The 71,254-nt window shown below is 46.9% G+C and overlaps 1 protein-coding gene across 4 annotated transcripts; it reads left to right on the forward strand.

Moving 5' to 3' along the window:
• Positions 1 to 12,480: 12,480 nt before the first annotated feature.
• On the forward strand, positions 12,481 to 54,835 carry Scml4 (Scm polycomb group protein like 4). 4 transcript variants are annotated; one of them, XM_038340529.1, is made up of 7 exons: positions 12,481 to 12,666; positions 25,240 to 25,369; positions 28,795 to 28,995; positions 33,208 to 33,402; positions 43,099 to 43,383; positions 50,475 to 50,620; positions 52,037 to 54,835. In XM_038340529.1, the coding sequence occupies exons 1-7, from the start codon at positions 12,511 to 12,513 to the stop codon at positions 52,160 to 52,162; spliced, it is 1,239 nt and encodes a 412-aa protein (XP_038196457.1). In that variant the 5' UTR covers positions 12,481 to 12,510; the 3' UTR covers positions 52,163 to 54,835. The 4 variants fall into 4 exon arrangements, with proteins under 4 accessions (XP_038196457.1, XP_038196460.1, XP_038196458.1 ...); XM_038340532.1 differs by lacking the exon at positions 28,795 to 28,995 and having other exon boundaries at positions 12,502 to 12,666; XM_038340530.1 differs by lacking the exons at positions 12,481 to 12,666; positions 25,240 to 25,369; positions 28,795 to 28,995; positions 33,208 to 33,402 and adding an exon at positions 35,193 to 35,457.
• The last annotated feature ends 16,419 nt before the right edge of the window (positions 54,836 to 71,254 follow it).

Raw genomic sequence — 71,254 nt, forward strand, 5'->3', positions numbered from 1 at the left:
GATTCCCAGAGATGAGCAGACACTCAACTCCCTGGAGGTGGAACCAGATGCAAACACCTGTAATCCCAGCAACCAGAAGGCAGGGGCAGAAGGAAGACAGCAAGTTCTAAGTCAGCCTGGTCTACCTAGCAAATGCTAGGCTAGCCAGGGATATCCTGTCTCAAATGTCCAACTCAATCAAAGAAAGACACAGAGCTCAAGTGTGTCAAGAGAGAGACATGGATCTAAATAAGAGGGCTAGCACATCAGTGCTATGAGAGAAAGAATCCGGCTGCAGCACAGAGAGGAATGGGGGGCAGGAAGTTTCTGTTGGGGTAGTAGCTTCCAGGCAGAGCTGTGGGAAAGGAGCCCACCGCCACCCAAGACAGCTTCCTGAGGGCCACGAGTCTTTGCAGGTGGCTATTTTTCAGGTCAGGAGAATGCTGATGCCTGTTGGGAAATAAGGACTGACCTCTGTTGTGTGAAGCTGAGCCAAGGTTAGATAATATCCTTGGACAAATTGTGTGGGGAGCCCTTTACAGTCTCTGAGGCAGGAGGCTCAGTTCTAACCATGAGCCTTTATTCTTCCTTTGGTTTAGATCTTGAGTAGGTCATGCAAACCTCTGAAGGAGGTAAGAACAGGGTGTGAATTGTGCTCTATTTAATAATGGAGTACTACTCAGCAGTAAAAAATAATGACATCTTGAAATTTGCAGGCAAATAGATGGATCTAGAAAAAGCCATATTGAATGAGGTGGCTCAGACCCAGAAAGAAAAGTATAATATGTATCCACTCATAAGTGGCTTTTAGAAAATAAAACAAAGAAAAACCAGCCTACAATACACAACCTCAGAGAACCCAGACAACAAAGAGTAAGAGTGACATACATAGATCTATATAGGAAAGAGAAAAAGACAAGATCTCCTGAATAAATTGGGAACATGGGGATCCCAGGAGAGGGTTGAAGGGGAGAAGAGAGGAGGGGAAGGGAGTGGAGAAAAATGCATAGCTCAATAAAAATAATAAAAAAATTATTACCTTTAAAAAAAGAGAGGAGGTATGTGTAGAAGGAGCAGTGGGCTGCTGAGGAGGCGAGCAGGGCTGCTTTTTGTCCTGCCTGGCTCCCGCACAGCTAGTTTTACACCTGAAATAACAACACACAAACTGTATTCACTTAAACACTGCCTGGCCCATTAGCTCTAGCCTCTTACTGGCTAACTCTCACATCTTGATTAACCCATTTCTATTAATGTGTGTAGCACCACGAGGTGGTGGCTTACCAGGAAGATTCTAACCTACAACCATCTTGGGCCAGAGCTTCATGGCAACTGCCTCACTGCCTTCTACCCAGCATCCTGTTCTGTTTACTCTGCCTACCTAATTTTCTGTCCTATCAAAGGGCCAAGGCAGTTTTTTTTTAAATTTAACCAATGAAATCAACCCAAAGACAGAAGGCCCATCTACATCATATGTGGAGTCCAGGGCTGCAGAATCGGGGTTTCTAGGTTACATATTCTCCAGGGCCAGGGGCACAGAAAGCTCCAGGCTGTGAGAACCCAGGAAGGGCAAGGTAGGGAGGAGCTGATGGGCCAGGCATGCTGCAAGTTGTGACAGTCCTGAACTCTTTGGTCCCATCCCTGAGATCCAGTAGTTCCAGAAATGTTCTGCTGTGTCATGTGTGATGATCTCTTCTCCCTACTGAGTGTTCAACTCCCAAAGTTAGGGACACAGGATCCAGCAAGGTGTCCCCAGTGGCCTCAAATATCTCCAGTAGACCCGGCAAGCGAGGCTTGGCTGCAGCTAACCTATTGAAAGAAAGCCCCGTGATACTCTCTCAATCTTCCTCCACTCAGCAGAAGGCTGGAGGCTTGTGAGGAACTGCTTTATGCCTCAACCTCTCTAGGTGACAGACTGCAGAGCAGCTCGGCTGCGTCATACCTACCGAGACATCAAGACATCAGGTCTGCTTTGTTTCTGCATTGGTCTGAGCCAGAACCTGGGAACTTGGGGCGCTTCTTGCTTTTACTATGCGAGCCTGAATTGCTCACTTAACTCTGCATGAGCCTGGGTGCAAGTAGAAAACATCCATGTGTCTTTACCAGCAGTGTCTGTCAGATTTGCTCCGCAGGATGTTCAGAAATCCGAACCTGTACCAATAGAGGGAGGGGAGGGCGAAGCAAGCTCAGAAGCATCGAGTAACATGTCTGTCTGTCAGCTAGTCAAAAGTAGAGTCTGTGTGAACCTGGTCTGTGGTCATTTTCACCGGTTCCTGGCACTAAACCTAGGGTGCCATCAGTGTCGATGGGGATAGGTGTGGTCTGATCAGCTCACTCACTGGGATCAGTAGGCCTCCAGGTTAGTGTGAAGGCTCACACACTGTGAGTGTACCAGACTCATGAATGTAGTACTCACATGCTGTCCCGTGATTTACAATCCTTTCATGGTTCAGAGGCCTTCACTCACCCACGCCAGTGCAGCTGGCCCTGGCACATGACAGCTGTGGAGGTCCGAGCCACTTTCCCCTTGAAGTTACACTTGATTTTATTACCGTTTGAATACACACAGCATTCAAGTTAGACAACAATGTGGAAAGAGGTCTCTCTCCAGCCCCCAGACTCTCAGTTTTCCTCCTCAGCCAGCACAACGCAGCAGCTCCTGTGTAAGAACTCTCTAGAGAGACTTCTCACATCTGCGCTTCACCACGAGGGGTGCATTCCGAGTACCCTTGTGAACGCCTGAAATGTTAGGTAGTACTATGTGTACAGTTTTTTTCTTACACACATGCCCATGAGAAAGTCAAATTTATAAACTAAGCATGGTAAGAGAGCAACAATAATAACTAACAACAAAATTTGACATGGCAATATCCTGTAATAAGAGTTATGTGACTACAATCTATCTCTCAATGTATTCTAATTGCTCATTGTATTATAGTGATATTTTCAGAATGTGGGTAACTGATTTCCCCCAAAGCAAAACCATAGTTAAGCAGGGAGGGGGCCTGCAGGGATGTGTAGATGCATTTATATCTGCATCATCCCTGCCTACCGTGTGAGAGCACACCACTATGCCACTATGTAAATTTTAGCATTTGCCTTGAAGATCATTACCTCTCCTTTTTCTCACCCATGAGTCTGGGGAGCACCGATCTCCTCCCTGTCAGCCCCCCCTCCCCCAGACCCATAAGCTTGCTCATGGGCTCATCTCTAGCTGTGGCAAGAGAGAGACAGACTTTGAAGTAGCAAAGACAGAGCATTCCCAAAGGAAGCTCTTTCCCAAGGTTGCATTTTGTCCCATCATCAAAGACCTGCCTAAGGCAGGTACACGCTGTCATTTTCACAGATGTCTTCGGGGAAATCTCTTTTTTAATCTAAGACAATAAGTATTCAATGGAGGGGAATGGCCACATGTGATGGAAAAGTCAAAAATAAGAGGCTGGGTGTTCAGTCTCAGTCCATGCAGCAACCACCTCTTGGTGCAGAGGACCTCAAGGGGTCACTCAGTAGAGATTAGGATCCTGGAGCCAGACAGGAGGGCATTTCTGGTAGAGAGCTAGCAAAGTAGAGGGGGCGTAGATGGAGGGGGTTTCTGTCCCTCCTGGTCCCGCAGTCGTTCATCCCAAATAAACACACAGGCTTATATTAATTATAAACTGTTTGGCCTATTGGTCAGGCTTATTACTAACTAGCTCTTGCAACCCTTAATTCTTGTCTATGTTTAGCCACGTGGCTTGGTACATTTTCTCAGTAAGGCATCCTCATCTTGCTTCCTCTGTGTGTGACTTGTGACTGATCCCGCAGCAAGAGGCTACATTCCTCTTCCCACGCCCATTTTCCAAGCTCAGGCCATCAGCTCTCAGAGAGTAAATCCAGACAGCTCACTGTCACAGGCACCAGGGGACACGGCTTAGGCAGACAGCTCCCTTTTGTAAGGAATGAAATGGAGGCATCAGGCCCAGGCTAGTACCCAAGATCTCTAGAATGTTGTCTTCTGTAAGGATGTCCCTTGAAGTGTAAGACTGGTTATGGCGCGGTGTTGAAATAAAAAGGAGTGGGTACCCAAAACTAGGCGGAGCCAAGGCCAGCCAGTCATGGGCCTTCATTACCTCAGAGTCATCTTCTAAGGAGCAGATCCTAGGCCAATGGGCCCTGTCAGCAGAACTGGAGTTACAGGGAAGTTTCCAGGCTGGCCAACAGGACTGAAGGAGAGTTGGGTACAGCTGAGCAGCTGCCCAGCCAGTCAACTCTGAGTACGTGTATGGGGCATCTGTTTCTCGTGTTACCAACTCCTCTGGTGTTTTCAAATTCTGCAGGGTTTGAAACTCTTCCGCACACATTTGCTCTTCTTGCATTATGACGTCTTCCTTCTTAACCTCTGACATAGACGGCCTTTGATTTTCTATCCCTCTAACTGCTCTACCGTTCACTACCGTTTGTTCATGGCTGGGGCAGGGAGTTCCTGGGCAGCAGGAAGGAGAATAGATTCAGTCAAAGGTAGATGAGTCTGGCTGCTTCCGCAGCACTCCTCCGTCCTCAGCACGAGGCTTGTCAGTTTCCAGGGCCTCTGCCTCCCCGACAGCAGAGCAAGGGTGCTATTTCTGTGGGCAAGGAGGCACCACGGTCCCGCGGTCTCCCTCTACTTCCTAGGCACATCCAGAAGCTTCCTGTCCAACAGATTCAAGCAGCAAGCCTGTGCACTCCTGCACACTTAGGCTGTCAGAAGGCGGTCGCCTTTCCCTGTGAGCTCTCCTTCTCCTTGGTTCTGATGTGGAGAACAGCACAGACAAGTCCTTTCTGCTCTGGGTTCAATTCCTGTTTCCTCTTCACAATGTATCGCACTGATCCTTCTTTATTTAATCTAGAGACAAGTACATATTAGTGCTTAATCAGTGGAACAGACGGCTATAAACAAGTGCCCCCCCCACTTAATAAAACCAGCTAAAACAAATGATACTTTATTCTGTCCACTTTTCAATGATGTTAAAATCACTACAGTCATATCCGGGTGCAGCTTCTCGAGTTCTGCCTGCTGAAGGGAACTTACTGCCTCCACACATGACGCATCTGGCTGCTGTATCGCTGCTCAAGCACAAGCCGTTGCATCTTTCTTCTCTGTCCTTTAGTAACCCTCCACCCTTACCCTCCAAACTGCCCTTGTCTCCGCACTAATCAGATGTTCAGGCTAACCCCGACCCTTCTTTGTCCCTGAAATAGGAAATCAGCTGTCTCTAAGGCTTGTGAGGATAAACTATTTATCCTAAAAATCAAATATGGAGAACAGTATCACAGAGTAAAATTTAATGCTAGAGATGAATAGATATAAATATTGGCTTTGGCTTCTGGTAGCTAAATTTTGCCAGAATTGGGAAAAGTGTGTATATTAAAAGAACTCATTTCTCAACTTAACAGACTCAATTATTGTCTTATTCCTTGTTTTTTTTTAAAAAGGTTTATTTTATTTTTAATTGTGTGTACATGTGTGTGTCCACGCGCACACGAAAGAAGTATGTGTCCTGAGATGCCTCTCCTGCTCTATTGCCCCCATTCTTGTAATATGCAATTGTTTCAGGCTTTCGTTTATTTAGTTTTGTTTTTACAGCACCAAGTATGGAACCCAGGGCCTCGTAGGTATGAGCATTGTTCCGTATGAGCATTCCTTCATCGAGATACTTCTTCACCCCGATGTGAAGGCTTTGTTCATCTTCAACGTGTTTTCTTTTAAATTGGACACATTTTATCCAAATAGATACGTTTTACCCAAACCTTGCTAATGTAGATATGCACTGCCAGTCACCTGTGCCAGGTGCACTCTGCAGGTGCAATACTGAGCCAGATGCTTCAGGGCAGAGGGATATGTGGGACAAGGGCTCTGGCCTCCAGGATGCGCGGACATCACTTACATACATGAAACATGAGGAAGCTGTGAGAATCAGATTACTGCTAGTCAGACAATGGGGGAGGGTGATGGAGTTGAGAGACTAGCGCAGGGGAGAAAATGTCTCTGAAGCCTGAGCTCTTGGGCCACCTTTAAGGATGACTGGATTCAGACAGGTGCCAAAGTGAGTCTGTATCATCAGAAATCACCTCCTGTACAGCCCCTGTACAGGAATAGCCTGAGGGCTATTAGGGCATTAGGTGTTTATAGGTTGCATATGAAAGACATTGGATCACAGCAAATTAAGCATGGAGCCCCAGAGCAAGATGGAAAGGGATTTCTGTAATGTTCTGAAAGGCTAGTAAGAAAGACCATTATACTGGGGTCAGACTCATTCCTCGTAGTTAACAGAAGGAAAAGATTTAAGAGCCCAGCAGAGACTCAAGACCCTGTACCTGCCATCTCTTGGTGCTTTCAGAAACCACAGAAAGCCATGGATCTTCCTCCTTGTCTTATTTATCAACATTTCCTTCATACACCCCCAGATATCCCTGCCCAGCTCCCATTTCCACTCCTCCTGACCCTCTGATGTCATGTTCTGATCTCCCGTTTCCATCCCTTCCGACTCTGCGAGCAGAACTGATTTCTTCCATCCTTGAGGCTCTAGCAGTTCACATAGCGTATACTATTTGTGCACATTCTTCTTCTCTTTCTTTCCACTCTTTTACAGGCTGTGGCTATCTTACAATAGTTCTGTTCCCTTTTCTAGAATATTCCCTGTGTCTTGAAGGGGCTGATATAGATCCCACATTTAGGACTGAGTCCACAATAGCCTTTAATCCTTAGCATTTTGACCAGTTATGAGGCTCTGTGTTAACCGTTACTCATGCAAAAAGAGGCTTCTCTGACCAGGGCTGAGGGTGAAAGCCACTAACCGTCCTGGGAGTCCCAGCCGTGGACTGCCTACTGCAGATATCCTTCTAGTTGGGATATGCCTGGTGCAATAGTGGCTTGATTGTGGGAGGACAACCAATATCTTCTGATTGGAGTTGAGGCTGGCTTCTCCGGGGGAATATGTGTCTGACCCTGTAAAACTGGTCAGGCCTATGGCTAAGCAGATCACAGGCTCCAGGGAAACCCACTCCTCGTGTTTTCTGAGTGTGGACACGTAGTCAAACCCTCTTCTGACTACTTGTACCCCAGCAGAGTAGTGTTGCTCTCAGCCTTGGTCAAAGCAACTTCTTTTAACTGCTTTTGTTTGGGATATTAAGGCAATGTTCAGTGGAGCTGAGTGGCTGAGGATACAAACAGCATTGTTAGAAAACAAAGGAAGTGAACGGCTATTTAGAGAGAGTGACTGTATCAGAAAGAGCACTCAGAATGAAACTCATTCATACCCTGTCTATTTTTCTATTTATATATTTGTCTCTGATTAAAACTTCAAACAATTTAAAATGGCACACAAAAGGAAGTAAAAAACCACACTTCAGTTTCTTTCTTCCCAAGGACAGCCACCTCCCACCTTTTGAGACTTTTCTTTCTCAGACCTTGCCTATTTATAAAGCCCTGCAGATTCTCACGTAAAACTATACAGACATTGTAGACATGCCCCTCTCTCTCTCTCTGTCTCTCTCTCTCTCTCTCTCTCTTTCTCTCTCTCTCTCACACACACACACACACACACACACGCTTAAGACCACAAAATATTCCATCTCATGAGTCTGAAGTAATATACAAATCAAGGCTGTTTTTAGGGTGTCTTGATAGTTTACAGCACTTCACCATTAGAAATACATTTGCAAATAAACCTGGCCATATATTTTTGGACTTTCTTCAGATTTTTTTCTTAGTAAATTTTAAGTATACTATTTTCATTATGATTTTTGTTCATTCTTGGTTTTCTTTTCTTTTTATGTTTTGTTTGTTTGCTTTTTAAAGATAGGGTCCTACTACATAGCCCTGGCTGTCCTGAAACTCACTAGGTAGACTAGTCTAATGTTGAACTCACAGAGATCCATCTGCTTCTGCCTTCCAAGTGCTTGAATTAAAGGCATGCATCATTACACCCAACTATTCTTTTTTTTAAATGATTTTTATTGAGCTCTACATTTTTCTCTGCTTCCCTACCTGCCTTTCCCCTCCCTTCAACCCCTCCCAAGGTTCCCATGCTCCCAATTTACTCAGGAGATCTTGTCTTTTTCTACTTTCTACTTTCCATGTAGATTAGATCTATGTAAGTCTCTCTTACTGTCCTCATTATTGTCTAAGTTCTCTGGGATTATGGTTTGTAGGCTGGTTTTCTTTGCTTTATGTTTAAAAATATCTATGAGTGAGTACATGTGATAATTGTCTTTCTGTGTCTGGGTTATCTCACTCAACATAATGTTTTCTAGCTCCATACATTTGCCTGCAAATTTCAAGATGTCGTTATTTTTTTCTGCTGTGTAGTACTCCATTGTGTAAATGTACCACATTTTCCTTATCCATTCTTTGGTCTAGGGGAATTTAGGTTGTTTCCAGGTTCTGGCTATGACAAACACTGCTGCTATGAACATAGTTGAGCACATGTCCTTGTGGCATGATTGATCATGCTTTGGATATATACACAAAAGTGGTATTACTGGGTCTTGAGGAAGGTTGTTTTCTAATTTTCTAAGAAATCACCACACTAACATTCAAAGGGGTTGTGCCAGCTTTCATTCCCACCAGCAATGCAGAAGTGTTCCCTTTTCCTCACAACCTCTCCAGCATAAGTTGTCATCAGTGTTTTTGATCCTGGCCATTCTTACAGGTGTAAGATGGAATCTCAGAGTTGTTTTGATTTGCATTTCTCTGATGACTAAGGATGTTGAACATTTCCTTAAGTGTCTTTCAGCCATTTTATATTCTTTTGTTAAGAGTTCTCTGTTTAGGTCTGTACTCCACTTTTTTTATTGGATTATGTGTTCTTTTGGTGACCAATCATCTCTTGAGTTCTTCGTATACTTTGGAGATCAGACTTCTGTCTGATGTCACTCAACTATTCTTATTTTGCTTAAGGCACAGAGCGACTCTTCCTTCTAGATGACAGCCTTTTATTACATATCTCAATGTTGAGCCTTTATTTAAGCATGATATCATTTCACTGTCTGTCTTCCAGAGTTCTGCTCTCCGTAACAGGACTTCATGATCTTGCTATCACTGCTTTCCAAAGCTGAGGCCCTTCCTCATCTTTGGTGTTATTATTTTAGATTCATTCTCTCTCTCTCTCTTTTTCAATCCATACCTTAGTTTTGGAAAGGGAGATTTGGGGCACCTGAGTTCCCTATCCCCCACTTTTCTAAAGCATCTGGCCTGTTATTAAAAGAGAATGTGCTTTACTAGTGATTCTCCAAGATCTAAGGTTACCCTACAGAGACATTCAGAGGAGCCTCGATGGTTCCGATAAATTCATTTATTATTCAGGTAAGTCACCTTGTTACTTAACTTTGAATTTGTCTGTCACAAACGTGGGTGAACCCATCCCTGATCAGCAGGTAAAGTGAGCAATCATTTAGGCATGGCAGGTCGAGGGAACTTTGGCTCTTCTTACCTCTGGCTTTCTCTCCCCTCCCTGTGGCACCCACCACTCCATCAACAATGGCTCCTCTTGTTGATTAGCATCTCGTGTATTAGACTAGTTATTTTATTTGGCTGGGCTCTCACATCGCCCAAGACTGGTGCTTCTGTGGAAGATAGGAAGTGGAATGCACGGGAGGCATGGGTTTTCCTCATTAAAAAGAAGGCAGATGTCAGAGGAAAGAAATTTGTTGAACTGATAGGTTCATTTTTTTCTAGGGAAGATTTTTGTTAAATCAAACAATTTAGGGAAAGTTAAGTTTAATTTTTATATGTCAAAGACTCTTTTTAGATCTACTGTTTTTTGAAACTTTGTTTCTAGTTCATATTCTTTTAAACTTCATTTTCTATTAAAATTATTGCATTTTATTTATTTATTAAGTGTGTGTGTGTGTGTGTGCATGCGTGCGTGCATGCGTGCGTGTGTGCGTGTGTGTGTGTGTGTGTGTGTGCATGTGCACATGCTTGGGCCTGTGTGTTTACAGAGGAGTGTGGAGGCTGGATATTAACCTTCATGCTCTTTCTTAGATGCTGTCCACCTTAATTATGAGACAGGATCTCTCTATGGGACCTGGGGCTTGCCAGTTAGGTTAGGCTGGCAACTAGTGAGCCAGCCGGGTAGATCCACTGTTTCTGCCTTCCCAGTGCTAGGATTACCAGCACGGCTACTATGCCCGTCTGTCTTGTTCTGGGCATGGAACCAGATCCTTACCTTGCAAGATGCATACTTTCTCAACTGGGCTTTCTCCTCCATCCTTAACCATAGATTTTCTCATGCTTTCCTTTGGCACGGATGCTCCAGACAGATTGTTAATCTCCATACTACAAGCCAAGTAGGATAGGCATGTCAGTACGCAGCTGTAATCCCAGCACTCAGGAGACAGAGGCAGAAGGGACATGAGTTTGAGGACAGCTTGGGCTGCAGAGAAAGACCTTGTCTCTTGAAACCAAAGCTAAACAAACAAAATTAAACTTTGAAAATAAAGGCAAAGTAGAAAGGTGCAGAAATACCTTCTACGATAAGAAAAATGTCTGTTTCTAAACTCTTAAAACTCATAAGGAAGGAGCAGAAACTTGGTAACGGCAGGTCAAGTGAGACTGACTTCTGCCTCGCCAGATCTCATTGGTTCTTGTTGGCCCGTCAGTGCTTTCGGCCACCTTTGTACCAGTGAACACTTTTGTCCCTGCCAAGGAGCATAAATGCCAAATCCAGAAATAGATTATGTTATGAATTCCTCTACAGTAATCACAATTCATTGACTCTAAGATGGAGTCAATTACAAGATGTGTCATTATCTTATGCTTTACTAAGAATTTATAAGACACCCCCTACTGCCATGGAATTCTGATCTTCTTGAAGTGCTGTAGGGACAACTTTATTCCAGGAATGCTAATACGTTGAAAAAAAAGTCTCTTAAATCAGTAAGATGGGGGTATTTTTCTCAATATACAGAAACAAAAAAACCCAATACCTTCTTTGCTGTAAATTATTTTTTTAATTTGAACGATGTGTTCATATATGTATCTGGATGAGGATTTATGTTTCTGAGTACAGTGCCTGCAAGAGCCAGAAGAGGCCTGGGGAGTTATAGGCAGGTGTGGTCTGCAGGAGGTGGGCGTTGTGGGGAAAGAGCTTGTTTCCTTATCTGAAACACTCAACAGCGTGTGAGATAAGAATATCTCTACTTTAGAATTCCATTTATCAAGCTGGAAGAGCCGCTCGCTGGTAAAGTGCCTGCATGGTGTGTACAGGACTGCACGTTTAATCCCCCATCCTGGAAACATCTATCCACCAAATATGGTATTTCCAAAAAACAAAGCTTCCCCTATTGTGTTTTAAAAAAAATTTCTAGTGTTTTACTTTTTATTCCCCAAGTAAAGCAATCAAGTCCCTGCGTTGCTAACCCCACCAAGGCATGGCGAAGCTTCTGTCCTAACACCCACAGATTTGTCAGCAAAAGCTTCTCATTTCCACTGGAAGGCTCACTATACTGTAGAAGTGGATTTCACCACCTAACATTGCCTCTGAGTTAAAGTCTAAAGCTCTGCCCCACTCAACACATTCCTGACCATGCCAGAATATCTGACCTCCGAGTTTCCAATTCCTCTGTTCTCTGGTCAAGGTTGATCAGCGACCCGTGGCTTCAAGACAAATGAAATTGTACCTGAGCAGTTTGTGAGTAATACTGTCGGCTGTGTACAAAGGGCTATGTGTTGTGAACAGTTGCCCACGGTCTGGCCATCTTATTCTAGGTGACCTTTAGGAGGCCTCCTTCCATTTATTCTACCTTGTAAATTTCGGCATAATTGAGATCATCTTTATGTATCACCTATGTGCGTGATGCTTCCTTCACCCAACATCGTGTTATGCAAAATACGCTGCTAAAGGCTTTAAGCCAGTTGACAGTGTTAGTCTGCAGATGTATTCGCTGTTCCTTTATGCACTGTTATTTGGGTTGTATCTATTTTATTTCAGCAGTTCTAAATACTGTCAGAATGAACATTTCTGTGTGCAAACCCTTAAAGGATGTCATGCTTTAATGAAAGTAACTTGTATTGTTAAATTTCTTTCAAGAGAAAAGGAGGTGAAGACAATTTGTAATTGAACCAAAGAATGAAGGTTAAATATGGCAGGGAATGGATGACTTTATGAATATAATGATATTAAATATAATATATTATATTGATTTATTTAACATTAATCATTATAAAGATAGAAATGTTATGTATAGTATTTAAATACTATTGTAATACTACTTTGTTAGTCCAAAATTGAATTAAGACATGAAAACATTCGGTTGCTGATGACAGTATCGGGTGTGTCTGGATCCAGGGATCTATTGTCTTCTGCAGTATTGCAGCCTAGTGGTGCCTGTCTTTCTTCCATGCATCCTTGACTTGCTCCCATAAGTGGTAGGTATGCACAGATAGGGCTATGTGCTTTGAAAACCAAACAGACATTCCTGTTTTTGTTTTTGCTTTCTCTCTGGACTAATTCCCAGGACCTCTCTTGCACGTGCGCTTTGCCTCCTCATTCAGTAAGACTGGCACCAGCAGAGATGCAGACACAGAAGGTCCCAGGGAGGAAGCGTGGCCGGCCTCCCCTTCACTCCACACCAGTGCAGATGGCAGTCCATAATCTTTATTCTGCATCTGCTGGCTCTGTACCAGCAGTGACGATCCCGAAGAAGAGAGGGCGGAAACCCAGGTACAAGGTATGCATCCACCATCTCCTTCTCTTTGGTCATCTTAGGCTGGGACACTGGGGGCCTGGGCAGAGCCCTGATGTAAAAGGTTATGGAAGGCAGGAGCCTGGGTAAAGACAGGCTAGGAAATAAGTCTCTCAGTGCGGCATGTGACAGACAAGGTCTCATCGATTATGACAGCACAGCACACAATGCATGCTCTTGTGTGCTCTTTTCTTTTTTTTTTTTTCTTTTTGGTAACAAGTGGAGAAAGCAAATCACACCGGAAGGGGAAGCTATAAGGCAAGCAGATTTTAGGCTGTTGCTAAACATGCGTTACTAAACTTACGTCTACATGAGAGTTCCAAACACTGACCTGTCCCCTGTCTATATGCACCAGGGTGGTTCCCAAAGCCACTTCTAGAACTTATTTCCCCTCTGTCTTTGCAGAAGCCAATGCTATTCCTGAGACATTTAAAGTAAGGCTGTGAGCAGGCCAATGTCAGAGGATGCAGAAAAGGCTGCCCAGACAGAGGCTTAGCAAAGGATGCTAGGGTGTCCGTTATCATTTCCTACTTTAAAAAGATACTGCTGTCCAGTTTGGCTGCAAAGAGGCAGATCTGTGGCCATTGGGATCCTGAGATTATCATAAGAACTAACAATATGGTGAGGCTGTGATGGTCAGCAGGTCTGATGACATGATCCCAGTCTGTAGTGTGGAGCTGCGGGCCGCCTTCCCGCCGCCCCAGCTCCCGGCCACCGGCTAGCTTTACCCGAAATAATTACACGGAAACTGTATTCTTTTAAATACTGCCTGGCCCATTAATTTCAGACTCTTATTCACATCTTGCTTTAACCCATTTCTAATAATCTGTGTAGCACCACAAAGTGGTGCCTTACCAGGAAGTTTCTAGCGTACATCCATCTTGGGCTGGAGCTTCATTGCGTCTGGCTTCTCTCTCTTGGGAGAGGCACAGCGGTCTGCCTAACTTAAGAGAGGCGTGGCATCTGACTGATCCTTCTACCTCACTTCCTCTTCCTGTTCTGTCTACTCCACCCACCTAAGGGGTGGTCTATCAAATGGGCCAGGCAGTTTCTTTATTAGCCAATGAAATCAACTCAAACAGAAGACTCTCCCACATCACCAGTCCTATAACCCAGCCCAAACCCAGCAGCCAGCCCCTGTGCTATGACAGATCATGAAGGGACGGGCTACTGGAGGGAAGCAGAGAAGAGTGTTGGACTTGTCCTCTGCAGGTCTTTGGGCTTTCTGGGAAGAGCGCTAGTAGCTGTCTTCCACCTATTTCTCTTGAAACAAAAGCTGGCGTTTCTATCCTGAGGCCCAGATACTGCAACCAAAATGCAAATTGGTAATTAACTCCCAAGCATTTGGAAAATGTGTGGAAATTTATTCCAGGTCAGCAGAAAGGGCTTGTAGAAGAACGGGAAATGAACTCAACCTTTATCCCTTCCCTCTTCTCAGTCCTTCCAAACGCCAGAAAGAGGGGGATAGACAGTCATAGGGGAAAGGCTGGCTATTTATAATTACGTGAGGTTTATTTGCTTTAGCTTTTTTGAGATTTTATTTATGTTTATTTAATATGTATGAGTGTTCACCTGAATGCCTGTGCACTGTGTGTGTGCCAGGCCTGAAGAAGCCAGAAGAGGGCGCTGGATTCCCTGGGACTGACGTTGCAGACAGTGGGGAAGTGCCCTGTGGTTGGGAACTGACCTTGGTCCTCTGCAAGAGCAGCCAGTGCTCTTAATGGCTGAGCATCTTTCCAGCCCCTTATTGTCTTTGCTTATGCATATGTGGAGGGGATTGTCTGTGTGTGGGTATGCGCGTGTGAATGCAGGTGCCCACAGAAGCCAGAGGCATGGGCTTCTTCTGACTTCTGAACTTGAGTTCCAGGTAGTCGTGAGCCACCTCATTTAAGTGCTAGAAACAGAATTTGGGTCCTATGTGAGAGCAGTGTGTTCCCTGGACTGCTGAGCCGCCTCTCTAGCCCACAGTATTTAAAATTGTTGTTCCAGACAGGATTTCTCTGTGGAGTCCTGTTTTTCCTGGACCACACTCTATAGACCAGGCTGGCCTTGAACTCAGAGAGAACCACCTGCCTCTGCTTCCAGAGTGCTGGGATTGTAGGTGCACTCCACTGTTGCCCATCTTAAAATAGATTTTAAAACTCTTCTTAACCAAAAAAAGTCAAAGTCTTCTGTCTATCCGGGTATTTTCTGACAGAACCCTCTTTCATCCGCGGCAATGTTGGCTTTGGATTTGTATGTCTGCTCTCAGAAGCTGGTTGGGATACCTGTGCTTGCCTGTTACCTGCTCAGGAACCTGTGCCATTGCTGGAGTCTGGGAATTGCATTGGGAGGGCTGGAACAGGGCAGACATTCTGTTTCACAGAGCCAGGGAGCAAGCCCAAGCTCTAAGGGAGCATACTTAAGCTTCGTTGGCCTTCTTCCTGGTCCCCTGGGGACGATGTCCCAAGAACGAAAATTACAAACAGACACGGAATTTCTTGGGCCAAGAAAAATGGCCATTCACCCCATTGAACAAAACTGATTTACTTTGCAAGTTTTCTTCCTCTTAAAAGGGGAACACCCTGACTCTCAGGGACACCCCGATACCCAGGGATACCCAGGACACAGCTTAGGTTTGCTGACTGACACACAAACCCTGCTCAAAGCAAGCATGTCCCTTTCCCAAGAATTTCTTTTGCAGGGACAAGAGGCTGTAGTTCTGTTTTGAGTCTACTTCCCAGACAGTTAGGAAAAGGCATGGGCTTTATCTCAGGCCACACATCCCCAAACAACACCCCAAGCCTTAAGCTGGTGTCCTAGAATACTTCCAAAACAGGTGTCAGTCTGTTTGACCCTGTCACCTGTCCATGGTGGCACAGGAAGAGCCACGTGACGCTTTCACGAAGCTGAAGCGATTTCCTCAAAAGATTACCCTTTATTCTAAAATCCATGCTGGTGAGAGAAGACTATTATCAGTACTGACAAGTGCTGGGGATTTAAAATCTTCTCAGTCGGCAAAATTAAGTTGGTACCTGGCCCCCTAGTTTACTTTGGCGATTTCCCAGTTCCTGACACCCATTTTACTGCTGATGACAGGACTCTAATTGTGGAAGAGCCAGCAAGCAAATTGTACAGTCTCACCTCACTTACCAAATGGCCACTAATTCGGCAATTAAGTATCTGGGACACAGTAGGGGAGCCAGAAGTTGTTTTTTCCTTTTTTTTTTTTTTTTTTTTTTTTAAAAAAAAAAAAAGCCTGACTAAGCAAAGGAAGGTCTAACTTGGTACAACCTTAAAGAGCTTGTATTTTATTACTAAGAAAATGGGTCTGAGAGTTGGACACAGTGGCACAGGTTTGTATTCCAAGTTGTCTGGAGACAGAAGGATTCTTTGAATCCAGGGACTTGAGACAAGGCAACCAAGTAGTACCCTGTCTCAGATGAATAAACAGATAAATAAATCGCTGACATTAAAGAAGGAAGTGGATGTGTCGGAACGAGGAAGGGCTCCAGAGGGAGCATGGGGAAGGGAGGGCAAGAGGGGTGAATAGGATCAAAATGAATTACAGACAAGTATGCAATTGCTAAAGAATCAACAAAAACTACCTTTAAAAGGAAGGAAGGAAATTCTCCCGTACCCTCCATCAAAGGCTGTTTACATTGACTGTAAACGCTCCCTCCAAGTTCAGTTCTAGTACTTTCTACCATCAGACACAAAGCAGAGGCAGTTGGCGTGGGAAGATACTGAAGAGGTGGCAAGAACAGTTTCTACAATCTGATAATGTATTAATGCAACGGACACCACTCGCACGACTACAGAAAGGCAGTATCATTAATGACATAGTAGTGATCACTGGTATCAGGGACAGTGATCAACGTTAGTAGCGATAGTGACCAATAAGGCTTTGAATTCCTAGGCTGTCTCTTTCTTCTGACTGTCCTGGGCCTGTGCCTGCTGATGCCACCCCAGCAACTCTGCCAGGTGCCTCTGTTCCTGCATGGATAGCAGCTCTCTCTGGCCTGAGAACCACACAGGCGTCTCTCTTCCAGACTTGAGCCTCATTGACAGTGGGGCATTTGATGGCTTCTGAGATTCAGGCTAACATGGGCAAGTTGCAGGCAGAAAAGGAAGGGCCAAGCTGGAGGGCAGATGTCAGTCGTCTGGAGTCCAGAGTCCACGCTCCATCCCAGGGCCCCTCTATCTGAGCTTCCAGCCGCCTCGGGCCTCCTGCTGCCTTATTACTGGGGCCTGCTCACCACGGAGCCTTGCTGTCCACCGTCACCTTGACAAAGAAAGCAGATCACCTGTTAACAAGATAGGTTCTAGAAAGCCACACTCAGCCACGATGACAGCCTTCTTTGTTCCTAAAGGAATATTTACCTCTTAGCATCTTGGTCAGGTTCTCAGTTCAGTAACTCCTAAGATTAGCAGGCAAATTTCCCTCATATTTCGTGACTAGAGAGCACCTTGATCTTTGTAAGGGGCTGGGAAGGGGCTGCATGAAGGTTAAAGCCGAGCTTCTGTTCTGTAGACGCACTGAGTTTCATATCTTCAAACAGTGATTCCACCATCCTCTTTGTCAAGGCTGTGTTCAGAAACGAACAAGCAAACAACAACAGCATTATAGTTTTGTGTCATTCACCATGGGACAGCCACAATGTGTGACGCACTTTGAAGTTAAAAATCAACATTTTAAAGTATGCTTTGGCCACTTTCTTAGGTCTGTAAATCAATACAATAAACCAGTCTAATTTGTAACATTTGTAACGTTACAAGATACCCCCTCTCACCCCCTGCTGTCAGCTCTGACCTACCAACAAATGCACCTGAGCCCAGAGCAGGGACAAGCGGCCCAGCAGCCCACCCTGAGCCGTACAGACGCAAAGTGAGCCAGTCGGAGTGGGAGGAGTTCTGAGTACTCAGTACTTTTAAGATGTACTTAATTCAACTGTGCATCTGTGCACCTCAAACTTTAAACATGGCTGTGTTTAACTTCTGTCCTAGTTAGGGTTCCCATTGCTCTGAAGAGACACCATGACCACGGCAACTCATATAAAAGAAATCCTTTAACCAGGGCTGGTTTACAGTTCAGAGGTTTAGTACATTATCATCATGGTGGCTGTCGTGGTGCTGAAGAAGGAGCTGAGGGCTCTACATCTGGATCCACAGGCAGCAGGAAGAGAGAAAGCGCGCAACACTGGGCCTGACTGGGCCTGACTCGAGCATTTGAAACCTCAAAGCCCACTCCTTCCTCCAATAAGGCCACACCTCCTAATAGTACCACTCCCCATGAGTGGGGGGGGGCGTTTTCGTTCAAATCACCACAACTATCAACTTGCAGTATTTCTAAAGATTGTATTGTCATTTCTGTTTTTTTAGCAATGACATTTTATTCCAGGAAATTTATCAATTATTTTTTTACATATCCACTTCTTTCAGCACATTCTTTTTGATGATTATTAATCAAGAGAGGAAATGACCTGCCTTACATACTAAGATTTTCATGTCCTTTCCCTCCTGAACAGTTTTAAAGTCTATTTCAGAAGTCACTGAATCTCAGTATAAGGAATAAGATTCAAAATTATTGTTGATTAATTAACAATTAATTTGCAAATTCAAATATTTAATAAACACCTAGATAATGTCTATTAATCTATAAAATTCAGAATTTCTACAGAAAGAAGCATATTGCTGCTATGGGACTTTTACTTCTGGATGGAAAAGAACTTCCATATTTACCAGTGTGGGAAACAGCCAAGAGAGGTCAGCAGGGAAGGGCAAAGTTCTCTCGTGTGCTACAGAGATGCCTGGGCAGAAATCTGGGTTAAGAGTTATGACCACACTGAAAAACAAAACAAAAGCAACAACAAGAAAGGAAAACATTGTTTGGTTTCACTGTGCATGAGAGAAAGGCAAACAAACCCACACTACACAGCAGAAAAAAATAATGACATTTTGAAATTTGCAGGCAAATGGATGGATCTAGAAAACATCATATTGAGTGAGGTACTGTCATTTCTTGGGGACTAATGTGAGTGAGCCTGGCACCCCACACCTGCAGTTCTGCTGGGTGCCAGATGCCTGCAGGCATGTTCCAGTGTCTCCTTTCTAAGCAACAAGGCTGGTCATTTTGACCGTGGCTACTGAAGCATAAAACCTGACTCCCTTGAAACGCATAGTTTCTACTGAAATTTATTATGTCACAGAGTATGGGGGTGGTGAGGCCCATGGACACAGCCAGTTTCTGATCCCACATTTTCCAGTCTTGGTGTTTTGTCCTATAGTCCTCCTCCTCCTCCTCCTCCTCCTTCTCTCTCTCTCTCCTTCTCTCTCTGTCTCTCTCTGTCTCTCTGTCTCTGTCTGTGTGTGATGGTCTCTGTCTCTGTCTGTCTCTGTCTCTGTCTGTCTGTCTCTGTCTCTCTGTCTCTGTCTCTGTCTGTCTCTGTCTCTGTCTGTCTCTGTCTGTCTCTGTCTGTCTCTGTCTCTGTCTGTCTCTGTCTGTCTCTGTCTCTGTCTGTCTCTGTCTCTGTCTCTGTCTGTCTCTGTCTCTGTCTCTGTCTGTCTCTGTCTCTGTCTGTCTCTGTCTCTCTCTGTCTGTCTGTCTCTCTCCTCTCTCTGTCTCTCTCTCTGTCTCTGTCTCTCTCTCTGTCTCTGTGTGTGACGGTCTCTGTCTGTCTGTCTCTGTCTCTGTCTGTCTCTGTCTCTGTCTCTCTGTCTGTCTGTCTCTCTCCTCTCTTTGTCTCTCTCTTTCTCTGTCTCTCTCTCTCTCTCCTCTCCCTGTATCATTCTTCACTGCTTTCTTCTTGGTGTCAGGAGATGACATCTCTCTTCCCCACCCCAGGAAGAATCTCAACTCGGAGCTGGCAGGAGAAACCCCAGCCTTACCCCTTACCCATTTGTGTCTCTGAAAGGTATGGCCCTCCCACTCCCTGCTGATTTCACCCTGATGCCTGTAGTATGTTGTAATTACACAGCTTTATTTCCTTGGTAAGTGCTGAGGCAAAGCTTGTTCAATTAGGATGCCCGATTTGGTGAAAGCCAAGGTACAACAATACAGCCCCTCTGCCTCTTGGGGGCTGATGTTCTTCCAGATGTGAAAAGGCAACTGTGGGTCCAGCAGGCTCACCCCCAGGAATGGAATCACATATATGTCTTATTGGAATCATTTTGCATTTTACCAGGCAAGTTTTTAGAATACAGTCTGAAGTTAAACACGGTGAATGATCCAATTTCTCTAGCTGTACTTTCCGATGGCCTCCCCTTACAACCCTGAGGGAGTTTTGAATGTACAAAGAATGTGCATGCCAGGATGAAAGAAATGGGTCCTTAAGGAACGTGGGGGCAGGAACGCAGATGAAGCTATCCTTCTTGCTCTGGGTACTCCGGAACAGCCACCAGCAGCAGTGCCCTGGATGAGGTGTCACTGTCCTGTGTGACCGAGGTTTTGAACTTCAGGAAAAGGCACCAGCTACAGACGTATCAGGGCTGTTGAAGGCCAAGGCTTAGTCCAGCATGCCAGGCAGGGATCTCGGCAGCAGGTCTTGGGCTCTTCCCCTCGGGTGCCGCCAGGAAGAGGCCCTCTTTACCCCGCTACGTCATCACCCCACTCACCGTTCAACAGATTCTGCGTTTAATATTTGCAGTAGGTTCTCTACTTTGTACTAGAGATGCTCAGCCCCCCAGCTCCTAACTCCCCCACTGTTAGCATCTTACACGACAAAGCAATTGTCACAAACAGCAAACTGATAATCTATTGTCATAAGTCAAGCCCACACTTCATTCTAATTGTATGAACGTTTCTCTAATCTGTTCTGGGTCCCATCCAGCACAACCTCACATTCAGTCATTTTGTTTTCTAAAGCTCCTCTGTCTCTGGAAGTTGCTTAGCTTTCCCTTATTTTTTGATGGTGAACGGCTTTGAGGAGTTTCATAGGTTACACCGTTGTGATCTCTAGTGCTTCCCCCAGATGTTAGACTGGGTGTGTGGGGACCACAGAGGTACGGTGACATCTCTGTCTAACCATATCAGAAGCACAGGCTGTCTGTACCACTGCTGATGTGGCTTTGTATCCTGTGGCTGAGGTGACATGTATCAGGTGTCCCCTCTGTTTCCACACGGCAGTATTTAGAAGGAATTCCTCATGCCCAGCCCATCCTTGAAGACCAGGGAGTTGTGCTCGCCTCCTAGAGAGGACTGGAGGTTTGCTCATGAGAGATTTATTTGTTCCTCTACTTGTCTAATTTGTCAGTCATTTACTTAAGGCAGATGGACTTGTGGACATTTATTATGTATATAATTTGTGCTATAATAAGGCACTACACTGTTGCTCACAGTGGTCCAGACTCATCCACTGGAAGTTCTTTCAGTGGACACCTTGCTCCTTAAGATACTCCGGTCACTAGTGGTTTTGCTGATGTCTTGTTACCTCTTGGCATTTCAAGATGCTTCTAGCTTATTCTGTATACTCTCTGTCTTAGGAAATGGACCATCCATTTCTGTTAGAATTCCCCAGTCTTTTTATTAAGAAGGACATTAGAAATCAATATATGAACATTACACTTTATTTTGTCTATTAAAACAACCAAATAAACAAATCAATATTTTAAACCATTGAAAGCAAGAACAGCAAAGACAAATTACCCCTCCCGCCCCCAAGAGCAGCTTGCATTGGCTGAGAAAGAGGTCCGCATTGTGTCACAGAGGATGTGCTGCACATCCGTGTCCCTCCATTCCTGTCTAGCTGTGAGCTCTAGACATTAAATTCGGGCCCACATTCTTACAAGCTTTCCTTACTACTGAGTTCTCTCCAGCGGGCTGTTTTTAGCTCTTTAGATTAGGCAGTGAAACTTAAATTTATGAACACTGAGTCAATTTTGATTGTATTTCATTCCCTTATAAAAATCCTATTTTTAAAAAGTCATGGACTCCTATTCTAGTCTAGTTTTTATTGCTGTAACAGAAGAATGGTGGCTGCAAAATTCATAAAGGAGCGAGCCTTTCTGGTCGGGGTGTAGCCAGGTGTAGGATGGTTGCCTAGTGGGCACGATGCCCTGATTACACACACACACACACACACACACACACACACACACACAAAGAGAGAGAGAGACACACACACACAGACATAGACACACACACATGCATATACACATACACACACACAGAGAGATACACAGAGACACACAGACGCACACACACATGCACAACCACCACCACCCCACAGAGATAAAGAAGTTTAACTAGCTCACAGTCCTGGAGGCACAAGCACATGTTGAGGCCTCCAGGCAGAAGATATGCTGGTGTGAGCAGACGTGGTGGGGCCCATGAGTCACCTGGGGAAATAGGAACTTGGTCAGGGGTGGGCAGTAACTTTCTTTGTTCTTGTTTTTCGTTCTTGTTGTTTGGGGTCTCTTTATGTAGCCCTGGATGGTGATGGATTAAAGGTATATACTCTCATACCTGGTCAGTCTCCCCACTTTTTTTTGATTTTTCGAGACAGGGTTTCTCTGTGGTTTTGGAGCCTGTCCTGGAACTAGCTCTTGTAGACCAGGCTGGTCTCGAACTCACAGAGATCCGCCTGCCTCTGCCTCCCGAGTGCTAGGATTAAAGGCGTGCGCCACCACCGCCCGGCCAGTCTCCCCACTTTTAAAACAACCTGCTCTTATGGAGGCTAACTGACTTCAGGAGCCAAAATCAATTCTTTCCCAAGGTGATCCCCCCCTCCAATGGCCTAACCATCTCTTAATGTATTGAGGGCCAGGCCCCTAGCATATAAGCCCCTGGGGACATATCCACAGTTCTATCCACTGCTTACAGAAGATTCCTGTTTTGTTTTAAAACCCCAGCATCTGTAGAGGCTGGTGTCTTAGTCAGTGTCCTATTGCTGTGAAGAGACACCATAACCACAGCAACTCTTATAACGGAAAACACTTAATTAGGGCTGGCTTACAGTTTCAGAAGTTTAGTCCATTATCAGCATGGCAGGAAGCATGGCTGCATGCAGAGAGACATGGTGCTGGAGAAGTAGCTGAAAGTTTTATATTTGGACCCACAGGCAGCAGGCAGAGAGAGACTGGGCCTTTGAAAACTTCAAGCGATCTTCAGTGACACTTTTTCCAGCAAGACCACATCTCCTAATCCTTTCAAATAGTGCCCCTTCCTATCCTTTCAAATAGTGCCCCCCCATCCTTTCAAATAGTGCCCCTCCCTAATAACCAAGCATTCAAATCTATGAGAGCCATTCTCACTCAAACCACCACAGAGGGTAAATAAGGAAGTTTTCAATGCAGGGTTTCTCTGTGTAGCCCTGGCTGTCCTGGAACTCACTCTGTAGACCAGGCTGGCTTGAACTCAGAGATCCACCTGCCTCTGCCTCTTCAGTGCTGGGATTAAAGTTGTAAGCCACCACTGCATGGCTGAGGAAGCTTTTCTTTTCTTGCAACCATCTGACTCGTCTGATCTCTGTGATTGCTTTTTTTAGACAGAAATGATGAGTAGAAATGACAGCTAATTGTAGTACCATGACTTTTTTAAAAACATGTTCAGTGGTTAAACCCAACATTAATAACTATAACAGAAAACAAGCATGAGATGTTAGGGTTGTTATGTAGTTCATGAGACTGAGATTTCAGTAATCATTATCATCACGATTATCACCATCATCGCCATCATCAGCATCATCATCATTAGGTCATTATCATTACCACCATGGTCGCATCAGCATCATCAACACCACCATCACCACCAGTCATTCTAGGGAAGTGATGGAGGAGAGTTATCTGTCTATGTTACTTTCACTGGTTAATTAATAAAGAAAACTGCCTTGGCCCTTTAAGAGACAGAAAATTAGGTAGGTGGAGTAGACAGAACAGAATTCTGGGAAAGAGAGGGGAGACGCTTCAGGCAGTCTCCATGCTTCTCCTCTCCGAGATGGATGCAGGTTAAGATCTCTCCTGGTAAGCCACCCCTCGTGGTGCTATATAAATTACTAAATATGGGTTAAAGCAAGATATGAGGATCAACCAATAGGAAGCTGCAGATGACGGGCCAGGGGCCAGGGGCCAGGGGCCAGGCAGTATTTAAATGAATACAGTTTCCGTGTAATTATTTTGGGCAAAGCTAGCCCGGTGGCAGGACACAGCCCGCCGCTTCCTTCTACAGGGAAGGAACAAGCATACCTTCATGTTGATTTACTTGAAGGGCACAGGCAAATCACAATTTTCCAATATTATACTCTTGATGGGTAGAATTTTTGTTGTCATTCATGTAAACTATCATATCATCAGCAAATAGCAGGAGTTTGACTTCAGGATGTAAAGCTCTCAGCTACTGCTCTAATACCATGTCAGCCTGCTTTCTGCCATGATGATCATGGACTAACTCTCTAAACTTGTAAGCAAGCCCTCAATTAGGTGCTTTATTTGATAAGAGTTGCCTTGGTCATGTCGTCTCTTCCCAGTAGAGCAGTGGCTACGACAATGACTCTTTCTCCATCACTATTATTAGTCCATCCTAAAAGTCTAGAAGAAAGCTAGATGTAGACGCATGTGTATTAGCAATGGAACAGAGCACCTGGCCGTCCAAAGTGTCCTTGTAGATCTGTAGAGATCACCCACCTGGGGGCTCTTAAGGATTGTAGACTCCTACCCGAGAACTCAGAATCAAAACCTGCATTTTTATGAGAACCACAAGAGGTTGCTTGAAAAAGTTGGAAACCTTGGGGATTGAGCACTTGCTCTTGAATGGTGTGTACACACTGAAACATTTTGAAACTTTGGAAATTCCTGATGCCTAGGGCCCAGCTCTTGTAAATTGATTTGATTCTCCTGACGTGGGTCCCCACAGAAGTCACCGGTGATTTATGCCACCTTCAAACTGTACCTACCCTCTGTCCCCATGTACCCCTACAGCTTTCCATTACTCTGACCCAACCTAGTGCCAGGTGTGAAGTGGCCTATTGACCCGTTATCATTGACTGGCCTTTGCCAATTCCATTAGCGCAAATTCCATCTCCTTTAGTGTTGTTCCAGGGGAGACCTTCATTGTGGTGGCTGCCCATTCCTGCCCCATCCAGATTGTGTCTGACAGTCTGCCATAGGATGTCACCCTTGAACAGCTAGTCAGCAACCTGGAGAATGCTTAGCATGCGGTGAGCTCATCAGAGGGCAAAGAGAGCCTGATGGTCCATCTCTTGGTGGATACAGTGGAAGCCCCATGGCCAGGATCTACAGAGCACAGAGGTGTGAGCAGGGCACTGCCCTAGATCTGCATCCTGTTCTCAGGGGCATCCTGGGGTTTAACCATTCATGCCTCCGTTTGTTCCGACACCCACTACCTGGTACTGTCATTTCCTGGATAGTACCAAGGTAAGGGTGAAGAACAGAGCTATCTTCTGGCTATAACCTAATTACAAATTTTGCACGTGAACTTGAATCCGAAGCTCCTTTCCCAAAGCTGAGCAGGAAAAAGGTGCAGACGTGAGAAAGAGTGCTGAGAATTAGCAGACACCCAGGAAAGACCGGGGTGGTGTGGAGAGCATTTCCAGATGTTCACTGCTTACGTAGACTCTCTTGCAGATCAAGCCCCCGGTGCTCATGACTCCCTTGGCTCTATCACCTCCACGGAGTACCCCAGAACCCGACCTCAGCTCTATCCCTCAGGATGCAGCCACCATCCCCAGCTTGGTGGTTCCACAGGCTCTCACAGGTATGTCAATAGAGTGGACTCCAAGGTGGAAGTGGTTTTCTAGTACCAGGGTGTCTTTTCATCTAACAGTTCCTTTATAAGTCTAAGAATTTCTCGGAGATATTTTACTGGGTGTGGCAGTGCACACCTTTAATCCCAGCACCCGGCACTGGAAGCAGAGGCAGGTTGATCTCTGGGTTCGAGGTCAGCCTGGTCTACAAAGTGAATTCCAGGACAGCCTGGATTGCACAGAGAAACCCTGTTTCTAAAAAAAGATGTTTCCCTGAGACAATCCAAAGAAAGACCTGGCGTGGTAGCTGGGCAGCAGATAGAATAGCTCTGGTCTCTGAAAGCGCGTGTTTGGTTATTTAAAACTGTTTTCTGTGAATGTTGGGTTCATTACCTGGGTAGTACCAAGGTAAGCGTGAAGAACAGAGCTATCTGTCTGGTTTCTTTGGAGTAGGCAGGTAAGAGCAGCGGCCGCATCCGAGTGTGCTTGCTTGGGTGTATCCATTTTGTGTTTGTACTTCCAGTTGCTACCACATGCCCCAACATAGTGTAGCACCCATTCCAATTAGAATCTCTCTTTGATGATGATGATGGTGGTGACGATGATTTATCAGCCAGCTAATAACTTCATCTTAGTTGTAACAGTAGTTAGGTGACTACAAAGGCACACACACACACACACACACACACACACAGAGAGAGAGAGAGAGAGAGAGAGAGAGAGAAAGAGAGAGGGGGAGAGAGGGAGAGAGAAAGAGAGAGAGAGAGAGAGAGAGAGAGAGAGAGAGAGAGAGAGCCCTCATCACAACTTCACTCCCTGCTCCCATCCCGTTAGTCCCCTCCCAGTGTCAGATTAACAGAGCTCAGGAAGTCCTGCGGGTTCCAGCCTTGTCCCACCCCCACCCCAGCCCCTTTTCTGGAGCCCACTCACAGGTGCAGTCCGGAGGGTCTTAGCATACTCTCTTCCTCTATTTGGGATGAGCTTCCTGTCCAGTCTCCCCATCAGCTCACTCATACTCAGCTCAGACGTACCTGGGATCTTCAGAGCCTGCGCTCTCCCCTCAGCTCCCGAGAACTGAATGGGCAAGGCCTCCACCTCTTGCCTGCTATGGAGGCCTGTCTCCTAGATGAGGGCACGTGGGAGCAGCAGCCATGGGGATGTAGTGAACTTTAAGAAGTTCCATGTTACAGCCCTGGCTGCAGATCTGAGCCACCCTCTGAGCACTTCCGCCTCCCTTTCCTTATGAGCAAAGCCATAAGAATAAAACCCAACTCAGACTTGTTTGAAAATGTGGAAAGTATTCATCTGCTGTCATTACTTAACATCCGCAAAGTCCGGCTAGTCACCTCCTAAAGTCCTTAGCACTCTGTGGCCGGGAGGTGGTGGCACACACCTTTAACCCCAGCAGGGAGGCACAGGCAGGTGGACCTCTGTGAGCTGGAGGCCAGCCTGCTCTACAGAGTGAGATTCAGAACAGCCAGTGTCACGCAGAGAAACGCTGTCTTGAAAAATCAAACAACAACCAAAAAAAACAAAAACAAAACAAAACAAAAAACAATACTCCCCCGAAACAGTGACCTCTGAAGTAAGATGCTTAAGTTCTTGGAGGATAGACACCTAAGACAGGCAATTGACATTCAGAAGAAAATCTGACCCTGTTATTAACATTCAGTTTGACTTTACTCTTGTAAAATTTCTATTTCTTGCATCTATTTAATACTGTCAACAATACGCATGAGGCAGAACCTCACAGTGCCACCAAAGGGGAGAAAATAGCATTTCCACCTTACTTCCGGGGTAGCTTTTCTCAAGAGGCAAGCTGGGAAATTCTTCATTTGTTAAGGATCTGGCATTGAGAAAACAGAAGAAACTTTGGGCTTTTCTAATCAGGTCACGATAACCTTATTGTTACTTTTAAATCTTCAAAAGGCTGACCTGGCAGTAGAGGCCAGGGGGCATTTTATCAGAGCAGTCTGGAGTCAGGATGACCTGCTGGGCAATTTTCATTGCATTACAGATGAAATAGTTGTGAGCATGTGTGTATGTCACAGTCACAGGGGAAATAGTTGTGAGCGGTTGCTGTCTTAGGACAGAATTAAGTTGAACTTGTATCTGCTCGTTCTGAGTCCCTCAGCCAACTGACTGTCATATTAGTGATGACTCACTGGGCAGTCTTTTCAGTAGAAAGGGTTTCTCTAAATAAAGACTTATGGTGGCCCCTGAGATGGATCAGTGGGCAGAGGCACTTGCTGACAAGCTAGCGTGGTGACCTAAGTGTGGTACCTAGAGCCCACATGGTGAAGGAAAGGGCAGACTCCCTCAAGCTATCCTCGGGTCCCCACATGTGTGCACCATACACGCATGCGCGCGCGCGCACACACACACACACACACACACACATACCCCACAATGTAAAAAGTAGCATATGAGCTTATTTTCTCTTTCAACTGTAAAATTCATTAAAGTCCCCACTGTGATCTGCTGAAAATTTACAGAACATGGAAAATCAGTTTTAGAGACATTCTGACATTTTTCTATAGATTTATATTATATAAATATAGTACTTACCTATTAAAATACTTTAATACATAATACATTAACATAGTTAAAATGTAAATGAACACAATTTATGTTCAAAATTTCATGATGAGATATATTATCTTAAAAGTGTGGGGAATTTGGAACTGGAGAGATGGCTCGGTAGTTAAGATGTTGCTCTTGCAGAGGACCTGGGTTCAGTTCCCAGCATCCACACAATAGCTCATAACTATCCATAACTCCAGTTCCGTAGGACCTGACACCAGATCCCAGGGCTCTGGTACACAGATGTAACACACCCACACACGTAAAATTTTAAAAAATATTTTAAGTGTGTGGTTTTGATTGAATGTTCGGTGGGTTTCGACATTCCTTTCTGAAGTTATAAACAGCAATCCTGTTGGAACATCATACTGCCTTTAAGTGGTTAGTGTCACATATTGGTTTAGGTTTTTTTGTTTTGTTTTGTTTGTTTGTTTGAGACAAAGTTTCTCTGTAGCTTTGGAGCCTGTCCTGGAACTAGCTCTTGGAGACCAGGCTGGCCTCGAACTTACAGAGATCTGCCTGCCTCTGCCTCCTGAGTGCTGGGATTAAAGGTGTGCACCAGTACAGCCTGGCTCACACCATGTTTTTTATTGGTGCAAGCTCACAGGGAAATGACCAGCCGTCCTTGGAAGAGCAGAGGAAGATTTGGTCACAGAGCTACTCAGATGGAAATACCATGTGAGCCAGAGTAATTGTCGTCTGTCTAGTTTTACCCAGTTAGAGGGTACCCAACTATCCCTCTGCCCACTGCCAGGAAGTCACCCTAGAACAAGTGCTGACAATTGGGAAGTACAGTATTTTAGCCTCTTTACCTTGCTAGACATCTCCCTTCTGCTCTTCTCTGTGCCCACAGTGTGCCTCTACATTAACAAGCAGGCTGATGCAGGGCCGTACCTGGAGAGGAGGAAGCTGCAGCAGCTTCCTGAGCGCCTGGGGCCTGAGAGGCCTGCAGCTGTCCTGCAGCAGGCGGTGCAGGCATGCATAGACTGTGCGCACCAGCCAAGGCTCGTCTTCTCCCTTGTCAAGCAGGGCTACCGTGGTGAACTGGTGTCAGGTAAGGCATGGAGGTGTGGGAGGTATGCACATGGTCTCTCTGTGTAACCACCTCCGAGTGGGGACAGTGAGTGTGGTTAGAGCCTGTCCTTCCCCTGCTGGGCTCCAGGGCCTCTGTGAGCCTGGGAGCAGAACGCATCCCTTGGGACAATTTGACAGACAGCTACCTGACCTGGGGAACAAGAATGACCTCCTGGAGCCTCACCCTTGACTCCTCCATCCTCCCCACCCCCCACTTACAACACCGTGCCTCTGCCTTCAAGCCTATCCACAATGCATTTCCAACCACAGTGGGTTTTAAGATAAGACCATGCTTGATCTTTGCCCTAAATCCTGCATAGGCTCTTATGTCCAAGTGAAAACCCATATCTTCACAAGGCCCATAGGCCTACGTGAACTGCTCCCGGGTCCCTCTCCAAACTCAGGGTCACTTCTCACTCCCATATTCAGCTTAGGTTAGATGACTTCTTTGCTATGCTCCCTACATCCTTCGACCGCTCTCCCACCTCAGGGCCTTTGCTCCTGCTGACTTATTTTTCTGGAATCTTTTACTCTGGTGGTCCATGTTACAGGCTTCTGAAACCCTTTTTGGTTTCTACTCAAACACTGCCTTACCGGAGCCTCTCTTCTGGCCTTGATTGGAATACCAGGCCTTCTTTACTCTGTCCATTTTCCATAGCAGTCACAACCACGGAGGAGAACTGGGGAAGGCTCCCAGTTCAAACCACCTCAAGGGGACACTTCTTTAGGCGGGGTCACAGCTCTGTTGAAGCTCCACCTACCAGCTCCCAGAGGAGCCAATTTGCCTACAGAAGGCAAAGTTCTGACTCTTTCAAACCCTTTGCCCCTCTATCCCACACTACTCAACCCTTGTCGCTACCTGGACCACCAGGCTCTGCAGTATTGGAGAGTCAGGCTAGTGTCTTCCAACTCGGCATTGTGGCTATGGCCTTCCTTAGCACCAAGGAAAAGGCAGATTTCCTGGCAATGGGCCTGCCTGGTTAGTTAAGAAGGAGTCAGGGAAGAGGTCATGGGGATGCCTGGAAACCCAGAACCACACAGGTGGAAGCAGGAGTGTCTTGAGTGTGCAGTCAGGGTGGGGTACTCAGAGAGTTCTAAGACATTTGTGCTACAAAGAGAGTCACTGTCTCAAAAAATAAAGAAAGGAGACAGGAGGCGGGGAAGGAACGGGAGAAGAAAGGGGGGCAGAAGGAAGAAAGGAGCCATGGCTAGGGTCAAGGGCATGTGTCTGACATGGTGATATTTAAGGGCCCCAGCAGATGGAGCAATAAGAAGATACGCGAACAAGAGAGAGGAGGAGAATCTAGTTCCAGCCTCCTGGAGTTCCTTTGCTGCTCCAAGTCTGTTCACCCTTGAACCATCCTCTTACCTTGTTCCTTGCTACATAGTAGGGATCAAGACATAGATCTGGGGCTGAGGAAGGGCCCCTTCTCTCTTCCCTCCTTCTCTATGATGCTACTTGTCCTAGAGGCTCTGTGTGCCCTGCCCTTGAGCTGGGAGAGCTGGTACTGAGCCTGGCTTTCCTGCTCCCCCTCTCTGTAGCCTCAGAGCCTCGGCATTAGGGGGAAGCAATCCCAGGATGGATGACTTTTGGAGTTCCTGTTGGCTGAGGGCATCCCCAGGGAGTCATATGGACTGTTGTCCCGAACTCTTAGAGAACACTACAGCACTGAGTGAGCCTCGCTCCTCCACCTTGAGGTCATTAGGTACAGGGTAACTTTTCATGTTACAGTTGGAGAGAGAGGTCCAACAAGGATACAGGACAGCATCCAGGTGTCCCAGAAAGGGGTGGGGATGAAAAGAGGACTCAAGAGAAACAACAGGGTACCCACTCTGCATTTAGAAGCTGTCCCCCAAACCCTGCTTCCCGAATACCCCACAACACAGCACACAGCACACAGAAGTTCGTCCCATGGATGCTGGCAGGATCGAGGAGGAACCCAAGGGTGAGAGGTGGTTTCTGGACTCCAGACACTAAGGGTTGGCGAGAGCAACATCCTAGAGCTGCAACATCCTAGATCCCTCCCAGCGTTTCTGTTAGGGTACTATGCCTTAGCCACGCCCCCAAAGGGAGACTACGAACTCAGGAGTCCCACATCCTCTTGAAAGAGATGGGATTTCCCCTATGCATGCAATCCCATGAATGCTTACAGAATACATATGTGATCAAACAGATAGACCTGAGGTTCTGAGACTCTCCCAGCTCAGGGCTAGTTTCCGTATCACCCAGCATTTTAAGATAGCGCCTATACTAATCAGGGGTTTGCAAAGTATCTGGAACAGGCATAATGACAGCTCTGTGGCTAGACCCTGGATCAGAGCCATTTTGAATTTCAGACGAATGACAAGTGCCACACGGAAGCCACACGAACTGAAAAATCCAGTCTAGGATTCTCCTCAGCTTCATCTTCTGTAACGCAGAACAACAGCCCCAATCCTCATAGGCCAGCAGGAGGCCTGTGTAGAAATGAGTTCCACAGGCCTTAGCAAACGGAAAGGCACTATATGTGAGAAATGGAATCTTTGGTGTCTGGTTATAATAAAGACTAGCAATAGTAGCCCCTGCCATCTGCCAAGCTTCGGGGGATACGATGCAAGTTAGCAGGCTGCTTGCTAGGGTTGCTGGAAGTGGGGGAAGCGTGGGTCAAAGCTGGGTCAAAGCAGGAGGTCCTCTCTGAGGTGTCTTTGTGTGTCCCTCACACTGGAACTGGTGTGCAGTTCTGGGGTGAGGGGCTGTGAGGAGAGAGACGACAAACCCCGCTCAGTGCTTCAGGAAAGTGATGCCACTTCTCAATTTGGACTTCTCAGTTTGGTTCCTGTCTAGAGCTATAACTCAGTGTTGCTCTAGAGAGCCCCCCTCCCTTTAAAATATTTATTTTTATTTGATGTGCATTGGTGTTTTGTCTGGATGTATACATGTATGAAGAGTGTCCGACTCCCTGGAACTGGAGTTACAGACAGTTGTGAGCTGCCACGTGGGTGCTGGGAACAGAACCCGGGTCTTCTACAAGAGCTGCCAGTGCTCTAAACCATTGAGCCATCTCTCCAACCCTGAATTAAAGACCCTTCTCTTGAGAGATTTCCCTGAACCCCCCCCCCCCGACCTGGGGTCCTCTGGTGGCAAATGCATGTAGAATTGGAGACTTCGGGGTGAACTCTAGTGTCTGTGTCTATCTCTTCCTTCATACATGCTCAGAGATGGGCTCCTGGGTGGGAGTAGCAACAGTTACATAATTACACCAGGGGAGCACACACATGTTCACATGCCAGCCCTCTGCCCACCTGGGGAGCAGTGAGCTCACCCCACACACTAGTGGCTTTCTCGTTCCTAAGAGGAAGCAGGACAGTGGAGAATGGCCAATGGCAGGGCTGGAGCAGGATGGTCCTAGAATGCACCGAAGTGTCCCAAACCGAAGAGGGTTGAAGTGAAGAGACACAGGAGTCAACCTCTTTGGAACTCCAGAAATGAAAGCCAGAACAATTTGACAACCCCGAACATAAAACGTGTGTCCCGGAGTCACATCAAGCCTAGCAAAACAACTGAATCAAAAATAAACAGGCGAGATAGAGCAGCCTGTCCTTAGAGATGAATTGGATGTGGGATTCGCTGCTGTTTTAGACAGGAAGTAGTGCTGAACACTCCCAGACCCTTGGAGATGGCAGGTTTAGTGACTTGGTGACCCAGACTTAGTGACTGGGCCCAGGAACCAGAATATGGAGAACAGAGAGGGCGTGGGACACATTGGCTCCGCTAAGTGTGGAAGGTTCTTGCCACAGAAGCGCCCTATGGGTATGACGTGGCCCCCGTGTGGTGTTCCGTGAAGGGTTCTTTGTCTCTGGAGTCTTTCTCCCCGTCCCCAGTCCCACGATTCCAGCTATGAGAAAAAGTATGAGCCAGATGCAATGGAGAGGCAGGTTTCCCAATATCTGAGCAGAGCTGGTCGGGGCTGCTGCCGCAGTCATGGAAAACAAGGACAGGGAGACGAACCAAAGAGACAAGGACAGACCAAGAAGGTAAGGGGACTGGACAACGAAAGCAGTGTGCTGCCTGGGTGGCACCCCAGGATGGAGACAGGACGTTATCAAGACTTCCAGTGGAACTCCATAGAGCCCACCTACAAATATAAGGAAAATGAATTGCCCTTCTCCACTTCCTGTGCCCAGCTCTGAGCTCCTATTTCTGGTTTTCCAGTCTCTGCTTCCTTTGATGGGAAACAGCACCTGAGGAGCCTGCCCGTGGTGAACAGTGTGGGCTATGTCCTCCGCTTCCTGACCAAACTGTGCCGTAGCCTCCTGTGTGACAACCTCTTCAGTCACCTGCCCTACCCTGGGAGCCTCAGTGCCTCTGAGAAGACCCAGGAGAGAGAGGATGGGAGGCCTGAATCAGGTGAGGAGGGGTTGTTTTGTCCTTCTGCAGGGGCCTCACTCGTGATCTGCTCAGGCCTCCCTCATGGTTGGTAGATAAGGCTGCTGCTGGGAGGTGCTGTTGTCCTTAGAGGCCCAGAACCATCTCTCTGGACTCCCAGCTGCCTGGAACTCAGGTGTCCAGACTGTTCCCATCCGATACTCCCAGGAAACGTGGTCTCTCCAGCTCCTGGGAGATGACACCCTAGCCTTGCAGCCTGTGTGCTTAGAATTTAGACCATGACACCAGGTTACACCTTCCGAGTGGTCTTCTTCCCCCTACTGTCAGGAAACTCTGGTAACTTCATCACTGTTGAGTAGTTGAAGGACTCGGAAACCAAAGAACTAAGCAGTCCCAAAGAGTGTAGGCTGAAGGGACAGATGTAGTCTTCCTGCGTGTAGTGTCCCGGGGGTTTATTTGCTTGAAGAAGCTATACAACCAAGATCCTACACTGTAGGACTCTGATTGGACCATACATCACACACGCCTTCCTTTGAGAGCTGGAGTTTACCTCTTAGCACAGGGTGGAAAGTAACCAAAGGTTGAGCAACTTGGGTACCACAGCCACAGAATAGCCCAGGCTGAATAAAAATGGCCAGAGGTGGGCCAGGAAGGTCAATGCTTCAGCCTTGTCTGCCTCTGTAGACACTAATGGCAGGTAGAGTCCTTAGCAAAGTAGAGTCATGGATCAGGAGGTGTGGTCTTTTTGGAGGAGGTGCGTCACTAGGGTGGGCTTTGAGGTTTCAGAAAACACATGCTATTCCCAGTGTGGCCGCCTGCTTTCAGTTTGAGAAGTGAGCTTTCAGCTGTTCCTGCCACCATGCCTTTGGACTCCACATTCTGAAACCATAATCCCAGTTAAATGCTTTCTTATATATGCCGACTTTGTCATGGTGTTCTATCAGCAATGGAAACTAAGAAACAGTTCTCAGTAGTTGGCTAGGCTGGCTAGCCAGCATGTGTATGAGTGCACTTGTGTGTATATTCATGTGTGTGTGTTCGTGCGTGTGTGCATATGTGTGTTTGTGTGAGTGCATGTATATGTGTGTGTTTGTTTGTGTGAGCCTGTGTGTTTGTTTGAGTGTGCTTGTGTGAGTGAGTGCATATATATGTGTGTGTGTTTGTGTGAGCCTGTGTGTCTGTTTGAGTGTGTGTGCGTGAGTATGCGTGTGTGTACTGGAATCTAACTCATATCCTCACACTTGTGCAGCAAGCACTTTGCTGACTGAATCGTCTCTCCAGCCCCCCAATTTATAAAAGAGCAAACAGCGCGGGGGGCTGTTGACGAAGCAGAGCCGTGGACTGACCCTTGCACTGCCTTCTCTTCCTACTTGGGTTTCTCGTGTACTTGGGTACCGCCACATCCCATGGAAGGTAGTCGTGGAGCCTGCTCTCCTCTTAAGGCCCAAAGGGGATTCATTATTTTAAACAGCTGACTTTAGTCAAAACTGTCTTTGCTCCAACTTTCCAAAGCAGGAAAATCAATCCACAGCTTAGAACAAAGTCTTCGGCAAACCAGAAACATGCTGGAGAACGGAGGAAATTCAGGTGTCAGGCATTAAAAATGATGGCTGGTCCTGGGCCTCTCCTCAGGGAAGGGAAAATGTAAATGTATTAAAATGCACCAGAGTGGAGGCCAAGCTGGGGGCAAAGGAAAGGAGAAAATCTATACTGACCAGGGACTAAGTTAATGGAAAATGTAATTGAAGGGAATGAAATGCTCCGCCTGTAGGTGGTACAGCCTGGTGCCCTTTGAACCCGGAAGGCGAGACACAAGGCCACTGAAGCCCTAAGGGAAAACGAGACTTGCTTATCTGTAGGAACAGGGGTGGGACTGAGCCTGGGAACGGAAAATCTGTGACTGTAGCCAGAGCCTCCTTAAAAGCTGCCGTGGAAGGGTGGGTGTTTACTTTCTCCCACCTTTGAGTCCCTTTGAGGACACAGAATGCCCCCTGTGTCCCACAGAATCTGGCACAAGTTAGGAGCCGCAGCCCCCAGGAGCGTGGGCTAAGCCTGAGGAAAAGGACCTGCGCCCAGGTAGGATGGGAGGCATGTGTCTGGGCTGAGGGCTGAGGGCTGAGGGCTGAGGGCTGAGGGCTGAGGGCTGAGGGCTGAGGACAAGCCTCCACCCCTTCCCTTCCTGGCCCTGCCTCCAGCTTCTCCCCCTCAGGCCCCCGTGCTGTTCTCCCCGGACTCCAGACTTTCTTCTCTAGGAAAGCTACCTAGCCAAGCCTCCCTGGTCGGTTCTTCACAGCTCTTGGAAGCTGTGCCTTGTGGGCTTCAGGCCAGCCTTTTCTCCCCTGGGCTTCGACACCAGCATCTGAAGTGCTGCCAGCTCTTCGTGTAGCCAGGTCAAGCTGTTCCCACTGAAAGTCCTCTGAGCACTGACCAGGAACTAGGCAGAGTGGTGAAGGGCCAGACATTCATGAAGAAAGGCCATGGCTTTCAGCCTGGGGGAAGGTAGCATTAACGACTCCGCTGAGCTCCCTCAACTGGGAAGTTATGAATGATGTGAGAGAAACAAGATGAGGTGGGGTGTGTGTGCATGTGTGTGTGTGCACATGTGTACGTATAAGTGTGTGTATGTGTGTGCGTGCCATGTGTGTATATGTGTTTGTGTGTGTGCATGTGTATGTGTGTGTGCATGTGTGTGTATGTGTATATGTGTGTGTGCATGTGTATATGTGTGTGTGTTTGTGTGTGTGTATGTGGGGGTTAGGCAATGGGGTCTATTAGGGAGCACGAACGGTGGGCTAGCGTCTCAGCCGGGCGTCTCTGGGCATCACTGACTGGATCAAGAGGTATTGTGAGAAGAATTTTAAAGCTGCTGATCTTGTTGCAGCTCAGGCCTTCGTTAGAGAAAATGAGTGCTGTTCTGATTTACCGAGCAAACGCGACGGCCCAAGCTCCCTTGGCTGTTAGCCACCAAGCCCTGCCTTACACACGTTGTGCTAATGCTTGCTCTACGTGTGGGCCTTGCACACAACCCTCCCTCGCTTTGGGACTCCCTCTCCCTCTCTTGTCCCTCTTTCTTTTGCTTCTTCTCCCTGGGGTGTTCTCCAGAACCACGTCAGTGGGGTGGAAGTCGCCCCTCCCATTCCTACTGTACCCTAGGCGATGGGCAGGCCGAGGGAGGAAATTTTTCCTCAGACAGGGATACCTAAACAGTCAGGAGGCCCTTTTCGGTCTAGAGATTTTTTTTGTTTTGTTTTGCTTCATCCACCCAGCTGCCGAGGACACCCCAGTCCCCAGACAGATCACAATGGTGAAAAGGAAGCATAATGCTCTCCAGAAAGTTCCCCAGACACCCACACCGCAGAAGGGGCCCGACGTGTGTGTGTGAGCCTTGCCTGCTCTTGCCTCTCTGCTGAAGTAAGCCGTCGTGGGTGCACGGAGGTCGGCAATTGTTCTCCCTGGAGGAGACACGGGAGGATTTACAAGGGGCTTCTCTGGCTTCTGAGAGGGACGCAGGGGCTCGCAAGGTCCTGAAGCCTGCCTCCCCCTGCTTTGCAGTGGTGCACTTGCCATAGCTCCGGTATGGGTTCTCTTACTGGGGACGGAGAGCTTATTTCAGATGGGAAGAGGTTTGTGAGGACCCAGGAAGGAATAACACTGGCCATATTGCCTACCAGGCCTGTGGTTTGCCAGGAATCGGTGTGGAAGGAGGTACAGTCTCTGTGGATACTTGTTCTGGAGGATTCCAGGTCTGCTGGCCCCATCTGCTGTTCACACTGTACTCTGCCACAAAACTAAAAGGGGTTCTTCTTTCTGCCCGTTAAGCGTTCTTCCTTTGTTTGGCCCACTGTAAGCAGTGGATTCAGATGATGAATGTATGCCACAGTGCGGTTAAGTTCGTAAGTTAGTGGAAGTTCTGCTACCTGTAACCCATCAACCTGTTTGCTGAATGACCTCGTGGTTTTGAGTAGTGCAAAGAGTATCCACCAGTCATCTTTTATATGAAAGCAAGAGCAGCTGGACTTAGGTGTAAGAGAAAAAATTTAAGCAATAGATTTGTAACACAGTGGCCTAGCCATGAGATCCCCTGGGGAAGTTTTTACTGTAATTCATTTTTATGTAAATATATGCAGCTGTGTGCATGTGCATGGAGTACCAACAGTGGCCAGAAGAGGGCATCAGCTTCCCTGGACCTAGAGTGGCAGACAACTCTGTAAATCCTCCATTCCAAACCCATCCAGTGTCGGTGCTGGAACTGAACTTAGGTCTTCTGCAAAGTAGAACAGGTTCTTCAACCACTGAGACATCTCTCCAGACCCTGGGGAAGCTTCTCAAGAAGAGGTTCCGTTACTGACCATAGAAGACAAAGGTTGGATCTAGTTCAGCGTAGTCCCAATGGTCCTGTGCCATCTCCCCAGTTCTGAACTATCTGAGTAATACCTACAGAGCTGATCGTTCCAGATATCCCTTCCAAAGAACTCCCTTCTAACAAGCCTCTCATCAGTGTTATAATTGTTTGGTTTGCTAACTGTATTTTATGGATATATATTAAAATACATGACCGTAAATACTTAAGAGCTATGTGTGGTCCCTTATACCTGTAATCTCAGCCTTCAACAGCATTGCCTTAAGTTCAGTACCAGCCTGGGCTACACTGTGAGTTCCAGGCTAGTCTAGGCAACTGAGTGAGATGTCCTAAGACAACATCTCTGGGCTAGAGAGATGGAGCAGCAGTTAAGAGCACTGGCTGTTCTTCCAGAGGCCCTGAGTTCAACTCCCAGCAACCACTTTAGATGGCTCACATCTATAGTGGGATCTGGTGTCCTCTTCTGACATAAAGTCATACATACGGATAGAGCACTCATATACATAAAATAAATAAATAACTCTTAGAAAGATACCACCAATAAAACTCATTTAGTTGTCCTCAGACAAACTCTGTCCTCCCAAATGATGCGTGTTCCCCTAGTACCTGTGAGTGGCTCCTTATCCAGAAATAGAGTCTGTCATTAGTTGGTGAGATTCTGTTACTTTATAGGAGACAGAGGTACACACATTGCCCACAGGGAGAACACAGAGAGCTTGAGACTGGAGGAATACTCTTGCAGTCAAGGAAAACCCAGGTCGTGAGTGACCAGAAAAACCCATGAAGGTGGAAATATTCCTCCTTTACACTCTAAAAGGCAGCTCAGCCCTCTGGCAGCTCCACTCCCTACTTAGGCTTCCAGAGTTCCGGGAGAATGATAGCTCTCATTGTCAGCTAGATAGTTTGTGATGATCGCGTCATCCCCTGTTTTACCTAAAGCTGTGGCTTGTCCTGCCCGCGGGTACATTGGACACCAGGGAAATGCCAAGCCAGCTCTCTGTCCCTTTCAGGCTTGTAGCATGGTAACAATCCATATGGTGCGCTGTGTAGCAGTCGGCGGATACTCGTGGGGAAAGCTGTTTTAATCGGGCTCCAGTGTGTTTGCTGTGTCAGTTCCTTGCTTTTTATTTCTTGGTGGTAGTGAAGTTTAAAACCAGAGCTTGCTGAGCTGGTGTGCTGTGTCTCCAGTCCTCTTGTTTGTTTGTTTTGTTTTGTTCTTTCTTTTTTCTTTTGAGACAGGATTTCTCAGTTCCCTAGGCAGGCCTCAAACTTGCAATCATATTGCCTCAGCCTCCTAGTCCCTGGAATTACAGACCTCGCCCTCACACCTGTACATATAAAATGCTGCTCATTTCTGTCTCTCGGAAGCCAGGTGTGAGGTGTGGCCGCTTGTTCCAGTAGTTACCCACCTAGGCAGACTTTGGAGTCACCAGAGTGGTCTTGGTGAGGGAGGGAGCCGTGGCTTAGGGCTCTCTGAGGTGGCTTTTGTCTTCTGACTGAGTCATCAGGACCTCAGCCGGGAAGCTGGCTTTTATTAGTTTACTCTGACCCAGGGTCAGCAGCAGCCTTTAAACCAGTTAGAGTCCTGTTCCCATGGTCCCCATTCCTACATTTGACATAGGATGGTTGTCCATCTGTTTCAGCATTTTCCAAATGTAGGTGGGTGAACTGTCTGTGTTCTCTCTTTGACATGGTCAGGACAGTCCAGGCGTGTCCTCTTTAGATTTAAAGTATTTAGCACAGTGTCTTATTAAACCTTCTCCACTGTCACAAATCTACACGAAGTTCCACATCACCACTTAAGGGCATCTTCGGATGCTGATGCATCTTCTAGCTACTGACCATGGTCTTGCTATCACGAGCTCAGTGTTTACTGAATGTAAACATTCTCAAGCTCACCTCTATGTCAAGCTCCATGGAAGAAACTTTTGTCACTTCTTCGTGGACACTAAGGCACCTGCTACTCGGGACAAGGAGGGAAGGACCGGCTATGAGCACTTCCCAATCAAGGGAAGGTATGCTGCATTTCTGCTTGCTGGTATTGCAGCGGAGCTGGCCTACAGGATGTGCTCAGGGGGTGTGAATGTTCCTTCTTAGTCAGGGTGGAGAGGCAGAGCTCCAGCAGAGAACACCTTGCAGCACGTGGTCAGGCACGGGTACATTTAGGCTACCCAACCGTCTATGCCCTGGTGACCAGGACAGCACTGTCAAAGTTGACTGCAAAGCTCTTAAGAGTTTGACCACAGCTTCCAGTCTGCGAGTCACTGTCCCCATTCAAACATAGCTATTTTGGGACTTAATCCATGTGTCACCAAATCCACCCTCTTAAAGCATCTGTTACCCTGGCCAAGTGTGGGATATCGTCATCACCTCAAGAAGAGACCATATATTCTTTAGGTACCACCTTCTTCCCCAAATCACAGCCCTAAACAGCCATGAGTCTCCTTTTAGTCTCTATGGAGATGCTTTTCTCAAACGCTTCTCTTAGTGGGATCACTGACTGCAATGCTTTGTGGAGACCTTCTTACCCTGAGCATGAGGCTTCCAGGGGTGGCCGTGCTGTCTTCCTGTGCAGAGACAGTCCTGTTTATAGGTGTGATCCATCCATTGGCTAGCAGACACTTCGGCCTTTCAACAGTACTCCTGTAAACACTGGTGCACAAGTTTTTGTGTGGACAAATGTTTTTGTTGTCTTTATGCACCCACCCAGTGCAGCTTCTGAGTCATGCATCTATTTTCCAAAGTGGCTGAGCCACTTCTTACTTATTAACAGTATATCAGAGTTCTAATTTCTTTGCAGCACTTCTTATGGTCTGTTTGGGGGAGCTTTGTGATACTGAGGCCTTGAGGGTGTTAGGCTGGCAATGTTTCTCCTTGACCTTGGATGAAAATGAAGTTTATGCCCTGGCAATGCTGAAGCATGCATGAGCAGCCTGTATATGACAGTTCTGTTGAACTTGTCTGTCTTGGGTTTCATGGTCTAAGTTGATGAGGACGGCTGACCAGGTCTCTTCCTCAAGACAGCATCAGGTCTCATTACAGACGGTTGTGAACCACCGTGTAGTTCTCGGGAATTGAACTCAGCACCTTTGAAAGAGTTAGGAGCACTGCCTGCTCTTTCAAAGGTACTGAGTTCTTGTGTATTTTTTTCTAGAACAGAAATTGAAATTTTTTGTGTTCGATTTGTTTTTAAGTGTTTCACTGTTTTTAATCTTATTGTATGGATTTGCTTTCTTAATTTAATCTCAGGATTGTTCAGTGGAAGTATATAGAAATACAAGTGATTTTGTGTATTGATTTTGCATCTTCCAACCTTGCCGGTAATTTATTAGTTCCAGTAAGTTTAAAACTGTGTTCTTGAGGCCTTTGTATGCTCAGTGGCCATTTTTTCTTCCTTTTCCAATCTGGAAGACTGTCCTTGCTTTTTCTTAGCAAAATTTCTACCATGGCTGAAAACTCCAGCGCAAAGCTTATGGCTGAAGCCATCCTGGCGCCAAAGCCATGCTGGCCACAGGCCATGGTGTCCCACCTCTCCCCTGTAAAGTGTGGTGCCCCCTGTGGACTTTCAAAGAGCCTTTGTTGAGGAAATTCCCTTCTGTCCTGGCTTACTGACTTATCATGAGAAGGTACAAGGTTTTGTCCCGTGTTTTTCTGCATCTTTTGAGATGGTCATGTAGCCTTTGGACTTTTGTGTTTTATCAATATGGTATATTGATTTCCTCTCAATTCCACCTTGGTTGGTGTAACTCTTCCTGAAAATCGTCAAGTTCAGTCTTGTTAGTGCTGGGGGAGGTTTTCTGCATCCTTGTGATCAGGAGTCTGTTGCCTGCAATTTTCTTCATTCTCTTTCCTACGCTGTCTGTCTGGATTTGGTCTCAAAGTGATACTAGCTTCAGAAAGGGAGTTGAAAAGCATTCTCTCCTCTTTTACTTTTTTGGCAGAATTTATGAAAATCTGTATTTTTATGTTGAAATGTTTGGTAGAGTTTGTGTATAAATCATTTGTGCTTTCTCTTCCTTTGTGATTATTTTTTTAAATTGCTAATTCATTCTCTTTCTACAAGTCTATGCTATAGAGATTATCATTTCTTGAGTCAGTGATGGTAATTTGCCTTTCCATTCAAATTATCTAATTATTTATAGTCATTTATAACATGCTTTGACTTTTCTCACCCCTGTAAAGCTGAGGGAAATATCTCTGTTTATGTCTGAGTCTAGCAATCTGATTTGCCTACTCTTTGCCAGGTAGTCTAAAGGTCCAGCTTTTGCTAGCATTGTTCTTATTTCCTAGTGGTTTTCTAGTAGATTAATTTCTGTTCAAATCTCTATCCACTTGCTTTACATTTAATTTACTGTCTTAATGTGAATGATTATTTATAAGAAATTGTTCATCCTCTACAATGTAAGGATGATTTTATTTTATTTAATATGTATGGTTAATTGCCTGCATGAATGTTTGTGCATTACATGCGTGCCTGGTGCCTGCAGGGGCCAGAAGAGGGGGTTGGATCCCTGGGACCTAGAGCTACAGACAATTGTGTGCCAACATACAGGTACTAAGAATCGAGCCCTGGTCCTCTGGAAGAAAAGCAAATGCTCTTAACTTCTGGGCCATCATCTCTCCAGCCCTAAAACAGACATTTTTGCACCTACAAAATTTACCTCTAAGTTACTGCCGTGGTCTTAATTCGTGATGGCTTTTTTTTTTTCGGGCAGATTCCACGAAGTCCCCAGTGGTAGGACCAGCTACTTGCGCTTAATACTATCAAATTTTAGTTATTCAGCACCTTCTTGAAGGAGGAATCTAGACATGGTGAAGAGGTCTGTGTCTTGTGTTCCTTCATTGCCAATCCTGGAGCACTTTTTGTTACTAGTTGTGTTTCTTTTGGGATATCAGGATCTGTTTTGATGATGTTTAATGTACAATTATTGATGAAGCTAAAAAGATATGGTTTTGACTAGGTGGGGTGGGGCTAGAATGGTTTCCTCTTTTATTTTTATCTCTGTGATGTATCTGGACCTTTATACACGCGCGCACACACACACACACACACACACACACACACACACACAAACACACACACATTCACAAGCAGAACTATTGATTCTTTTCTTGTTGTTTTCAAGTGATTAAGGACCAAGATGGCCACTGTTCGTTCTAAACATGGAAGAATCCGTCTTTAGTCCCTCTCTGGTGAGGCAAGACCTCAGTCTGCTCCCAGTGCTCTCTGGACTATTCTGTGTTTGTTTCTCCTTTTTTACCAGAGACCGTGTTGGAGCAGGGTTTGTCACGACTGCGGCTTGGGGGGCTCCCCAGATGGCCCTCTCATCTCTCTTCCCTGCATCCTTCCTTTGCAGCCCAGGCCGCCACTGCTGAAGAGTGTCTGGCCAACCCTGTGGGCATGGACCGCTACAGCATGGACACCTCCTCTGCAGCCTTTAGCCACAGGGGCTCCTTGGCCCACTCCTCCTCCCAGTACTACAAGAGGCTGAACTCTGGAGACGGCCACCTTGGGGGAGGCCCTGCCACTACCACCAGCGGTTCCCGTACCAACCCTGTGCCCTCGGGAGGTCCATCGACACTCGGACTGAGGTTCCCGGCCTCCAGCCCCAAGAGGAATGAAGGCGAAGGAAACAGATGTGGTAACGTAACGCATGGCCTGGCTTCCTGGGGGCAGAATGGCTTCCACCCTTGCCCTGGAGACACAGCATGGGGTGGGAGGTGGGCAGGGGTGGGGGGAATTATAGTACAGTGATTTGAACATGACAGTTCTGGAAACCAGAACTGTCCACAAGTTCCTTGGATTTTTGTCATTCCTATAGGCAGTCAGTCTCAACTTTTTGATCATAAATGACAAAAATGGCACATTAGGTAGGAATGCTTAATAGATCACAAAATGTCCACTCGCTCAAACACCATTGACAGTTTAGTTCAAGACACCAAGAGGTGGTGTTCCCACTCAACACAGGGCCCCTGCTCTGTTTATCTTGTGTCCCCACCATGCCCTGCATCTAGTGGGCAGGAGTGGGGAGGACACCCATGATGCCCCGGACAGGATGGGCATGGATCCCACTCATGATCCATTGGCAGGATTAAGTCATTCCATCCCACTTATCCAGGCGGGAGCCCAGCTCTGTGCCCAGAAGAAAACAGAGCAGACTTGGGCAAAATAAAATTGTCTTTTGCATAGTGGGAAATTGATTAAATCATCCATGACAGAAAGTTCACTGGAGAAAGCAGAAAAGACAAAGTGTCCCTCACAGAGAAAAGTAATACACGAAAGTGCTGAGACAGTATTGGTTAGGGGGGTACTGAGAGAGTACTGGTTAGGGGGGTACTGAGACAGTACTGGTTGGGGGGTTGCTGAGACAGTACTGGTTAGGGGGCTGCTGAGACAGTACTGGTTGGGGGGTTGCTGTGACAGTACTGGATGGAGAGAGGCTGCTGTCACAGTTTGGAAGTGGGGTGAGGGACCCTCTCACCTTGGGAGTCAGGAAAGACTCCAGGGAGGCGAGATGGAACCCACTGACATGAGAAGTGACATTTGAGCTCCCTGAAGGAGAGGTGTCCTGAGGCTCCTGGCAGAGATCGCATTGCTTGTCAAGACCAGGGGGTAGAGGCTACAGCGTCAGCTGCTGGCTGAGAAGGAATGCTGCCCAGCCTGGCCTGCTGGTCTCCAGGGGCAGCTTCTGTAATGTTGGCAGGGCAGCTGGTCTTGAAGGATTAATAGAAAAAAACCCGATTAAAAGCTAAGGAGGCACTGGGGCTCCTTCTCTCTTGTCATTGAACGAGAATGAGACAACATTGTTCCAGCCTACCTGATTCTGCATAGATTGTGGGCTAGCCTGGCCACCTCACTCTCTGCATAGTCTTAGACACATACCTGAGGCCTGCAGAGGTGTCAGTGTCAGCAGCCCGTGGTACACTGGGTCAGACGCTGTCTGTCTTTGAACAGAGCATGCCAATCCTGCCACACGCCTCTCCTGCACTGCAGCGAAGTGCGCAGCTGGGCACAGCTGTGGAAGGTAGGGCGCTCTGGCTTCTGGCTCGTCCTGGCTCATCACTCGCTTGTTCCACGCCCCCACACTGTTAGCTAAAGTTTCCCCTGAATTATAAATGAGCAAAGACCAATTATCTGTGTACTCGTGGGGATGCAGAAGACAGAAAGAGGTCCGCAGATGTGGTACCTGCACTTAGGAAGGGGCCGGGGGGATTGCTTTTCAACACTGAGTCTGCCAGTGGTCTATTTTTCTGTTAACCATGAATTTGGCTTCAGGAGCAACAAGATTTAATTATGTACCCATTCACCAGTGGGTCTCACTTTTCACATCTCCTCAGCCCACAGGAAGCAGCCCGACCAAGCACTGCTTTCCCCAGCGCCAGAGAACGCGGTGGGTAGCGACTATTGCGCATGCTCTGTTCACACGGCCACACAATTCATTCAATTCATTATGGCTGACGGTTATTTGTCACATCTTCCTGCTCTGACTGTGTTGGACTGGACACATCTGTCTTTCTGACACCTTCCCAGTAGCTGGAGCAGGATGTGGTGGTGTGTTGATTTTTCTCTGTGAGTACAGACCTGCCCAGGCTTTGCAAACCCATTGCTGGAAAGTTCCGTTTTCCTCCTCCAGTGTGACTTTATGTGCTTTGGATGATGAGCAACTCTTGAGCGGTGTCTTAGGTGACCTGCTGTTCTGTCTTGTATTACTAAAAGGCCCCTCAGAAAGACTCCTGAGCTAGCCTGGCTGCTCTTCCACCCTCCTGAAAAGCGGGGAAATGCTCACAGCTGGCACCAAGTCCTGAACAGGGAGAACACTTGCCTCGATGTCCGCTCTCTATAGCCTTCCCTGAGAGCCACCTCCTCAAAGACAGGAGCCTTCTGCTCAGCTGCAAACAGTGGCTGCTGTTCCTGACCTCGCTAGTAGGACCTCAGGACCAAGCGCGGGATCTTATCAGTGGGCCGGACTTCCCCTCCTTCCTGCCAAGTCTAGGAAATTAGATTTGACCTCTGCTCTCATCACTTCAGAATCATTCTCGGACTAAAGACTTGCCGCCTTTGTAGTCAGGACATCTATTACCACCCTGATTAACAGCCATGCTCCCGTGGGCGGTTCCTGAAGACAGATGTGATTCCTGTGATTCTTCAGCCCCATGTTGAGTGCAGATGTCTTTAAATGGAGAAAAAAATTATCTTTCACTAGTGTGCATCAGTGTTGGAAGGCTCTGGAGAGCATTAACAGTTTCTCAGTGAGATGCCTCGTACCAAACCTCCTTACGGGACCCTTCCAGGTCCAAAGGGGAAAGGTCAGAGGGAAAAAAAAACGTCAAAGTAAATCCAGTTTTCAGCTAGCACAGATTCAGAAATGTAATGGTTTGCTTGTCTCAGTACATGAGTGCTAGGTACTTCTCAGGCTCAGCAAAAGAGGGAGAGGAAGCATGGAAGAAAACCGCTTCCTCTTAAGACTTAGAGAAGGCACTGGCTTCTCCGCGTCTGGAATTATCCTGCAGGGATCCTGCTGTTTGTTCAGAATCCTGGCCTTTTTTCTAGCCTTGAAGTAGTGTCACGGATCACTTACACAAAGCTAGCATATTTCTGCAAAACATCGATCCAGGTCAGTCGTCAAATCCACGCTCTGAGTCCGTTTATTGTCTGCACAGCTGTGGAGAGGTCAATGTAATATATGACCCTGTAATGAGCGGATTTGTGTTGTATTGTTCACCAAAACCCTCTCCCAAGACCAAGTCAGGGGAGCAAGTGTTTGGTACATGATTGTGAAATGAACACGGAAGATTCTCAGGGAACTAAAATGTAAAGGTTACAGAAAAGTACATGAGTGGTCGTTCTGAAAGGATGTGGGAAGCATCCTAGGAGGAGAAATAAGAGCCCAAGGGCAGATGGGAAGGCAGGTGATAGCAAGAAGGATGGCCATGGTGTCCACAAGGGGCCTGATAATGGTCTCTGAGCTGCAGGATCTTGTCTCTCTCTCTCTCTCTCTCTCTCTCTCTCTCTCTCTCTCTCTCTCTCTCTCTCTCTCTCTCTGTGTGTGTGTGTGTGTGTGTGTCTGTCTGTCTGTCTCTCTTTCTCTCTGTGTCTCTCTCACTCTTCTCTCTCTCTGTGTGTCTGTCTGTCCGTCTCTCTCATTTTCTCTCTCATTTTAGTTGTGTGTATGTGTATGCATGTGGCTATGTCATGTACCCGTACATCTGTGTGTGAATGGCACTGTGTGTGCCATTGTATGCATGTGGAGGTTCAAAGACAACCCTGGGTTTTGGGTCCTTGCCTTCCCACCTTGTCCAAGCAAGGGTCTCCTTGCTACTTTTCTGCCATGTACACAAGGCTAGCTGCCTCACAGGCTTCCAGGGAGTCTTCTGGCCCCCACCTCTTCCTTTCTTTTAGGAGTCCTGGGACTACAGACACCTTTGCTATGCATCTTACTTTTATGTCACTTTGGGGGATTCAAACTCAGGTTCTCATGCTTGTATGGCAAGTGTTTTAGCCACTGAGCCATCTCCCCAGCTCCCAATCTCCGGGCTTTGATGGTGGATGGGGTGTCAGCGGGAAGGAGGAGGGTAAATAGGAAAGCAATAGGAAAGTGGGCCATAATCAGTGTGCCCAGGTAGATGTGTAGGTGTTCCGGGGAACACTTGTGGGAGGTTGACCAGAAGGCCCAGTGCTTGCTCAGTTCAGTACCCATAACCAACCTCTCCGGCTAAAGAATGCTGCCATGATCTAAGATAAATTGTGGTCTAATCAAAGACAGGGAAGCCCCAGGGTTTGTCTGTAGGTTCCCCAGGCCAAAGTCCTTCCTCTGCATCTAGGAAGGAAAGGTACTACAGAATCACAATACAGTCCTAGGCTTGGTGATACAGTGCATAGGCAACAGGACTCAGAGAGACCTTGAGTGGCAGCTGTCTATAGACACCTCTTGATCTCATCCACAGCCTGAGGCAGTGCCAGTCATGCTAGATAGAAAAGAGTAGAACCAAGAAGACCCATGGCAAAATTGTTGCAGGGGATAGGTGTATGGGTGTATTTCTTACTTTTCTCACTCCTGTGAACGAATACTTGACAAGAATCAGCAAAAGAGAGACAGGACCTATGTCAGCTCACACTTTGGGGGTACAGCCCCATATGACACATTGGGCCTGGAAGCAGAAGTTGCGTGAGGTGGGGCAGTGGAGTGTGCTCCGTTCTGGGTGGACCAGAAAGCAGATAAGAGGGAATGCTGGCACTGACCTGGCTCATAGCTAGGGATTCCAATGCTGTGAGAAAACACCATGGCCTAAAGCAGCTTAGGGGGGAAAGGGTTTAATTCATCTCACAGCCCGTGGTCCATCATCCAGGATAATATTGGCAGGCACTCAAGGCAGGAACCTGGAGAAAGAAACTGATACCGCGACCATGGAGGAGCGCTGCCAACTGGTTTACTCAGCCTGCTTTCTTATAGCACCGAGGACCACCAACCCAGGGGTGGCACTGCCCACAATGAGCTGGCTGGGCCCTCCCGCATCAACATCAATCAAGACAATGCACCACAGGCTTGTCTATAGCCAATATGGTGGAAGCATGTTCTCAATTGATGTTCCTTCTTCCAAAATGGACGCTAGCAATCAAATTCACATAAAACTAGCCAGCGCTTTCCAAAGCGGTTGCACACGTTTGCATTCCCACCAGCAATGGATGAGTGTACCCCTTACTCCACATCCTCTCCAGCAAAGGCTGTCATTGGTGTTTTTGATTTTAGCCATTCTGACAGGTGTAAGATGGTATCTTAACGTTGTTTTGATTTGCATTTCCCTGATTGCTAAGGAGGTTGAGCATGCCCTTAAGTGTCTTTTGGCCATTCGAACTTCTTCTGTTGAGAATTCTCTGTTGAGTTCAGTGCCCCATTTTTTAATTGGGTTCATTAGCATTTTAAAGTCTAGTCTCTTGAGTTCCTTATATATTTTGGAGATCAGACCTTTGTCTGTTGTGGGGTTGGTGAAGATCTTCTCCCAGTCAGTAGGCTGCCTTTTTGTCTTAGTGACAGTGTCCTTTGCTTTACAGAAGCTGCTCAGCTTCAGGAGGTCCCATTTATTCAATGTTGCCCTTAATGTCTGTGCTGCTGGGGCTATACGTAGGAAGCGGTCTCCTGTGCCCAAATGTTGTAGAGTACTTCCCACTTTGGAGGTTTCTCAGGAAATTTGGGATCCACCTACCCCAGGACCCAGCAATCCCACTCTTGGGAATTTACCCAAGAGATGCCCAATCATATTACAAAGGCATCTGTTCAACTATGTTTATAGCAGCATTATTTGTAATAGCCAGAACCTGGAAACAACCTAGATGCCCTTCAGTGGAAGAATGGTTGAAGAAAGTGTGGAATATATACATGCTAGAATACTACTCAGCGGTAAAACACAATGACATCTTGAATTTTGCATGCAAATGGAGGGAAATAGAAAACACCATCCTGAGTGAGGTAACCCAGGCCCAAAAAGATGAACATGGGATGTACTCACTCATAATTGGGTTCTAGCCATAAATAAAGGACATCGAGCCTATAATTCGTAAAAATCCTAGAGAAGCCATATAAGAAGGTGAACCCAAAGAGAAACATATAGTTATCCTCCTGGATACTGGAAGTAGACAAGATTGCCGGACAAAAAATGGGAACATAGGGGTGGGGTGGGATGGGGGGAGGGGGGATGGGGCGAGAAAAGTGTGAAGTGGAGGATGGGAAGAGCTTGGGGGAATAGGATGTTTGGGATATAGGAAGGGTGGATATGGGAACAAGGAATTATATATCTTACTTAAGGGAGCCATTCTAGGAAAAAGAATAAAAAGAAAAAAAAAGAAAATTAAAAAAAAAAAAACTAGCCAGCGCACTGGCTTTCTCCACCACTCCCCAGTCAGTCTGAGGCCCCAGCCTCTAGATGGAGCCACCCACATTCAGGGTGTGTCTTCCTTCCCTTCTCTCTGGAAATCCTTCCCAGAGGTGCATCTCCTGGGTGATTCTAAATTCAGTCATGTGGGCAATACAGATTAGCCACACCGTTAGTAGTGTGAGTTAACCAAAGATTCAGCAGGGAGGGCAGGGAGAAGGGCCAGCAGGAGAGGCATCCTCCTAAGGAATCAGAAGAACCCAGCACTGGGAACAAAGGAAGCAGTGAGGTAACATTGTCTTCCTCTGAGAGCAGATATAGACAAACCCTCCAGGATTGTTGGAGGTAATGTGACAGATTAGCCATTCTGCAAAGTTCAAAACTGAAGGCCCCAACACATGGTCCCCTGCCATCTCCAGAGGACCCAGAGAGGGCCCAGTATCGCTTGGTCCCATAGTGGGCAGAGGCCCATTTTACTAACGCTTAGCTCTCAGATCACGAGCCCCAGTTACCAATACCCGGCTATAGCAGACCCGAGGCCACACCCCAGCAGACAGAGCCCTGGACAGAGGGTCTGGAAAACTAAGCTGAACCAGAATTTCTGTTTGTGAGGGACAAAAGCTCTTCCAAAACTTCCCTCCCTGCACAGCACGGCACAGAGCAGCTGCTTTCCTATGCCCCTTGCTTCTTGCTGAGCGGCCAATGGTAGAATTCACCCGTCACAGGGTCACCCGGCCATGCTGTGGACTTCTAACACTAAAGATTCCTCCAAGGTCAGCTAGGGGTGCCTGTGCCAAGTAGGCAGCACCAGATGAGGGCTGAGTTTCACTGGCTCATGGTCCCTTTCTCTGTTCACTCCTTACAGCCTCAAGCCCCTCTCCAGAGGTGCAGGACACCAGGCGACCAAGCAGCAGAAACCCTTCTACCTGGACTGTGGAGGACGTGGTTCGGTTTGTGAAAGACGCTGACCCTCATGCTCTGGGGCCTCACGTGGACCTCTTCAGAAAGCATGTATGGAAGTACCGGGTCTGGAGGAGGGCCAGGGAATGGGGTGCATGGAAGGAGAGAGGAGTTCAGGATCCCCCAAATGCTGGCTATCAGTCTTGAGTGAGCCAGAGATGAGAGACAAAGGCAAGCATAGGCTTGTCAGAGCCGAGCAACCATCAGTTTTGTGTTTTTAAGGGATATTTTTCTCTTCTGTTCTCTCTCTTGGGCCTTGACTGCTTTTCTGCCCACACATCCATCCATCCACCCATCCATCCACTTATCCATCCATCTATCCATCCATCCATCCACCCACCCTCCATCTACCCATCCATCTATCCATATATTCATCCACCCACCCACTTACCCACTCACCCTCACCCATCCATCCATCCACCCATCCATCATCTACCCACCCATCCACCCACCCAACCTGCATGCATCCGACAGTCATCTGTAGCATACCTGCAATACTCCAGGTAAACTGTGATCCAGCCTGTTCTTACTGCTTAGAGCAGTGGTTCTCAACCTTCCTACTGCTGTGACCCTTTAATACAGTTGTGACCCCAACCATAATATTATTTATTATGGCTCATAATATTTTTCATTCGTAACTGTAATTTTGCTACTGTTATGAATCATAATGTAAATACCTGTGTTTTCCAGTCGTCTTAGGCAACCCCTGTGGAAGGGTCATTTGACCCCACAAGTTGAGAACAACTGGCTTAGAGGGTTAAATGAGAAAATACACATAAATATGCTACATGAGGCCTCACTCATATAGATAACATTCATACAAATGTTGAAATCATTTAGCTACTTCTGAAATAAAGATGCTAGTGGGGGAAAAGGTAGGAATTAATAACGTTACTTGCTCAGCTTACTGTATTAATGTTGGATTGATGGTATAACAAATTGTACAAATTCAGGGCCTTAAGACAATGGACTTTGCCTGTCTTCATTTCTGCGGGTCAGGTAGGAGCCTCACCAGGGTTTCCACAGGCTGAGATCCAGGTGTTTGCAGGGATACAGTTTTGTATTTTAAGAGCAATCTACATGCTCTTCCCAGCTTCGTGATCCTCTTTAAAGCCAGGAGCATCAATCAGGGTCCCTTCAGGCTAACCTGCCTGTGGATGGATTTAGATGGATGACAAAAACTATCATCCATGGGATAGCAGGAATGTAGGTGGGGTTATTTCAGATTCCTTCCGTCGGGAGCAGTCGGGACTCTGAAAACTACAAGGGAGCAGATGACTTCCGGGAGGGACAGGAAGAGGAGGGCATCACTGTCTGCTTTAGTTGTTCCCAGCGGCTCTGCCAGAACCAGAAGCAGTGCTCTCTCACCGACTCCCCTGCCCTTAAGCTGCCCGCTTAGCACAGCTTGACCGTAGCTGCCACTTGGCTGCTCTAACCGGGTTTTCTTTTCCCGACCCCGTCCCCCAGGAGATTGACGGCCATGCCTTGCTGTTGCTGAGGAGTGACATGGTCATGAAATACCTGGGGCTGAAGCTGGGACCCGCTCTCAAACTCTGCTACCACATCGAGAAGCTGAAGCAAGCTAAGTTCTGAAACCTCAGCATTACCTTCTGCCTGACCAGCACTCAGCCAATGTCACAACGTCTTCTCAAAAGCAAGACCCACAGAGACTTCGCCTTTTTATGAAATGTGTGCATCTTTGCCTTTTCTAACATTCCAGGTGGCCCCTTTCAAAGGCTCAACTGTATTATTGATTTGCCAGAAAAAAAAAATCACAAAAAGCCTATTACATTTAGTGTCCCTGACATGCTGGTCACTCTTTATAGGTGCTATTTGTATCGTGACAGAGTGGATAACTGAACTCCCCAAGGAGTACCCCCGAGGGGGCCCTCAAAGTGTGAGAAGGACCTTGTCCTTGCAGGTGCTGTGGTGTGGCCCACGGCAGGAGCAGCCTCTCCCTGTTCCGGGAACCCAGCAGCATGAGCCTCACTGGAGTCAGCTCTGGGGTGACGACTGCCTCCCGAGATGACTGCCTCACCTTGCACTATCTGGAAAGCTTGAAGTTTTCTGCTTGCTCAAAGAGAAGCGAGGAAAAGATATTTTCTAGTCCTAGCTACTGAAGTCCTTCATTGCTCCACCAGAGGGCAGACTACTAATGACATTTCAGCAGGCAGACGGTGGTAGCCTGCCGGTTTAGACTCAATGGCTGGGTTAGGGCTTCTATAATCAAGACCTGGTCTGCACAGGGAAAGGGGACCAATTCCACAGTCAGCACCCCAGATTGCCACTTGAGAGGAAGTGTGATCTGGAGGGGATCCAGATTCACTACTGACTGACTGGCGAGGTAAGAATTTGGACACGAATGTCTACCTACACAAAGATTTGGAGGCCCCTTCCTTCCCAGACTCTTGCTGTGGGCTGAGATGGTGGCTTGCAGAAGAATCTCAGTGACATTTTGCTATGGGTATTTCTTGAAGAAAAAGAAGGGAAAGAAAAACTGTCTCAAGAACGCGTGAAATAGGAGAGGGCTGATTTCGGGTTACGTGGCTACATTCTGTAGTTGAGTCTGTGGCTAATTTTTCTAGACTTCAACAAATACACAGATGTGTTTTTATTGGGCTTAATTCAATTTACAAATAAGTTTTCACTTCTTCACTGTGAAATAATGAGAAAAAAAATTGATTTTCTACCCTTTGCAGCTGTGTCCAGAGAGGGACAGAGCCATGGTTTACTGGGCAGAAGGGTGACCTCTTTGCTGCTATTCTTTGTCAAGTCCTTTCTTTTTCTTTTGTTTATTTAGACTAGAGAACTCCTGGGCGCATTCTCTTCCTTAAAGGTGGATCTGGGGAGGGTGGGGGTCAAGAGTAACTTGGGGACTGCCATGGCCACAGTGTGAACTGGAAAATGCATCTCTCCGTGGGTTGCAGCCTAAGCGAGGTCTCAGCTGGCAAGGGACCTGGAAGGGTTTTGAGCCCTCAGCTCTCAGCCCGATGTCCTGCTCCAGAACAAGATAGGTGTGGCCTCTTGGATGGAGCCACCTACTGTACGGATCAGCTAGCATGTAGGCGAAGACCACAGGAAAGATCCATGCTGTGCTACGGGGCCCACTTTGATGGCCCCTGTTTGAGGAAGTGTGGAAGGTCACTGCAAGATCTTTGCTACATATACAGCGGTGGTTGGACCTCAATTATGACAGAGAAGGCGAAGAATGTCCCAGAACTTACCACTGAGTGGAAACTTGATCGGGTTTCGGAGGCGCTGGATGTCAGTTATTTTTAGTATGTGATAAAATGACCTTGAATCAGACCTTGGGGAGAATCTTTAAGGTGTCAGAAGCAATGAGCAGACTGCCTTGCGAACCGATCACTGGTGCTAGGTGCTTGCCGCTGCTCTGACGTTAGGTCCTTGTCTCAGAGAGCGACAGATAATTCCTATCAACAGAATTGCTGGTGTGAAAGCAGGGAGATCCGGGGGTGAAATCGCTCAGCTCAACGGTTTGTGCCCTGTCTCTGTAGACTCCTGGTACCTCTTCCAGGGACACGCAAGCTTCCCAAATGTCCTGCTTACCCTTACCAGTGGCTTCCTGTTGTCCCCAAGCTAACATATGCCCAAACAAGTCAAAGAAACCTCAAGGAGCTTTTGAAGGACCTGGTTCAAGTCTACCTGCGGACTGGAGCTGTGTCCCCATACAGGGACTCCCAGTCAGGTGCTGTCTTAGTTCACACGAAGCCTTAAATTAGCTCGACTGCAGAATCCCAGGCATTTAAGGTTTGGCCAAAATTTTTAAAAATTAAGAAACCAAGAAGCAATTTCATTATTCTTGGCGTGAAGGCTGCAATGCTGCAGAAGAACCAGTGGAACCAATTCTTCTTGCCTGTTTTTGCATGGAATCTAATTAGCTGACCACATCATTGTAGCGATGCTGCAATTGTAATTAATTTTCATCCCTCTCCGAAACCTTGTCAAACAGGGCAGCTAAATAGCTTCTCAAATGTAAAACATGCCAGGCCATTTCCTCTAAACAGACCTTAAAGGTCAGGCCATGATGGTTACTCTGGCCCAGGCGGGAAGGACTTGAACTCGCATTTGACAGATATCACACTTGCTGTCCCATCTGCATAGCTTTGCTTCAGGTTGTGGTGAATAATGGTCAAATTTTGCATAATTCCAAATTAAAGAATGTGCATGCTCCAAACATTTCCAATTACATTTGTCTGTTAGCACTTGGAGAAAAAAAAAAATCAAGAGATACTTCTGTTGCCTAAAGCATCTTAAATGTTTTATGAAACACATTATTCCCTTTGTGGAGATTTTTCGATAAAAGACGTGTGTGTGTGTGTATGTGTGTGTGTGTGTGTGTGTGTGTGTGTGTGTGTACGCACGCGCGTGCGCACATCTCTTGATACTGGAGTTGGAAAGTCTAAGGAAATGGTTGGCAGTGTCCCATGTTCTCAAATATCTTTCCAGCTTTGTCATGTGGAGACGAAGCCCAGTTTAGTCCTCCTGGCTGTTACTAGGTGTTTCCTCTTACTGTAGCGGGGCCTGTCCTGTGGACAGCTAGATGACCAGAACACTTCTGGTTTCTGGACTTGTTCCTCTCACGTGGCTGACATGACATGCCAACCCCGAGGGCCTGGATGCCTGAGGAAAGGGCACCCTGGGGAGCTGCAGGCAGAGAGCAGCTGCCTAAGGTCTCAATCATGTCTACCAGGAAAGGCACGGGCCTGTTCTCTCTTTTCAACAGAAGTGTCAATGTTTTTTCTCTTTCAGTAGAAATAAAGGAGCAGAGGACTCCTCAGATAAAACTGTGTTCAAATTAATAACTTGGGAAGGGATGCTGGGCTGAGAGTTTGAGAAGCAACCAGAACACACAAAAGTAAATGTTTGGTGGGAAAATATCAAAAGTCGTGACAACCCTGCCCGTCACAGGGCCAGAACCTGTTTTCATATCTGCATGCTGTTACAGAATATTTCTTTTATTTATTTATTTATTTATTTATTTATTCATTCATTCATTCATTCATTCATTCATTTATTTATTATGTATACAATATTCTGTCTGTCTGTATGCCTGCAGGCCAGAAAGAGGGCACCAGACCTCATTACAGATGGTTGTGAGCCACCATGTGGTTGCGGTAATTGAACTCAGGACCTTTGGAAGAACAGACAATGCTCTTAACCACTGAGCCATCTCTCCAGCCCCAGAATACTTCTTAACATTGAAACTGTTTAAATTTTAAAAAAAAGATTCTTTTAGGAAAGTTTCGTTGGATCTTTGAAGAAAATTGGAAACACCCAATATTCTATTAGAACATGGTCATCATCAGAAAGTCCTGAAGGACATTCTGCTCTCTCCCTGGGGAACAGAGAGGTCTTCCTACACATAAGCTATGGGATGTGTGCTCTTACGCTTCCCACTTCCCCAGCGGGGCCAGGCTCACAGTGTTGTTTAAATCAGATATAAAGACATGGGCTGTGAAGGAGTGTGTATATATATATATATATATATATATATATATATATATATATAAATTGCAACATCTTGTTAAGAACAGGGGTGCCAAAAAAACAAAAATAAAAAACCCAAATCTGCCTTTTGTGTGTGTGTATGAGAGACAGAAACACACTAAGAGTTTTGCTGCTGTGTTGCTATGTGACTTTATTCTCAGTTCCATAAGAGAACCAGACTGGGAACCCCTGAGGGAAATCCAGCCGATGGTCAGATGTCCAGAGGCACAAACATCCCTGCTTCCATCCTGCCAAGTCAACAGCAGCTGTCCAGCAGCCCCACTCCCGGACATGGATGCTGGCCAGCCCCCTCCGTGTCTTTCCCTCTGAGATTTAGCCTCATCCCACATGATTCCTTCACGGACAATTGGAAGCTGGGTCTTGAGAAATCTAGTATTTACTTGAAAGAGGATCACTCCTATTTATTGCCACCAGTTAAAGATTATGGCAACATGTCTGCTAACAATTTGCTTTGTGTAATTTTGTCCTAATGCTAACAAGCAACAGCTGGGGCACTTCCTGCGCTGACTTCCTCTGTGGTTACAGTACAGCCATCACACAGGTTACACCAAGTGCCGAGCACACACACACGGGCCCAGAGATGCTGCGCCGGGCAGCCAGCTGCACACTTCCCCAAGCCGTGCCCCTCACCTACGTGCTAAGCTTCATACCTCGAGACCTGGGGTTTCTTGGCATGCTTAGCAAGAGGTCGAGAGGGTAGAGGTGAAGAAAGGCACCATTTCCCAGGCAGAGGTTGATATGACACAGAGTGTATGACACCGAGTGAGAGAACAGGGAGACGACAGGCGTGTATCAGTGGAGAACTGGCTTGATGATGACCAAATCATGATTCTAGATACTGTGGGAACGGCAGCATCTTTCTGTCTAACCAGACCCAGGAGCCATGCAGACTTGCTCGTCAGCAGCTTGACTACACGACCTGGCCCGAGCCCTGTGGCTCAGTGCTGGGTGCTGAAGACCACATCCCCTACCAGTTCCCACTTGAAACATACAACTTGCCCCTTCGCTTCTTCCAATGACAGGGAGTTCCGTGTCCTTTCCCCACCCCACCCCACTCCTAGAAGCTGGCTTATCTCTCTGCTGAACAGTTCTGGTTGTTTAAAAAAAAAGTTACTTCTCAGGGAGACACAGATGTCTGTGAATTAGATACGAACATCTGAGGTAAGGCCAACTCTGAAATCTTTGACATTTTAATAGAGTGTCTTCATGCAGTAATCAAATATATAGCACAACAGACACTGACTAATTGATCTCAGCAACAAGCTCCCTTTCTTTGCAGTACAAGACTGGACACCTTATAAAAGTTCTACCCAGCTGCTGTAGTTAGGTTTCTATTGCTGTGGTGAACACCATGACCGAAATCAACTTGGGGAGAAAAGAGGTTCTTACATCTTAGCATTCAACAAGGGATGTTAGGACAGGAGCTGATGCAGAGGCCATGGAAGGACAGGGCAGGAACTGATGCAGAGGCTATGGAGGGGTGCCGCTTACTGGTTTGTTCTTCCTGGCTTGTTCTCTCTGCTTTCTCATATACCCACAGGACCACCAGCCCAGGAGTAGCACCGCCCCAACTGGGATGGGCCCTCCTACATCAATCACTAAGGAAATGCACTACAGACTTGTCTATGGGTTAACCTCCCACCCACGCCCCTCACATCCCGAGACAATGTCTCACTAGATAGCTCTGGCTGGCCTGGAACATAGACCAGGCTGGCCTTGAACTCACAGAGATCTGCCTGTTCTGTCTCCCGAGTGCTGGAATTAAAGACACATACCACCACACTCAGTTATTAATTATTTCATGTATATGGGTGCTTTTTTCCTGCACACCAGAAAAGGGCTTGGTGTAGGAGGTCCTTCTGTATTTGTGTTGCTTTCATTGGTTATTAAAGAAACTGCCTTAGCCTATGGCAGAACTCAGGTAGGCGGGGAAGACAGATCAGAATTCTGGGAGGAAGAGAGCAGAATGGCAAAACACATGGTTTTCCTGTCCGAGTCAGATGCTGGTTAGACTCATGCCAGTAAGCCACAGTCAAGTGGTGATACACATTAATGGAGATGGGTTAAACTAATATGTGAGAGTTAGCCAATAAGGAGCTGGAGATAATGGGCCAGGCAGTAATTTAATACAATTTCTGTGTGGTTATTTCGGGTGTAAGCTAGCTGGGCGGGACAGAACAAAGGGGCTCCGTGCTCCTTACTACAAGGGTTTCAGATCCCACGGGACTACAGTCACAGATGGTTGTGAGCTACCACATGGGTTCTGGGAACTGAACTCAGGACCTCTGGAAGGGCAGCCAATGCTATCAACTACTGAGCCATCTAGCCCTTCTACAAGCCAATCTTAAGGAAGAAAGCATTTTCTCAGCTGAGAGTCCTTCTTCCTAAATGGCCCTAGCTTGTGTCAAGTTGACATAAGACTAGTATAGTAGTTTAAATAAGAATGCTCCCCCATAGACTTACATGCTTGAATGCTTGGTCTCCAAGGAGTGGCACTGCTTGAAAGGATTGGGAGGTGTGGCCTTGTTTGAGACAGTGTGTCACTGGGGGTAGCTTTGGGGGTTTTAAAAGCCCAAGACAGACCCAGTGGCTCTTTCTCTCCTTGCTGACTTCAGATTCCAGTGTAAAATTCTCAACAACACAACGGCCTGCTTGTCACCATGTTCCCCGCCATGATGACAATGGACTAAACCTCTGAAACTGTAAGCCAACCCCAGTTAAATGTTTTCCTTATAAGAGCTGCAACGGGGGTTAGAGAAATGACTCAGCAGTTAAGAGCACTGGCTGCTCTCCCAGAGGACCCGGGGTTCAATTCCCAGCACCCACATGGCAGCTCACAACTGTCTGTAACCCCAAGGTCTGATACCCTCACACATACATGCAGGCAAAAGATCAATGCAAATGAAATAAAAATAAATAAACTATATTTTAAAAAGGAGTTAGTGTGGTCATGGTGTCTTTTTACAGCAATGGGACAGTGACTAAGATAATTAGCCAGGGCATTGGACATGTCATAGTCCTCAAATCCATCAGACCAGTCATGAAAAGAATAATAAAAAAAAATGTAGTCTCACCAAACAGGAGAAAAGGAGTTGCTGGAAGAATTTACCATGTAGTTACAGGTCTGGCTGTGTGCACATAAGCATTTGAACTGCACACACTTAGGTAAATAAAGCTAGGTGGTCACATGCTACACTCACGGTGAGAAAGACCCTTAGAGATGTTGAGGCCCTTTGATTAAAAACAAACAGACAAATCTGTAATCGATGCTAGGAAGAGAAACAGTCTGCTGCAGGTTTTGGAAAGAGCAGTGCAGTTTCTGAACCCACGCAAGTTTGACCTCATGGGCCCGTGTGCATGCCTGAGAGAGCATGCATCTGTGAGTTAATGCAACTGAAGTACAGAGGAGGTGGCCCAGGGAGATGGTGCTGCTGTCAGAAGTGTTCCTTTGAGGAGCCATCTAGCAATGATTTATTTAGAAATCAGACCCCCAAATACATACAGTGCATAGTGTATCCACCTTGCTTAGATAAAGTCTGGATGATGCCGTGGGTCATGTGGGAATGTTCAGACCCTGAGACGTGGACAAAGCAGACAATGCCCAGCATGTGGTGCATACAACCAGCAAGTCACTGGGTTAGGTGCTGTTCTTTCAGCGTGGTGTGTATGGAGTCGGAAGAAGGGAGGCCCAGAATGCGACCACGTGCGTGGGAGGATTGTTTATTAAGGGAAGGGAGTGTTCCACAGTGCGGGAGGGACGGGTGGAGGAAAGGAGGGAAAAGGGGAAGAGATGGATTTAATACTGGTATATATAGGAATCCGCGTAGGCGTGGTTGTCTGTTGTGGTGTTCCTGGGAAATGTAGTCTTCAGGTCCAGCGGGGTGAAACTTATCCTTCTGGGAGGTGTGGTCCTCATCCCATGAGAATCACATTAGGTGCTTACCCCAGTTTCCTATCTGCTCCCAAATAGAATGAGATTTTGTTTTTCAATCTTAACACAGTAAAGGAAACAGAGACCATTTATTAGAAAGAGAAGCACTCCTGATCGTGAATGGACCAGCAAGCAGGGCAAGACCCGAGCTCCAAAGCCTAGATTGTTCTCGAAGCCTCTGATTCTGTATCTGCTAAAACAGAAGCGCCCTGAGACAGGCTCGCAGGAGAGGTCCCAGCCTTCACTTGTCCTGGGCCCTGGTTTTACTAATACCCTCACTCTGCCCGACTGCCTCGAATTCTGAGCGGCCTGGTGTCCTGCAGCGAGAATGGCAGAGCAGCAGCTGGCTCTTTCTAGTTTATTGGGGTTTTTTTTTGCGATTTTTTTTTTTTGAGACAGGATCATGCTGGGTAGCCCAGGCTGGCCTCAAGTTCACAGTCTGACCTCTGTCCCCTTTCCCAAGGTGCTGAGATCACAGACCTGTGTCACCATGCCCAGCTACAGCTTTACCTTGATAACACCTTTTCCTTCTTCCTTCTTAACTTGCAATGCCTCTTCAAAGCTGGAGCAGAGCCGGGCGGTGGTTACGCATGCCTTTAATCCCAGCACTCGGGAGGCAGAGGCAGGCGGATCTCTGTGAGTTTGAGACCAGCCTGGTCTACAAGAGCTAGCTCCAGGACAGGCTCTAAAGCTGCAGAGAAACCCTGTCTCGAAAAACCAAAAAAAAAAAAAAAAATAAAAAAATAAAAATAAAAAAAATAAAAAACAAAGCGGGAGCAGGGTTTGTTCTGGCTGATTGGCTTATTCATTGGGCAACCTCTTGGGAAAGGCAGGCTCTGCCCTTCCCACAAACCACTCTTTCTTCCTTGCATGGATAGAGAGCACCCAGGACCCAGGAGGTAGGAGAGCACCTACCTTTTCTCATCATGACTCCTCTTCTCCCTTGAGAACAGATTCAAAACAGCAAGGACTTCCCTAATCTCCTTCACCCCTGCCCACTCTTGCACACATGTAAGCAGTTATTGAGTTATAAAATCGGTGACTAAATTTTTTTTTACATAATCAAAACCTTCCAAAGTGTTTCACCTTCAACAAAACCACTTTAATAGCCTAAGATGTGTTGTTCAGAATAACTTTAGTGCATTTCTCTGGAGACGGTCTTTAAAGCCAGGACACATTCTTTGCAAGCATTGTTGAAGTCCGTCATTGTCCCTCATGGCAATACAAAGCCACTGGGATGGTGACGGATGATGCAGGAGGTAGACTACTGAAGTCTGAAATTACGTGTTTTCATTCCTATTAGTCTGACTTTTTCTTGTGTGTTTTCCTTCCTTGGGCCAGATGGTTTGAACAATAACAGCTGTGGTTTGCTTGTCAGGACGACTTTGAAGGGCGACATTGTTTGGATGGGAAATATTCAATGTATACTTTGAAAAGTCTGTCCTTGTGGAGCCTGTGCCTGCTTTCAAATGCACGGAGAGCAGCCTAACTCATGGGACCCAGAACCCCAGAGCTGAGGCCAGAAGCTTCAGGGCAGAATCTTCTCAGCTGTCTTCTTGCAGGGGTTCTCTGCGGGCAGCAGAACATAGTTCAAAACAAAATCAAGCTCTCCTACTGGCCACTGCACCCCCCCCACCTCTCCTAGCGCCCACAAAGTGGCTCAGCTGGTGGAACAAGGCTGTGCCTGGGGGCTCCTCCTTCTTTTCTTTCCTGACTTCATGCTGGCCCCTTTGCCAGGCTCACCTCATGTGGATACTTTCTGATGTTTTTCTCTCTTGAGTCTTCAACTCTTCAGAACATCCATGGGCTGGGGAGATGTTTAAGAACACTGGTTGCTCTTCCGGAGCCCCCGTGTGTCAGCTCACATCCATTACTCCAGTGCCAGGGAATCTGATGCCCTCTGCTGGCCACCATGGGTAACAGGCATGCATGTGGTGCACATACATGCAGATACACACTCATACACATAAATTTTTTTTTTAAAAAAAAGAAGATATGATTTCCTTTTCCTTGTGTTTTTCCCCCAATTCTCCCAATCTCCATACCTTTTTCTCTCCTCTTGTTTTCTCCAGTCTATGGTTTCTTTCCTCCCTGACCCTGTAGGACCGGCCTCTGCCTGGCCCTGTAGGACCGGCCTCTGCCTGGCTTCCACTGTCCAGTTGCCATCTGCCCCAGCATTTCGTGGCTCTGTCACACTTCTTGTCCCGTATTTACTTGTCCTTTCCATTTTAAGGCTCTACTCTAAACTTGTGATTAGAACAGACGTCTTCCTTTGATGCTCCGTTCCGTGATTCATCCCTATGGCCCACTGCTTGACTTCCTGGACATCACAAGCACAATGCCCATCTCACCAGGCGTTCCTTCTCCTTCCATCTTGAGAGTCAACTGCCAAGCAACCCGGTGCCTTGCTTCTCCCAGGCAGACCACTCCCTACCTAGACCGATGTCTGAGAGTGGTCTGGGAATTCTCCAGGCCAGCCAGCATTGAACACAGGATAGTCACCTAGGACAGAAGAATTTCTGGGGTGAGCCCTGTTTTTAGGCATTTACAAGTCTATTAAGACCGTGATGTAAGTAATATTAAACGGCTGTATCTGCACAGAGAGCAATGGTGATGAATCCCCTGGGCTTCCCGGCACAGTTCCCACCCTGAACGTCTTTCCAGGGTGAAATTGGTCTCTTTCTTAGGAGCTGAAAACCTTCCTGCTAAAGTGTGAGAGAGTGTAGTGTACTTAGAGACAGCCCTTATTAGCTTCAAGAAAATGTAAAGTATACGTTGTATTATAAAGCAAATATTTACACTTTATAGACATTGGTTAGATTATTGTTCTCCATTCTATACATAGAAATAATTATTAATATAAAGATTTCACCCTTTAACTACATTTGTGAATAAATTTACTTTTAAATTCTCTATGTGTGCAAGAAAACTAAATAAATTGGTTCAGTTCAATCTTTTCTTCATAATTATCTTCTGTTTTTTCCTTTTTACTAGCAGGCAAAAGTCTTGTTAATTACATGCTATTGTAGCATCACAAAGCGGTGGGAGGCCAAAAGGTGTGTTTTACCACAGCGCCAGGCTGAGGCTGTCATTGTGTGACAAGCCCCTTGCTGAATACCAAGGGCGCGTGGGCACTGGGAACTCCTGGCGGCCTGAGCTCACAGGGCAGAAGGATAATGATCGGAAACACTATGGCTTTTGTTTTGGAAGCCGACAAGTTCGTTTGCAGATTCTTTCATCTCGGCCTTAGGTAATCTCCTCTTTATTTTGCTTCATTCCCCATGTGCCCACTTGGGAGGTCTGGTGACCTCAGCCTCCCCGGAAGTGCCTGCTGCACCCTTTCCCTGGGCAGCCCCTTCCTCTCATTGCTGGAGTTCATGAAGCAGACAGAAGCCAAGAACAATAATGCTTCTTCCATCTCAGTGAGCGAGCAGGTCGACTGTGTTTCAGGTTCTCCTTTTCCTACATTATCTTTCTTCCTTTCTGATTAAAGACTTGTGAAGAGACAGGCGCGTGCGTTTGTCTGTCTGTCTATCTGTCTGTGTCTATGTATGTGTCTGTGTGTGTCTGTGCGTGGTGGGGCTGTCTGTGTTTGTCTCTCTCTGTGAGTGTGTGCCCGTGTGTGTATGTGTGTTTGCTTGCACACACACGCTCCTGCCTGTGTGCTTCTGTTGAGGTTGGGAACTTGAGGAAAAGCTGAGCCGGTAAAGTCTGTGCATCCTTTGCTTGTGTTGGGTACTGGTGTGAGCAAGACCTGGAGAACGTACCGCACATGTTTGGATTACTTAAAGAGCCATTCTGCTTTACGTCATGTGGATCCAGTGGGATCCTGGGACATCGATGTCACTCTGTGTTTCATTTGGAAGTGCTCGTGAGCAAGAGTAGAACTTCCTGTTTAGGGAATGGGGTCATTGGGACGGTAACTTAAAGAAAAATACCCACAGTTGTAAGATAAATAATTTTGCAGGATAAATAGCAGTGGATAGCTTTCGTTGGAATAATGAGCAGTATTTACCTTGGAGAAAGGGCCCCCGAAAGCCTGTCACCTGGGGGGAAGGGCCGTGCCTTAATTTCTGCTTTTTGCAAGCATGATGCAATCAGGGCTTCCCAATACTGGTACAATCCTCTCACCTCACGGTGTTCCTATGTAATTGTGTCACATAATGGGAAATTGTAATAGGCAATTTGGTTCTGTAATCCAGTTTGCAAAGCATGCAAACACGAGATAACTAGGTTAAATGCAAATCAAATGGGCATTGCACTAAGGTGCAGAAAACGGGAAAAGATGCTGTGTCCAAACTTAGAAAAAGCTTGCGTTCTATTCCTCCTGGACCTCAAAATAGGGAGCTTATTAAAGTTATTATCCTCTCTTTTAATGCCATCACAAACAATTCACGTAGACATGTTATCTCAGTGTGAGCATGCGTGTGTCCTTACTGCACACACTCATCAGTTTCTCATTAGTGAGGAGCCGGCTTCGAGCACACATATTCACCTTTGTAATGGGCCGGGTTTACTCTAAAGGCAGTGGTCTGTAACTTTTGATTTGTATCCTTTTCCTTTGGACCAATTTGTTCACTATTTAGGAAGTCTGATTTTGTGGGGGTGTTTTGGTTTGGTTTTGGTTTTTGGTTTTTCAAGACATAGTTTCTCTGTGTAGCCCTAGCTGCCCTTGAACTTAATCTGCAGATCAGGCTGGCCTCGAACTCACAGAGCTCTGCCTGCCTCTGCCTCCCAAGTGCTGGGATTAAAGGCGTGCACCACCAATGCCCTGCTATGATTTTATGTTTTTAAAGCACTCTCTTAAACATAGCTAGTTGGGCGTTATAGTCAGATGTACACAGTGTGATAAATTCCCACTGGCCCTAATTATTTTACCAGGCGGAAGGTATAGGTTTCTTTTTATGGTGTGTGGTTTTCATTTTTAGTGAATAACATTTTTACTGCCATCTCTCACCAGCTTAGGTGTGATTACGATTTCTAAATCTTAAGATTTCAAGGTGATGCAGGTGTGTGTGTGTGTGTGTGTGTGTGTGTACAAGCGTGCGCACGCACGCACGCTTTTTTTTCCTGTTTGTGCTACAGAAACAAACAAATTCTGTGGTTTTACTGTAGAATGGATTCTTTTATTTTTTTGTAGAATGGATTCTGTATGAGGCCATGTGGCCGTTATTCAATCCACTCTCTGGTTCTTGCCTGGGGCAGCCTCTCATCTCCAGCCAGCACACAGGTTCTTGGAGGATTCCAGGGCTCTCTGGGGAGTGTCTTTGCTTCCTGTCATTCCGGTTGTAGTCTGTGTCCACAAGGGGTGGCAGTGGGTAGGGATAGGAGATGTGGTCTGACCTCCCATGGGAGTGTCCCCTTCACATAGCCTGAGCCAGTCTCTCTAGAATCTCTGTGTGTACTAATGGATACCTCCCTCCTGCTGGTATTCAGGATGATTCAAATGAACTGTTTGTCATGCATCCAGCCCAACCTTGACCTTCCAGATCCACATCTCTCTCTTATTCCTTGTGCTCAGAAATGATCCTTGACAAAGATCAAGTTTCTCTGATGTGGTGGTACCCACCCCCCTTAAGATTGTCACTCTAAGGCAGAGGGATTGCAAGTTGGGGATCAACCTGGGTACAGCAAGACCCTATCTTAAAAATAAAACAAAGGAATAGGACAAAAGAAGAAAAGAAGGAAGTGGTCTTCCCATGCTAGTAAGGTGCGCAGCTGGAGAAGTCAGGAAGACAGTCTTGGGAGTAGTTCTTGACTGTTGGGGTGCAAGTCCCCAAAGCCTCCGTCTTCCATGTATGTAAGAATTTAAAAACTCTAAAACTGTGGACCTTGACACAAACAAAAATACTTCTAAGCTCATATTGCCATCCCCTCCCCGGCGCCCACCCCCGACCCAGCCTAGGTCCAGATCAGATGGTAGCCTCTTCTCACGTGCCCATTGAAGTCTCTGCTCAAGTCTACAGGTAAACCTGCTTCCAAGTACCCTCCCTCATGGTGTATAGATCCTCCCTCCAACAGGCAGAGGCAAGCTCTGAGAACTAGCACACGCTAGCAGCTGGTCTCACCACAGATGTACAGACAGTAGCCAAAGGACAACATGAACGTTACAGTCTTTATGTCAGATGTGCACACGGATTTGGCCACCTGAACACCTGATATTTATCACGCCTTTTAAAAAGGAAGGAGCTAGCTCCATGATGAAGGGAGGCATCCTGGACCAGAGCAGTTACACTGGGCGAATGGTTTGACTTCTTTGGGGCCTAGGCCTAGCTCAGCATGTCAGGTGGTCTGGAAGCTGACCCAGATGTGTGTACAGAGCCCCATCTCACTTCTCCTTCCCACACTCCCTCCTTGTGTTTCCCTCTTGGAGACAGTGTCTCACTGTGTAGCCCTAGGCCTGTGAACCGTCTGTCATAGCCCGCATCCCCTTTGCTGGGGCTCCAGGAAAGCTGTGCTAAGCCCTTGGCCCTATAAAACCATTGAACCAAAAGCCACAAACCTGGATATAGTCCTGGTTCTCAGCGGCCATCTGAAGGCCTTGGACAAATCACTTCACTATCATGAGTGTTATTTTAAACAAAATTTATTTGTTATTGGAAACAACTTCATCAGAGTCAACCAATTCAAATGCTTAAAATGCTTTGGTCCATGCACATAAATCTCACTATTTGAGCAATAAATTTTTCTGTTAATGTACTTAAAGAGATATTGCCCCTAACCTCATGAGCTGGGGCGGGGAATAAAAATAAAGGACCTTAGTAACTTTTGCAGGATTCCTCATCTTAAGATATTGTAAATAATGAAGTCATGTGGTCTTTTCAGATGCCAGGAGGTTGAACCAGACAAGACCCACTTGCTGGAACCTTTGGGCTGGGTTGTCCCACTAGCCCACAGGTCTGTGACTTAGGAGTAAAACAGCATATTGTGACTAGACACCCTCCCCTCCCCCATTCAGACCTAAGCAGGAGGGTCCAGCAAAGCTTTGCAGGGTTGTGAGGATTCACGGAGATTTTGAAGAGGCTGAGATAAGCCAATGACCTGCTCAGAGGTCTCTTGAACCTAAGCAAGAAAGCATTAAGAACCGACTGGGCTTGGTCTGTGGGCAGGTCAGCAGGAAGGTGAATATCCTCCATGCTGTGTGAGACCTGTTGCTCCTGGGAATTCTGGGAATTGAGAGTGCCAGCGCGCGCGCATGCGCACAAACAGAGTCAGCCGGATCAAGCCTGCTGATTGCTAAGAATTCATTTTGGTGCTCAATGATCTCACACATTTCCCCACTATACCTCTCATCCACAAAATCATTTTTTAAGTAGAACTGCCTTTTTCCTCTAAATCTCCGCTGAGGTTGACTGGCTGGCTGTCTTGGAGCTGCTCTGAACTTATGGCTAACCTATTAGTGGGAGCAATGACGTACCCTGAACGAGGAAGGCTATTTAAATGAGAAATATTTCTGTGAGATCTCTGGGGAGTGGACGAAGGGAAATGTGGAAGAGCCGCGGTGCTATCGCTGGTTTTAGACTAACAGGCTCGGCAACAATGTTTTGTTAGCGGCAGTTAATCAGTGAATCCATTACTAACGAAGGTTATCACTCCCAGCCAAAACTGCAAATTACAGTTTCTTTCTCCCCAGGCTGAGGATAACATTCTTAAAAAACTTGCATCTACAAGTAGTGTCTCATTAGCAGAAACAGGGTAAACAGAAACACATTGAGAATGTCATTTACAAACCAGGTTGATCTCTGTGTTTCATTAGCTTCTTCCCTCTCTGTCATTTGGTGCTGGTGTGTCAGAGAGAGCTAGGAAATGTTTTTCTACACCAGTTGCAGATGACAGTGTCATGTCCAAGAATCAATCGTTGGCTTATAAAAATTAATAAATAAGTAAATAAATCTTAATCCTGGTCAATTCAAACTCTAAGTCGCTTGGGAGGGGACTTTTTAGTGACCGTGGAGAGCCACTCTTTCCACAAAGCCATCAACTCATGCCTCTCTTGCTGTTTTATGATTCGGGTTTGGAGGTGTCTAAGACTAAGCTCCTTGCCATCGCCCTCTATCCACTGGTGGCTCGTCTGATGTTGAGATTCTGTGGCCTCATAGTCCCAGCTTCCTCTGCCTGTGTTCCTACACATTCATCCAATCCCTTTCCCAGAAGGCCGAGGGAGCCCAGAGGGCCCAGAGGGTCCAGAGAGTTTCAGAGAGGGATCTGGTAACACTAAACTCTTTCCTAGGTGGCTCCATTACTCCATGTGAGCACGGACCATTCAGTCCACAGGAAATGTGCTCGCTCCCTGCAGGTGAACGCTGGGGAAGCAGTTTCCTTGATGAGTGTCAGGCCGGTGTCGCAGCAATGTCTCTTCCAGCCTCGTCTCTGGAGAGGCTGTCGCTGAACATATCTGCACTGACTGCCCTTGGCCCCATTTGAGCAGCGTTGGTTCAGCCCCAGTTCGGAGCTCCAGTTAAGTTGTGAACTTTGCCGTTCAGCAGTTGTTGCTTTTATTTTATTTTTTCTTTCTGGCTCAAAAAGGGGATGGGTTTGGGTTTGAGATTTTTCTTTTGTCCTGTGTGTCATGGTATGCGGTGCGCGAGGTGGAACTGCAGAGCTCATGCCGGGCAGGGAACGGACACCACAAACATGCCGTCACACAGAGTTTACACGGGAAGGAAGTTTGTTGGGGAAGGGAGGGGAGTGAGAGAAGAGAGACAGAGGCAGAGACCAGACAGAGACCTGCCTCCTCAGAGAAACTGCAGAGAGCAGGAGTGGGTAGAGCTTGTCTCTTAAAGGGACCTTTGCATCTGCATACAGAGGATACTGCCTGCCGTGCATGCAGGGTGGCCACTCTGCCTCTGCCGGATCTCCAAAGGGTGGGCCATGTTTGCATTTTCCTGGATGATAATAGTGTATGCTGTGTATATACTCGGGGCCTGCAGCTCTCCTTCCACTTGTGGGCACCATTTTCCCTCCTGTGCTACATTCTCCATCCCCCATGGCTTCTCACTTAACCGCCCGGCATTTCCCCCAAGAAGGACTCTGCTCTCTTGCAGAATTACCCTTTCTACACTTGCAGTGAAACCGTTTGCTTGTACCTCTGAATCCTTCTGCTTGGCTCTTGAAACATGGGTGGGGAGGGGGTGTTTATTTCCTCCTCATGGACCCCAGCTCTCATCCTGAGTGAGAACATCTTGTGTCTTACAGCTTTGCATTTCCCACCAGGAAACACATTTCCCAGGGCCTCCGTGACTTGTGAAAACTCCTTCCAAACCCGTCTCCTGGAAACGGGGTGGCAGATGAAAAGTTCTTCATTAAAATTAGACACTTCAAAGAGGCATCGAGTAAAATGCTCTGGAAATCTGGTCTGCAGCTATCAAGGGAGGAGGTTGCTGCAGGCCTGGCCTTCAGAAAGAGGCAGGGGTACGAACAGAGGCCCCGCTTCTAGACTCCCCCTCTCCCGAAGGCTAGAGGTTTGAGTCTACTGGGCTAGGCTGTTGACTTGAAGTCAACTCTTTCTCCCATATGTTATTGCTCGGAGCTACTTTGGTGAGGTGCCTGGGGGTTCTACTGACCTGCTCTTCCAACAGAACAGAATATGATTTATGGCCGAGAAGCTGGTCAAGGGCTGGATGCAATTTCAAGCTGTGATTTCTCATCTGGGCGTCTAATGTTTGATTACGCAGCTGGGCGGTGTCCCCTCTAAGGCCGCTTTCCTGACGTGAGCCAGTCCCAAGCTGGGGGCGAAATGGACCGGCAGAGTGCAATTGGAGCCTGGAGGAAACGCCTGGGCAAGGCCTTAGGAAACCCCAGGCCTGGAAAGCAGCTGTTTGATTCTGGCCGGGTGTGGGAGGAGGCGGCCGCAGAGTGGGGCTTGTTGGGGGTTGTGGGGAGCAGGTCTGCCCTGGGGGCTTTCAGACACAGCTGACTCCGTACAAGCTTCCCTCCGTGCACCTGAAGGGCAGCATACAGGTGGCTAAGATGAAGCTGGAGTCCCCACCTATAAGACCCATGGTGGCAGCCTGGGGACAGAAAAAGACTCAGCTTTGCTCGGCTTGCCTCTGAGGACAATGGGAAGTGCAGTCTCAGTTCCTTGATCCTGGGGGACTTTAAGCTTCGCTCCCCTGACCACCAGGTGACAGTGTTGCTGTGGTGGCTAACCAGACCAAGGTCTCAGCCACCTCTGTCACAGGAGGGAAGCATGGAAGCTGAAGGAAAAGTCACATCTGGCCTGAGTTCCTTCTAGAATGTGTCTCAGGGAGGCAGACACTATTCTGTTACAGGAGACTCCTAAGACTTCTGCTTCAGCCCTTGGAGGGGTTTGGGGTTTTTGATTCTTGTTTTTTTTACCTTCTTCCTCATGCTGGGGATCGAACGCAGAAACTTGCTTGCTAGGCAATTGCACAATTACAAGGCTGCATCCCCGGCCCTTTCGGAGGGTTTTGGAGCCACTTCTCACTGAGTCTGTTTCTCCATTTGTGAAAGAAGAGTTTTGGATCTAGCTCATACTCTTCAGCCTGTGTCTGAGGCAGATGACAGGAGGGCGGGAGAACTAGAGGACCGGAGGCCAGAGGCTTTTATGGAGTCAGCTGTGTCTGAAGGCTTTCAGGGCAGACCCACTGCCCCCACCCTCTAACAACCCCCTTCTGCTGCCTCCTCCTCCCACACTGAGTCAGAATCAAGCAGCTGCTTTCCAGACCTGGGGTTTCCTAAGGCCTGGCCCCACTCCTCATTCCCCTAGAGCTGGGCTACCTTTACCTGCTTTCTAAAGACATTAAAGCTTTTTCTTTGGAGGTCCAGTCACCAAGGCTGCCGAAACAAACATGCGACAGACAGATTAACAGGAGGGAAAACGTCCAAATCCGCTGTCAAACATGAGAAACTCAGCTCTCATCTTAAAGGGAATAAAGAGCCAGTTTATTCTGGAGCCATTTTGAGTGACCATGGCCCAGAAGCAGATTTAGGATACCCAGAATTCCATATTCTAGTATGGAAGCAATTCCTTGAATATGGAGGCCCAAAAAAGTGAGCCTATTTCCACCTTGTCTGAGGGTCAGAGAGTTTTAGCTTGTTGAAAGCTGTTGACAATAAGTGTGGCTACACACCCTGACCTAGAGTGTGGTTGCTTGGTGTTCTGAACATTAAGATGGCCCATGCAGGTAGATCCTCTCCACAATGATCAAGGGTCAGGAAATTCGAGTGTATTTCTGCTCCTTCTTTTGAAATAGGTTTGACCT

The sequence above is a fragment of the Arvicola amphibius genome, chromosome 8, assembly GCF_903992535.2.
Source record: "Arvicola amphibius chromosome 8, mArvAmp1.2, whole genome shotgun sequence".
NCBI lineage: Eukaryota > Metazoa > Chordata > Mammalia > Rodentia > Cricetidae > Arvicola > Arvicola amphibius.

Coding starts and splice junctions, on each gene's coding strand:
- Scml4 (XM_038340529.1), top strand. CDS start 12,511: ATGCAGACACAGAAGGTCCCAGGGAGGAAGCGTGGCCGGCCTCCCCTT. Junction 33,403..43,098: donor GGATGGGAGGCCTGAATCAG/GTGAGGAGGGGT, acceptor CTTCCTTTGCAG/CCCAGGCCGCCACTGCTGAA. Junction 43,384..50,474: donor AGGCGAAGGAAACAGATGTG/GTAACGTAACGC, acceptor CACTCCTTACAG/CCTCAAGCCCCTCTCCAGAG.